General features: G+C 43.3%; 3 protein-coding genes across 6 annotated transcripts in view; 1 reads left to right on the top strand and 2 right to left on the bottom strand.

Annotated features, from left to right (window-relative positions):
- The first annotated feature begins 5,818 nt into the window (after positions 1–5,818).
- Positions 5,819–23,002, top strand: prop1 (PROP paired-like homeobox 1). The gene is made up of 3 exons (XM_070890967.1): positions 5,819–5,963; positions 15,546–15,787; positions 22,607–23,002. The coding sequence occupies exons 1-3, from the start codon at positions 5,819–5,821 to the stop codon at positions 23,000–23,002; spliced, it is 783 nt and encodes a 260-aa protein (XP_070747068.1).
- Positions 23,003–24,028: 1,026 nt separating this feature from the next.
- On the bottom strand, positions 24,029–41,219 carry mcfd2 (multiple coagulation factor deficiency 2, ER cargo receptor complex subunit). Of its 3 annotated transcripts, XR_011595003.1 has the most exons (5): positions 41,077–41,219; positions 37,469–37,657; positions 29,665–29,824; positions 26,964–28,471; positions 24,047–25,539 (listed from the first exon to the last, which is right to left on the bottom strand). XR_011595003.1 is itself a non-coding variant. In XM_070889370.1 (4 exons), the coding sequence occupies exons 2-4, from the start codon at positions 37,645–37,647 to the stop codon at positions 28,340–28,342; spliced, it is 471 nt and encodes a 156-aa protein (XP_070745471.1). In that variant the 5' UTR covers positions 37,648–37,657; positions 41,087–41,219; the 3' UTR covers positions 24,029–28,339. The 3 variants fall into 3 exon arrangements, 2 of the variants coding, with proteins under 2 accessions (XP_070745471.1, XP_070745470.1); XM_070889370.1 differs by having other exon boundaries at positions 24,029–28,471; positions 41,087–41,219; XM_070889369.1 differs by having other exon boundaries at positions 24,030–28,471.
- A 17,822-nt stretch (positions 41,220–59,041) lies between these two features.
- The window catches only part of plekhh2 (pleckstrin homology domain containing, family H (with MyTH4 domain) member 2), a 229,085-nt gene continuing 216,037 nt past the window's right edge, over positions 59,042–72,089 (bottom strand). For both annotated transcript variants that reach the window (XM_070889372.1, XM_070889371.1), the window contains 3 exons: positions 62,314–62,400; positions 61,365–61,514; positions 59,042–60,183 (listed from right to left, as the gene is read on the bottom strand). In XM_070889372.1, coding sequence (XP_070745473.1) covers positions 59,998–60,183; positions 61,365–61,514; positions 62,314–62,400 — 423 coding nt within the window. In that variant the 3' untranslated portion in view covers positions 59,042–59,997. The remainder of the gene's footprint in view (positions 60,184–61,364; positions 61,515–62,313; positions 62,401–72,089) is intronic.

Raw genomic sequence — 72,089 nt, forward strand, 5'->3', positions numbered from 1 at the left:
GATGACACAAAGATTAGTGGGAAAGCGGGTTGTGTAGAGGACACAGAGAGGCTGCAAAGAGATTTGGATAGGTTAAGCGAATGGGCTAAGGTTTGGCAGATGGAATACAATGTCGGAAAGTGTGAGGTCATCCACCTTGGGAAAAAAAACAGTAAAAGGGAATATTATTTGAATGGGGAGAAATTACAACATGCTGAGGTGCAGAGGGACCTGGGGGTCCTTGTGCATGAATCCCAAAAAGTTAGTTTGCAGGTGCAGCAGGTAATCAGGAAGACGAATGGAATGTTGTCCTTCATTGCGAGAGGGATGGAGTACAAAAGCAGGGAGGTCCTGCTGCAACTGTATAGGGTATTGGTAAGGCCGCACCTGGAGTACTGCATGCAGTTTTGGTCACCTTACTTAAGGAAGGATATACTGGCTTTGGAGGGGGTACAGAGACGATTCACTAGGCTGATTCCGAAGATGAGGGGGTTACCTTATGATCATAGATTGAGTAGACTGGGTCTTTACTTGTTGGAGTTCAGAAGGATGGGGGGTGATCTTATAGAAACATTCAAAATAATGAAAGGGATAAACAAGATAGAGGCGGAGAGGTTGTTTCCACTGGTCGTGGAGACTCGAACTAGGGGGCACAGCCTCAAAATACGGGGGAGCCAATTTAAAACCGAGTTGAGAAGGAATTTCTTCTCCCAGAGGGTTGTGAATCTCTGGAATTCTCTGCCCAAGGAAGCAGTTGAGGCTATCTCATTGAATGTATTCAAGTCACAGATAGATAGATTTTTAACCAATAAGGGAATTAAGGGTTACGGGGAGCGGGCGGGTGAGTGGAGCTGAGTCCATGGCCAGATCAGCCATGATCTTATTGAATGGCGGAGCAGGCTCGAGGGGCTAGATGGCCTACTCCTGTTCCTAATTCTTATGTTCTTATGTTCTTATGGTCACTCAAGAAGGTTGACACCATCCAGGACAAACCAGTCCGCTTGATTGGCATCCCATCCACCACCTTCAAAATTCACTCCCTCCACCATATCTGCAGTGTGTACCATCTACAAGATGCACTGCTGCAACTTGCCAAGGCTTCTTTGTCAGCACCTCCCAAACCCGCGACCTCTACCACCTAGAAGGACAAGGGCAGTAGGCACATGGGAACATCGTCACCTGCATGTTCCCCTCCAAGTTACACACCATCCTGACTTGAAAATATATCGCCGTTCCTTCATCGTCACTGGGTCAAAATCTTGGAACTTGCTCCCTAACAGAACTGTGGGAGTGCCTTTACCACAAGGACTACAGCAGTTCAGGAAGGAGGCTCACCACCACCTTCTCAAGGGCAATTAGCGATGGGCAATAAATGCTGGTCTTGCCAGCGACGCCTACATCCCATGAACGAATACATTTTAGACCAGAACTGTGAACAGTACTCTAAGGGTGGTGAACAAAGGTACTATACAAGTTTAACATAACTTCACTGCTCTTGAATTCTATTCCTATAGAAATCAACCCAAGTGCTGTAATTATACTTTTTATGGCTTTATTATTATTATCTTGATTGTTATCTTTAATGATTTGTGATAATGTGCCCAAGATCTGTTTTTGCCTCTATCCCATTTAAAATCTTCTTTTCCAAGGAGCAGAATGCCTTCTTATTTCTCCTACCAAAATGCAACACCTCACATTTATCTAAATTGAAAATAATTTGCCATTTACATGCCTATTCTGTCCCCTTAAACCTTCTTTTCCTCTCCAAAGTCTTTCAATTTGTTGTCGCCTCCAAAATCCATGCCTATCTTTCCTACAACTACATGTTTGAATTTCTCCAATCAGTTTCAACACCTGTCACAGCTCAGAAATGGCCCAAATTAAAATCACAACTGACATCCTGTGTGACGGTGACCATGATGCACTATCCCTCCTCATCAGCCTTTGACACAGCCAACCACAGCATCCTCCTCCACCTCCTCCTTTAAGACCCTCCTTAAAACCATTTCTTTCTGACCAAGCTTTTGTCATCCTTCCTAATATCTCCATCTATCTTAGATACCACTTATTTTTGATTATGCCTCTGTGCAGTGCCTTGGGACATTTTTTTATGTTAATGGCAAGTTGTTATTGTTGTAGATGTATCACTGACTGCCATCCTTCCCATTCAGCTCCAGATCTTCTTCTAAGCCAATGCAATAAAGAGCAAACTGGTACCAGTTGCAAAGAGGCAGCAAACTTACAATGCTCCGTGCTGGTAAGCTGTGGAATTTTAACTGGTTAAATTCCAGCTGTATGCCTATGGACATTTGGGGGTCCGTAGCTTTGGTTCTTACCAACCTGAGAGTTCTTTGAGGTAGGTAGCTACAGGGAAGGTGTGTGAATTATATGGTAAGTAAATGGAAACTACTTCTATAGATTTTCTGTATTTTGGTTAAGAGCATTGTTCTTTATGTCAGACATCCACTGACCACAGAAGTACAATATTGCAAAAAGAGGACTCCTTTGCATGTGTGAACATTTTGTTTATGATCTTTTGAAGTCACCAGTTTCTAAGAAATACTGCTTGCTACAGCAAAGACGGACATCTAGTGTGCACCAAGTTACAAGGCTCACTAATGAGTTTGCACAAAGCTTGAAGTACAGTATTACATTCTAATTCTAAAGCCAGTTACTTAGGCACAGTCAATTGACTTCCCTGCTAATCAGTAGCACCAGTAAGCTCATCGTTCTTTTCAGACAAATTAGTCTCTTTGTTGGTTTTGTTCTTTCTGGCTGAATAGTCTAGCCCTGGCTCTTGTACGGTTTCTCACGATATTGAATTATATGAACTAAAACCAAGTGATTATCAGATTCCACATTCTCAGTAAGGTTGGTATCGTGGGTATGGTCGAGTTTAATCCCTGGATCCAGGAGCTGAATGAGTGTTTCCACTGCCAGCTTCACGTCCGGATGAGCAATCAGAACCTGGCCCAGCTCTGTTCTGCTTCCTGAAGCCAGAGCTTGACCTATTGTCAAATGCAAAGCTTATACCTCTTTATACTTGTGTTATTCTACTGCCAAAACAAAGTGAACACAAAAATAAAGCTTTTTCCATTGCATTTCTTTACAATCAGAAGGTGTATTGCACTGCCAAATCTTTGATTGTCTTAAATGGAAGACATGTCAGTTTACAAATGTCCTGAAATGTTTTGCTTTAATTAAACCTATTTTGTTCCAACCTGGGATTTAGATCTACGTTTGAATAGTAATGAATAGAAATTGGATAATTTTAAACGTTAACCTGGATACCGATGAAAGAAAACTTTTATTTTGAAGAAGCTAGATTGCCATGGTGCAAGTGCTGCAATCTACCCAAGGAAGACGAATAGTGGAAGTAAGTTCTACACTGTGGCCTATTTGCCGTAATAGACAGCAATGGCCTAACCTATGCTACTTTAATATGATACAACCCCATCAAATCTTAGTTATTGCACACATTTTCATAATTTTCCTCTCATTAAGCCACACTTCATCGCCAGCAAATTGAATTGATATTATTAGGGTGAATCCTGTTTGCAAGCTACTTAATATGGACATGTTGAGCCCTATTTTCTGATCCCTGGATTTTAAGACACTTAAGGCAATAATTCTTCTTAGTTACCATCAAACTAAAAAATGAGTTTATTCAATCCACTGATTTGCAACTTACCACCAGTAGCAAGTTAAGTCACTCAATAATAAGCTGGTGGAAATTATTCAAATTTATCACTTTAACAATCATAAATAATGCACTTGTCCTGTGGAGAGAAGCTTGATGGGGGTAAATGGCAGCGAGTGCAAACATTCTCCTCCACTAATTGGATAGCTCTATCAAAAAGCCGGCATAGGCACGATGGGTCAAATGGCCTCTTTCTATGCTGTATGATTCTATGATTCTACAGAGGGCAATCAAAACATCTGGAGTGTTATAGTCCATAAAATTAGTTACATTTAATGGATTGCTTCTGGTGCAGAGAATTGAATAACGTTGTATCAATGACCTTGAAGGGATTATGTTGTACAAATGCAAAACCCTGTATTTACTTCATGTGCTTTTTTTTTACATAGTAATTACTGTTATGTATGCAACCCTAGGCAACCTGTATCATACCGCCATCAGAGGGCTTACCTGTTGGAGTCCCAAGGGATCCCAGCATCCCTTGGGAGCACTGTATATAAGCAGGCCTCCCATGCTGTACCAACACTCTGGGGTTTGAATAAAGGAGCTAAGGTCACACTTACTCATTGTCTACAGTACTTAGTTGCATTATTTTATTATGAATTTAACAATTACAGTACAGAAACAGCCCGATAGGTCTGTGCCAGTGTTTACGCTCTATACAAGCCTCCTCTCACCTTACCAACCCACTCTATCAACATATCCAACCTCTGTCCTCATCGTAGCCAGTTTTGATATGGATGATACAGTTCAGCCTCTGGTCAATAATGCCACCCCCCCCCCCCCCCCCCGCCAACACCTCTTTTTTTAGGGCTCCTCACTCACATGTTGTCTTGCTCTTGCATCCCTACCTGAATCAAAGCTGTAATAAGGGCCATAGCTTAGTGGTTCTGTCAGAACTGAGCAATGATAGAAGTATCACTGTTTGTATTAGAAGTGTACTATTGATGATTCCTTCCATCACTTGACTGAATATTGGGAGGATACTGATAGGATAGTGATTAGCAGGGTTAGATCTGTCTTCATTTTTGTAGATGGAACATACCAGGGAAATCTTTTGCATTGTCAGGTAGATGCCAGTGTAACATCTGTACGAGAACAGCTTAGCTGGGGCAGCTAGCTCTGGTGTGCAACTCTTCAGTCAGGATTTTGTCATTAGCTAAACTTTAAGCTGAATTGTGGCTAATGCCTGTATTATGAAACTAATTAAGTTACAGTTATTCTGATAGCTAAAACAGCTTATTTAAAATGTTAGGATATGCATATTGACAGACTGATTTGTGAATTCCATTCCCCAACAACTCTCCACCTTCCATCACTTCCTTCACCCCCCCCCCCCCCCCCAGCACAAGGGCACACTAGACTACTTCACATTATCATTCCAAACCCACACTCACCTCTTCCTTGATTCCTTCACATCAGCCACTAGCAGCACTTGGTGACCTTCGTATAAAAAAATCACCAACTTCTCTCGGGATTCTTTCCTTACTTCACAATCCACACACTTCCCACTCAACACCTCCTCACCCTGCTTGTATCTTGCTTCATTAACAGCACAAGCCCCACATCCGCACTCTCCTTTTCAGTAACCACTTAATAACTCTTACCCTCTCTTCCGCAGGACAAAACAGTACCCAGTAATCGTAAGGAGCGAGACCGGGGGAGGACCAGCTATCCTCATGATACTGAGCTAGCTGGAGCAGCAAGCCATAGAAATCTGTGGGCCTACCAGAATTGTGCACATCAGCCATTTCGAGGTTGGGCATACCACTGAACAGGGTCTCTGATAATTACGAAGCACTGGAAAAGTGCACATTCAGCCAGCTTGACTATATCAAATCACATTATGATATATGTCTTCTACAACTGTGCAGCCTCCCAATGTCATTCTAACTCTTCTCCATTTTCTCTTTCCTCTAGGTCCTTCTCAACAGCCAGGGCCCCCCAAAGAAGACACTTCAGAGGAGGAGAGTACTTCTGAGGAGGCAACGTCAGGCACTCCATCACCCCCAAGCACCAACACATACATTGGTTTTATGATTGGGTTAGAGACTGAGTTAGATGGGTCGGTACTTTGTGATGCATCTAGTACTAAAATGCAAAAGCAGGTAGACAGTGCAGGAGATAGCTCACCGGAGGATGGGATCCTCTTCCAACTCTGCTGAGGAGGACAGAGATGAGGACTTCAGGGGCCCAGCAATGAGAAGAAAACTGTTTGCTTCATACAAGCAGTTGTACAAGGTACTGGAAGTCATGCCAAGGTGTTTCACCATCATAGCTGAAGGTATGAGGGAATTCGCTACCAGCTTGAGTGGTGTCATCTCACATGGCATCAGCACTTTGCAGTCTACTATGGAGTGTGTAGTCACCTAAAGGGATGCTGCAGTTCAGCCCTCATAACAGGGGTCCATGTTCGCATACTTTGCAACTTTAGTGGAAACTCAAATGGCTGCGGTTCAGACTCTGGGCTCAAGCCTGTGCTCTGCTTGAGATAGACAGTCATCCGCCTAGGAGAGGTAGACATCCACCATGGACAGATTGGCGGAGCAAGTGGAGAGGGCATTCATGGAGCCACTCATCTTCTGCAGTCTGACCTGCCGCAGATTAGTGAAAGTGATGAACTCCGACCCTATGGGAGTGGCTGTGTGTGTTATGTATTTAACCCCTTGTAACCTGTATTACACTACCATCAGATGGTCTACCTGTTGGAGTCCTAAGGGATCCGAGCATCCCTTGGGAGCACGGTATATAAGCAGGCCACCCACGAGGTACCTGCACTCTGGAGTCGCATTAAAGAAGCTAAGGTCACACTTGCTCATTGTACACAGTATTCAGTTTCATCCTTTATTATGAGCATAACAATTGGTGATGAGGTAACGAACAACCGCGCGAAAATGCAAAGAACAATTGGTATCCTGGAGAAGTTCTCAGAAGGGGATGATTTGGGAAGCCTTCGTGGAGAGACTCAACCAATACTTTGTGGCCAACGAGCTGGAAGGGGACGAGAATGCTGCCAAACGAAGGGCGATCCTCCTAACTGTCTGTGGGCAACAATCTACGGCCTTATGAAGAATCTCCTAGCTCCGGCAAAACCAACAGAGAAATCCTACGAAGAATTGTGTACACTGATCAGGGAGCACCTAAATCCTAAGGAAAGCATTCTGACGGCGAGATATCGGTTCTACACGTTTCAACGATCGGAGGGCCAGGAAGTGGTGAACTATGTCGCCGAACTAAGGCGCTTCGCAGGACATTGTGAATTTGATGGATTCTAGAACAAATGCTCACAGACTTTTTTGTACTGGGCATTGGCCATGAGACAATCTTTCGCAAACTGTTGACTGTAGAAAGTCCGAATCTAAGTAAAGTCATAACAATAGCCCAGACATTTATGTCCACCAATGACAACAACAAACAAATTTTGCAGAGTAAAGAAATTTCGGCCAGTACTGTGCATAAAATAGCGTCAGTTTCGAGCAGACATATACATGGCAGAACGTACACGGCGGCTACTGCTGCCTGACCTCAGATGACCCAGAGTCCGCCATCAATTGTTAATGCGAGGTACTGTGGAGTTGGCGCTGTGGAGTTGATCATCGGCCTCATCAATGCTGCTTCAAGCACTTTGCGTGCAACAGTTGCAGAACAATGGGACATCTCCAGCGAATGTGCAAGCGAGCTGCAAACCCTGCAAACCACCACGTTGCAGAGGAAAAGCGATCCACTAGGGATCAGACTGAATTGGAGACTCGCACCAAGGAGGCAGAAGTGTACGGGGTACACACATTCACCACGAAATGTCCACCAATGATGTTGAAAGTTGAACTGAAGGATATTCCGGTATCTATGGAACTTGACACGGGTGCGAGTCAGTCCATAATGAGTAAAAAGACCTTCGACAGGCTGTGGGGCAAAAAGGCACACAGGCCCAAGCTCAGCCCCATTCATACCAAACTAAGGACTTACACCAAGGAACTAATCCCTGTAATTAGCAGTGCAGAAGTCAAAGTCTCCTATGACGGAGCATTAAACGAACTCCCACTGTGGATTGTGCCAGGGGATGGCCCCACATTGTTTGGCAGAAGCTGGATGGGAAAAATCCGCTGGAACTGGGATGACATCCAAGCGCTTTCGGCCATCAACAATGCCTCATGTGCCCAGGTTCTGAGCAAGTTCCCATCGTTGTTCAAGCCAGGCATTGGAAGCTCCTCGGGGGTGAAAGTGCAGATCCATTTGGTTCCTGGTATGCGACCCATCCACCACAAGGCACGTGCGGTGCCATACATGATGCGTGAGAAAGTAGAAATTGAGCTGGCCAGGCTGCAGCGAGAAGGCATCATCGCGCCGGTGGAATTCAACGAGTGGGCTCGTCCGATTATCCCGGTACTTAAAGAGGACGGCACGGTTAGAATTTGTGGGGACTATAAAGTAACGATTAACTGTTTTTCGATGCAGGACCAGTACCCACTACCCAAGGCAGACGACCTATTTGTGACCCTGGCTGGAGGGAAGACGTTCACCAAGCTGGACCTGACCTCGGCCTACATGACGTAGGAGCTGGAGGATCTTCGAAAGGCCTCACCTGCAACAACACGCACAAAGGTCTGTTCATCAGTAACAGGTGCCCGTTCGGGATTCAGTCGGCCGCGGCAATCTTCCAATGGAACATGGAGAGCCTGCTAAAGTTGGTTCCTCGCACCGTGGTTTTCCAGTACAACATACTGGTTACAGGTCGGGACACCATTGAGCACTTGAAGATCTGGAAGAGGTTCTTAGTCGATTGGATCACGTGGGGCTCAGGTTGAAATGCTCGAAGTGTGTTTTCCTGGTGCAGGAGGTCGACTTCTTGGGAAGAAGAATCATAGCAGACGGCATCAGACCCACCGACGCCAAGACGGAGGCCATCAAGAATGCACCGAAACCACAGAACGTGACAGAGCTGCGGTCGTTCCTGGGACTCCTTAACTATTTTGGTAATTTCCTACCTGGGTTAATCACCCTGCTAGAACCCCTACATGCGTTACTGCGCAAGGGAGATGACTGGGTATGGGGGAATTCACATGAGGCGGCCTTTAAGAAAGCCAGAAATCTGTTGTGTTCAAACAAACTGCTTGCCCTGTATAACCTTTGTAAAAGATTAGTGTTAGCTTGCAATGCGTCATCATACGGGGTCGGGTGTGTGTTACAACAGGCTAATGAATCAGGGATTTTGCAACCAGTCGCGTATGCGTCCAGGAGTTCGTCCAAGGCCAAAAGGGCCAACAGCATGATTGAAAAAGAGGCTCTGGCGTGCATTTACAGGGTAAAAAAAATGCACCAGTATTTATTTGGCCTCAAGTTTGAGCTTGAAACTGACCACAAGCCGCTCATATCGTTGTTCTCTGAGAGCAAAGGGATTCACACCAATGTCTCTGCCCACATCCAAAGATGGGCACTCATGCCGTTGGCATACAACTATATAATCCGCCACAGACCGGGCATAGAGAACTGCACAGATGCTCTCAGTCGGCTGCCATTGCCCACCACTGGGTGTGGAAATGGCACAGCCAGTGGACTTTCTCATGGTCATGGATGCATTCGAGAATGAAAAGTCCCCCGTTACGGCCAGCCAGATCAGGTCCTGGACCAGCCAGGATCCTTTATTGGCCTTGGTAAAAAAACTCTCCTCCATGGGAGCTGTGTTCCAGCAGAGATGCAGGAGGTGATTAAGCCGTTCCACAGACGCAAAGACGAAATGTTCCTGCAGATGGACTGTCTGTTGTGGGGCTATCGCGTGGTCTTGCCCAAGAAAGGCAGAGATACGTTCATTTGGGAACTGCACAGCACCCACCCAGGCATTGTAATGATGAAAGCCATAGCCAGATTCCATGTGTGGTGGCCCGGCATTGACTCAAGTTGAGAGTCATGCGTGCACCAGTGCAATAATGCACCCAGAGAGGCACCACTAAATTTGTGGTCGTGGCCCTCCAAACCATGGTCAAGGATCCACGTGGACTATGCGGGCCCATTTCTAGGCAAAATGTTTTTTGTTGTCGTGGATTCTTACTCAAAATGGATTGAATGTACGATAATGTCTGGAAGCAGGTCCATGGCCACTATTGAAAGCCTACGAGCCATGTTTGCCACGCACAGCTTGCCTGATGTCCTAGTCAGTGACAATGGGCTGTGCTTCACCAGTGCTGAATTCAAGGAATTCATGACCCGCAATGGTATCAAACCCGTCATATCTGCCCCATTCAAACCCGCATCAAACGGCCAGGCAGAATGGGCAGTTCAGACCATCAAGCAAAGCTTGAAACGCATGTCAGAAGGCTCCCTTCAGACCCGACTACTGCTCAGCTACCATACCAGACCCCACTCACTCACCGGGGTTTCCCCAGCCGAGCTGTTCATGAAAAGGGCACTCAAAACAAGTCTCTCGCTTGTCCGCCCTGATCTCCATGATCACATGGAGGGCAAGCGGCATCAACAAAGTGTGTACCATGACCGCACAAATTTGTCACGCGATATTGAGATCAATGATCCTGTGTTTGTACTCAATTATGGACATGCTCCCAAATGGCTCGCTGACACGGTCACAGCCAAAGAGGAGAATAGGGTGTTTCAGGTCAAATTGACCAATGGACAAACGTACAGAAAACATTTGGACCAAATCAAATTGCGGTTCACCAACAGCTACGAACAACCTGAAGAAGACACCACCAACTTTGACCCTCCAACACACACACAAGTGGCAACTGACATCATGTTTGACCACGAAGCCGAACTCACCAACCCCAGCAGCCCAGCAAGGCCGGCTGCCCAACAGCCCAGTGAAGAACTGACCAACTCACCCACGCCCGCATTTGTACCGAGACAATCGACAAGGAAGCGAAAAGCCCCAGATCGTCTCACCTTGTAAATAAGTGTACTGTTGACTTCGCGAGGGAGTGATGTTATGTATTTAACCCCTTGTAACCTGTATTACACTACCACCAGAGGACCTACCTGTTGGAGTCCCAAGGGATCCCAGTATCCCTTGGGAGCACGGTATATAAGCAGGCCACCCACGAGGTACCTGCACTCTGGAGTCGCATTAAAGGAGCTAAGGTCACACTTGCTCATTGTACACAGTATTCAGTTTCATCCTTTATTATGAGCATAACGGGGAGTGGCATGTTTTGACCTCTCTCAGGATGTCGGAACATTTGCTTCCTCGCCACCCCCATTAACACTGAGAGTGCCAGAAAGCCAGCTGAACCAGACTACCCATCAGAAACTGAAATGTAGCAGTCTGTAGCTGGACTTTCTCAGGCTCACCTAGGACTCAGCGGTCGCGGTCCATATTTTAGCATTCCCACAAGCAACAGCAGCCTTCCACCAGCTCTACTAAAGCCATTGGGGGAGCACCTCGTATGGATAGAAGAGTGAGGAAACCTTTTCTTGAGATAAGCACAATGCATTGAGCACTTGGGTATCAAGTGATTTTAGTTCAGTCTTTTTCTAAATAAATTCAGCACCTTTTTCACATTTGGGAGTTTGGTGAATGATTTGAGATTTCAATGATGCAGAATGAAGGGATTGGTGAAGGTGTACAAGGGTTGTTAATGCAGAGGGGCTTCTTTTTAGGGGTGTCAGCTATGGGCTCAGTGGGTAGCACACTCACTTCTGAATCAAAAGGTTGTGGGTTCAATTCCCACTCCAGGGACTTGAGCACACATATCTAGGCTGACATTCCAGTGCAATGCTGTTGGAGGTGCTGCCTTTCGGATGATATGTTAAAACCGAGGTCCCGTCTGCTCTCTCAGGTGGATGTAAAAGATCCCATGGCACTATTTCAAAAAAGAGCAGGGGAATTCTCCCCGGTGTCCTGGCCAATATTTGTCCCTCAATCAACATAACAAGAAACAGATTATCTGGTCATTATCACATTGCTGTTTGTGGGAGCTTGCTGTGTGCAAATTGGCCGCTGCGTTTCCCACATTACGACAGTCACTACACTCGAAAAGTACTTCATTGGCTGTAAAGCACTTTGAGACGTCCGGTGGTTGTGAAAGGCGCTATATAAATGCAAGTCTTTCTTTCTTGTCACTTTTCAGGTGGATTGAGCAGGTCAATCAAGGTATTGAGAGATCACCTGCTCCCTGACCTCTCTGGCTGCCAGACATTATGGTGCCTCTCCTTTCTGTTCTCTCACCATCATCAAATTCTTTCTCATTAGACAATGCCTTTTGCTGTGCCTTCTCCAACTCCAACCCTCGTTGCATTGTCATGTTGTGCACAATACAGCCCACTTTGTCCAGAGCATATTGCAGGGAGCACCCATGGTAATCAAGAATCTTTGTGCACACTATTGGCATATTGAATCTATGATATCCCTGGCAGTCCCATGGCTACTATTTTGTACCTGTGGTGCTCAGACGTGATGGGGTTGTGGAGGGCTGTCATCAGCCAGGTGTGGAGGGGGTATCTCTTGTCCCCGAACAACCATCCAAAAACATTCCTGGAGGGGTGGAATAGTGGGGAGATGGATGAGTGACTAAGGATGAAAACATTGTGGCAGCTGCTAGAGAAACTAGCACAGACTTACATGATCCTTCGGCAGTGGTCACATATGAGTTGGACGTTGATGAAATGATAGAATTACATTTTCTCCTGTTGAGAAAAGTTTTGGCTCCAACTGCTTGTCCATCTAGAATAAAGAAGTAAAATGGCACCCATGTTGAGCTGAAAATGCGTAGTCAGGGCGAGTAAGGCAAGCGAATCAAAAAGAAGTAATCTCCAAGCTCTGAAATAGCATAAACACCAATTATCTGATGCCGCTTCCTACCTCCCCCTGGACCATGACCCCATTATGGAACATCAAGTCATCATTTGCAAGACTGTCACTGACCTCACCTCCTCTGGAGATCTTCCCTCCACGGGTGCCAACCTCATAGTTCCCCAACCCCGCACAGCCTGCTTCTACCTCCTTCCCAAGATCCACAAACAGGACTGCCCGGTAAACCCATCATTTCAGCCTGTTCTTGCCAAACGGAACTTATCTCTTCCTATCTCAAATCTATTTTTTCTCCCCTTGTCCACTTTCTGCCCACCTACATCCTCAACTCTTCTGATGCCCTCCAGTTCTTTGGCCCCAACCGTTTCCTTTTCACTATGGACGTCCAATCCCTCTACACCTCCATCCCCCACCAGGGCGGCCTGAGAGCGCTCCGCTTCTTCCTTGAACAGAAGCCCAACCAGTTCCCATCCACCACCATCTTCCTCCGCCTGGCTGAACTTGTTCTCACATTGAACAACTTCTCCTTTAGCTCCACTCACTTCCTCCAAATTAAAGGTGTTGCGATGGGAACCCACATGGGTCCTATCTCTGTCTAGCTTTTCGTGAGATGTGTGGAACATTCTTTGTTCCAGTCCTACTCAGGTCCCCTCCCTCACCTCTTTTTCCGGTACATTTTTTTGACTGTATCAGTGCCGTATCCTGCTCTCACCCTGAACTAGAAAATGTCATTCACTTTGCTTCCAATTTCCACCCTTCCCTCAGCTTCACATGGTCCATCTCCAACTCTTCTCTTCCCCTCCTCGACTTCTCTGTTTCCATTTCTGGGGATAAGCTATTGACAAACATTCACTATAAGCTCACTGATTCCCACAGCTACCTGGACTACACTTCCTTCCACCCCGCTTCTTATAAGAACTCCATTCCATTCTCCCATTTTCTCCGTCTCCGTTGCATCTGTTCTGACAACATCACCTTTCATACTAGTGCTTCCGATAAGTTTTTCTTTTTCTTCAACCAAGGATTCCCCTCTACCATGATTAACAGGGCCCTCGACTGTGTCCGTTCTATTTCCCACACTTCTACTCTCACCCCTTCCCCTCCCTCCCAAAACCATGATAGGGTTCCCCTTGTCCTCACCTTTCACAGCACCAGCCTCCACACTCAACCTATCCTCAGCCATTTCTGCCACCTCCAGTGTGATCCCACCACCAAACACATCTGCCCCTCCCCTCCCCTTTCAGCATTCCAAAAGGACCGCTCCCTCCACGACACCCTAGTCCACTCCTCAATCACCCCCAACACCCCCTCCCCTTCCCACAGCACTTTCCCGTGCAAGCACAGGAGATGCAACACCAGCCCTTTTACCTCCTCCCTTCCCATTGTCCAGGGCCCCAAACAGCGATTTACTTGACTTCTTTCAATTTAGTATACTGTATTCGTTGCTCACTATGCAGTCACCTCGACATTGGGGACACCAAACACAGATTGGGTGACCGTTTTGCCGAGCATCTCTGTTCAGTCCGTAAGCGTGACCCCGAGCTTCCAGTCACCTGTCACTTTAATTCACCGCTTCACTCCCACTCTGATTTCTCCATCCTCAGCCTTTTTCACTGTTCCAACAAAGCTCAAAGTAAGCTCAAATCCCTCCATGGCCTCACCGCTCCCTATCTCTGTAATCTCCTCCAGCCCCACAACCCCCCGCGATGTCTGCACTCCTCTAATTCTGTCCTCCTGAGCATCCCCGATTGTAATCGCTCAACCATTGGTGGCTGTGCCTTCTGTTGCCTAGGCCCCAATCTCTGGAACTCCCTGCCTAAACCTCTCTGCCTCTCTAGCTCTCTTTCCTCCTTCAAGATGCCCCTTAAAACATGCCTCTTTGACCAAACCTTTCTACTTATGTGGCTCGATGTCAACATTTTATCGCATAATACTCCTGTGAAGTGCCTTGGGAAGTTTCACTATGTTAAAGGCACAATATAAATACAAGCTGTTATTGTTGAAACAGCACCTCATCTTTTGTTTAGGCACTTTACAGCCTTCTGGACTCAACATTGAGTTCAACAATTTCAGACCATAACCTCTGTCCCTATTTCCCTCCCCCGCCCCCCTCCCTCCACCATGGCAGCTGTTGATGAATTTGCCATTTCTATTTACATCTCATCCAGACTCATCTTTAGTTTCTTAACTTGCCCCATTACCATCTTCTTTTTCCTTGCACCATCATCCCTTTTGTCTTTTAATCTCTTCTGCCTCCCACCCTATCACAGACCTTCTGTTTTGTTCTTTCCTCCCCTCCCCCCTTTTCCTGCCCCTACACTTGCTTAAAAATCTGTTATACCTCTAACTTTTTCCAGTTCTGACGAAGGGTCATCGACCTGAAACATTAACTCTGTTTCTCTCTCCACAGGTGCTGCCTGACCTGCTGAGTATTTCCAGCATTTTTTGTTTTTAAATCATATCATTCAATTTGACTGGGTTCAGTTGGATCTGTGCGCAATCTGCTCACACTACTAGGTGAAACTACCAACTTTCTTCCCTGGAGCTCTGGGATATCTCTGTTCAGAGCTTAATTGAAGACCATTGGGGATGGTTAGGACAGTATCAAATTGCACTGTGGTTGATTTGTCATCACATTCAGAACTTGACCCTGTGACAGATCCTTCCAAAGCTCAGCAAACAATTTGAAATAAATGAGTTATTGCATCTGTTTAAGCAGCAAATGAAGAAATGTTGTGATTGTGTTAAGAATTCAGACAATAATATTGCACATAATTTCTAGGCTTTAGTCAGGATATTTAAAGTTTGCATTCGGACCTTTAATTATGAACTTACTGACTTTCAAAAGGAAATTGAATATATATATTGAACAGGAAAAGTGGGTTATGATCAAGTGCTTTCCCTCCACTTGAGGCCTCTACAGTGGAACAGATGATTTTACAATGGAGAATATCAATAGTACAAAATCATGCTCTACTTTTTTAATGATGCTTGATGGGTCTCCGTTGCTTTGCAGGGCACAGCACCTTTAATAAGGAGGGATTTCTATGTTGTCTTTCTGCAATGCAACATACTGAAAGCAGTGATCTGAAAATATTTCCATTTCAGTTGATAATAGTGTCTACAAGAAGTTCCCTGGAAGTTCAAACTCAAGTAGCAACTCCCGGCTGCCAGCCAATGTGCATGGACAAGCTCACTACCCAACACCTGCACGCAGGCGCCATCGGACCACCTTTAGCCAGGAGCAATTGGAACATCTGGAAGCCACTTTCAGTAAAAACCATTACCCAGATATCTACTGTAGGGAGGAGTTGGCCAAGATCACCAAACTTAATGAGGCACGCATCCAGGTCAGAGATTAGGGGCATTCAATTCTTAAAACAAAGCTATAAATTAAGTTAAAATGCATAATTATAAAACATGTAATTATGCAATAGGTTTTTGTTTTGACAAATTTGTATTCAACTTTCCATGTTATTGATTTATTTATTTATTACTAAGTGCTTCTCCATTGCATTGATTGTCTTTTTATACGTTACCAACTTTTAATTCAACCCTTTAACTTTTTGAAACTATATGTATTATTCTAAGTTTAATATCCTTTGATTTGAATATTGGCAAAGTTCTATAATAAACAAAATATATTCTTATAAATGTACAATCACACTCATAGACGTGCCCTGGCAGGAACCTGGATATTTTGTTGAAATCCTAAGGCCTGCAGTGTTATATAATAACATCTGGCAAGAGTTCAATTTTGTTTTGGATGGTTACAAATCTATATATGTTTGGCTGAAAATGTGTTTGTTGTAGTTGGCTAGTATTGAAGGGCTAGAGATCATGTACATAGCATTTTGTGTGTCTACTTCTACTTTAATAGACTCAGACAATATAATACTGCTAGTATTTTACTTGACGCATGAACTGTTGTCATGAAACAAATGCTGAAACCTTTGTCCACGAGCTTTGTCTTTGCCTCACTGGTTTCCTGATTCCACTCAACACAATCTCCAATTCAGGCAACAACAACTATCATTTATGTAGCAACTTTAATGTAGAGAAATGTCCCAAGGCTCTTCAGAGACAATGATACAAAAAATTGATGCGAAAAGATGAGGAGGGGCTTGGTCAAAGAAATAGGTTTTAAGGAGGATCTTAAAGGGGGAGGGGGAAAGTGGAGAGGTATTTCTGGAATGTAGGGCCTAGGTGGCTGAAGGCACAGCCACCAATTGTGGGGCAGAAGGATACACAATAGGTCAAGGTCAGAAGGTTCTGGATGAGAATTTTAAATTGGAGGCATTAAGAGACCAGGAGCCAATGTAATTCAGCAAGAAAATGGTTGGTTGGTGAGCAGGGCTTGGTGCAGGATAACATATGAGCAGCAGAATTTTGGATGAAATTTATGAAGGGTGGAGGGTGGGAGGTTGGCTAGAATAGCATTGCAATAGTCAGGTCAGGAGGTGATAAAGGCATCAATGAGGATTTCAGCAGCAGATGGGCTGAGGCAGGGACAGAGGCGGCCAATGGTCTGGAGGTAGAAGTAGGTAATGTTTGTGATAGAGATTATATGGCATTGGAAGCCCAGCTCGAGATTGAATAGGATGCCAAGGTTGTGAATAAGCTGGGGCATGAGAGGGCAATTGAATCAATGGCAAAAGTACGGAATTTGATGAGGGTGGGGGTGTTAAGAGGAATCTTTGGTTTCCCAGTGCTTAACTGGAGGAAATATCACCTCATTCTGGACTGTATGTTGAACAGGCAGTCCGACAACACAAGTGGTGGAAAGGTAGAGCTGGGTATCATCAGTGTACATGTGGAAGCTGACCATATGTCCCTGTATTGTGCTGCCAAAAGGCAGCATGTAGAAGAGGGGGGGGGGGGGGGGGTTGGTGTGCAAGGATAAATCTTTGAAGGGATCATGAGGAGGGATAGTGTGCCATGGTCACAGTCACAGAGGGTGTCATTTGTGACTTTGGTTAGGGGCATTTCAGTAATGTGGTAGGAGCAGAAACTTGATTGGAGAGATTCAAACATCGAGTTGCAGGAAAGGTGGTTAAAGACTGTTGTCGGAGAAATGGGTTTTGGTTCCTGGGGCACTGGCACCAGTACTGGGCTAAGAGGGAGCTGTTCCGTCGGGACAGACTCCACTTGGAACGTGCTGGGGCTAGGGTCTTGGCAAACCGAATAACTAGGACTGCAGAGAGAGCTTTAAGCTAATTAGTGGGGGGAGGGTTCAGGTGAGCAGAAACCTAAAAGCTCAAAGAACAAGGTGAAGGCAATAGAGCAGGGTAGCATGGGGGCAAATGAAAACCAGAGTGTGACAGGAAAGGACTGAATCTATAAACATATGAGTGTATCAGAAACTGGGGCCATAGCAGGAGAAAATGGCAAGAAAACACATTTAAAAGCTCTTTTTCGGAATGCACGTAGCATTCGTAACAAATTAGATGAGTTTCAGCACAAATAGTTACAAATGGGTATGATCTGGTAGCCATAACAGAGACGTGGTTGCAAGGTGACCAAGACTGGGAACTAACCATTTAGGGGTACTTGACAATTTGCAAGCACAGACAGAAAGGAAAAGGAGGTGGGGTAGCTCTGTTGATAAAGGATGGAATTACTGCAAAAGTGACAAACGATATTGGCTCAAATGATCAGGATGTTGCAACAGTTTGGGTGGAGATAAGGAATAATAAGGTGAAAAAGTCACTGGCAGGCGTAGTCTATAGACCCCCTAAACAGTAGCAACTCTGTTGGGTGGAGTATAAACCAAGAAATAGTGGAGGCTTGTAAAAAGGGAACAGCAATAATCATAAGTGATTTTAACCTCCTTATTGATTAGACAAATCAAATCGGTCAGGGTAGCCTTGAGGACGAATTCCTAGAGTGCATAAAGGACGGGTTCCTTGAGCAGTATATAATGGAACCAACCAGAGGGCAGGCTATCTTAGATCCTCTCCTATGTAATGAGACAGGATTAATAAACAATCGCCTTGCAAAGGATCCCCTTGGAATGAGTGATCATAGCATGGTTGAATTTCAAATTCAGATGGAGGGCGAGAAAGATGGATCTCAAACCAGCATACTAAGCTTAAATAAAGGAGACTACAAAGGTATGAGGGCAGAGTTGGCTAAAGTGGACTGAGAAAATAGATTAAAGTGGAAGAATGTTGATGAACAGTGCCGTACATTTAAGGAGATATTTCATAAATCTCATAAATCCAGTGAGGAGGAAAGGTGTGAAAGAAAAGATAGTCATCCGTGGCTAACTAAAGAAATAAAGGATGGTATCCAATTAAAAACAAGGGCATACAAAGTGGCCAAAACTAATGGGAGGACAGAAGATTGGGAAGCTTTTAAAAGCCAGCAAAGAATGACCCAAAAAATGATTAAGAAAGGGAAGCTAGACTATGAAAGTAAACTAGCATGAAATATAAAAAGAGATAGCAAGAGTTTCTACAGGTATATACAAAGGAAAAGAGTGGCTAAAGTAAATGTTGGTGCCTTAGAGAACGAGACCGGGGAATTAGTGATGGGGAACATGGAGATGGCAGAAACTCTGAATAAATATTTTGTATCGGTCTTTACGGTAGAGGATACTAAAAATATACCAACAATGGGTAGTCAAGGGGCTATAGTGGGGGAGGAACTTAACACAATCACAATCACTAAGGAAGTGGTACTCAGTAGGATAATGGGACTAAAGGCAGATAAATCCCCTGGACCTGATGGCTTGCATCCTAGGGTCTTAAGAGAAGTAGTGGCAGGGATAGTGGATCCATTGGTTGTAATTTACCAAAATTCCCTGGATTCTGGGGAGGTCCCAGCAGATTGAAAAACTGCAAATGTAATGCCCCTGTTTAAAAAAGGAGGCAGACAAAAAGCAGGAAACTATAGACCAGTTAGCCTAACATCTGTGGTTGTGAAAATGTTGGAGTCCATTATTAAAGAGGCAGTAGCAGGACATTTGGAAAAGCAAAATTCGGTCAGGCAGAGTCAGCATGGATTTATGAAGGGGAAGTCATGTTTGACAAATTTGCTAGAATTCTTTGAGGATGTAACGAAAAAGATGGATAAAGGAGAACCACTGGATGTGGTGTATTTGGACATCCAGAAGGCATTTGACAAGGTGCCACATAAAAGGTTACTGCACAAGATAAAAGTTCACGGGGTTGGGGGTAATATATTAGCATGGATAGAGGATTAGCTAACTAACAGAAAACAGAGAGCCAGGATAAATGGTTCATTCTCGGGTTGGCAATCAGTAACTAGTGGGGTGCCGCAGGGATCAGTGCTGGGACCCCAATTATTTACAATCTATAATCAATGACTTGGATGAAGGGACCGAGCGTAATGTAGTCAAGTTTGATGACAATACAAAGATAGGTGGAAATGCAATGTGTGAGGATGCAAAAAACCTGCAAAAGGACATAGACAGGCTAAGTGAGTGGGCAAAAATTTGGCAGATGGAGTATAATGTTGGAAAGTATGAAGTTATGCACTGTGGCAGAAAAAAATTGAAGAGCAAGTTATTATTTAAATGGAGAAAAATTGCAAAGTGCTGCAGTACAGCAGGACCTGGGGTCCTGGTGCATGAAACACAAAAGGTTAATGTGCAGGTACAGCAAGTGATCAAGAAGGCCAATGGAATCTTGGCCTTTATTGCAAAGGGGATGGAGTATAAAAGCAGGGAAGTCTTGCTACAGTTATACAGGGTATTGGTGAGGCCACATCTGGAACACTGCGTGCAGTTTTGGTTTCCATATTTAAGAAAGGATATACTTGCTTTGGAGACAGTTCAGAGAAGGTTCATTAGATTGATTCCGGAGGGGGTTGACTTATGAGAAAAGGTTGAGCAGGTTAGGCCTCTACTCATTGGAATTCAGAAGAATGAGAGGTGGTCTTATCGAAACGTATAAGATTAAGAGGGGGATTGACAAGGTGGATGCAGAGAGGATGTTTCCACTGATAGGGGAGGCTAGAACTTGGGGGCATAATCTTAAAATAAGGGGTCGCCCATTTAAAACTGAGATGAAGAATTTCTTCTCTCATAGGATTGTAAATCTGTGGAATTCGCTGCCTCAGAGAGCTGTGGAAACTGGGTCATTGAATAAATTTAAGACAGAGATAGATAGTTTCTTATCTGATAAGGGAATAAGGGTTTATGGGAAGCGGGCAGGCAAGTGGACCTGAGTCCATGATCGGATCAGCCATGATCGTATTAAATGTCAGAGCAGGCTCAAGGGGCCAAATGGCCTACTCCTGCTCCTATTTCTTATGTTCTTATGGTCATAGATTTGGGAGGTGGCAGCAGTCTTTAGCGAGGAAAGGGAGGTTAGAAATTGGGCTATTGTTTGCAAGGACAAAGGGGCCGAGGGTGCTTATTTTGAGGAAGGGAATACTGACAGCATTTGAAAGGGAGAGTACAGTACCTGAAGAAAGGAACCAGTTTCAATGTCAGCTAGCATAGGGATCAGGAAGAGGTGGTCAGCAGTTTAATGGTCAAGTGAGCAGGAAGTGAGCCTCGTGGACAAGATGAGATCGGAGAAGAGATAGAAGAGGAACTAGGGACACACCAAATCTGCTGCCCATATCCTATTCCACTTGCCCATCATCCATAACTTTGCCAGCCTCTTTAGCTTGATGTCCACCAATGTATTGTAATTGAAATAATTGTCCCCATGGCTTCACTTCAGAACTTCACTCTGCAATCTCCTTCAGCCCCACATTCCAACTCATGGTCATCTGACCTCTTGACTCTGACCTTGTGTACAACCCTGCTTCTTCAATTCCACCACTGATAGCAGAGTCTTATGCTGTCTCAATTTGGAATTCACTTCCTAAATATCTCTTTTTTACTACTTTACTTCCCACCTTTAGAATACTCATCCTTCAAAACCTATCATTTTGGCAATTCAATCATTTTCTCCATATCTTCTGCTGCTAGACATTCATTTCTCCCATGCATAGTGCCTTGAGATGTTTATAGAAATATCCTATATACATTTAATTTATTGTTGATGGACATCACTATTGAAAATTTGTAAATGACTGGAAACACATGTTACTCTAAAGGAAATGTTCAAGCATGATCTTGGATACTTTCAACAAACTATGTGATTGAAGGCTGGGTACTTTGTGAACATGAATTAGAATGATTAAATAGATATTTCATGTGATGTTGTGCAAACGGCACATTAATGGAATTGTTTGTTTAGGCACAGATTAATCCCTTGCACTATGTAACACCAGGACCCCTGATTTATACCAACTGACTAGGGTGGCCTCTTCGTAAACACCACCTTTAAGCAGCATTTCAGTCCCTGGTTCAGCAAGTATAACTCTTTCTAAATAAATGAAGTGCAATTATTACATAACCCCAGGGGCGGATTAACCATGGGGCGGATGGGGCTGCAGCTCCAGGCCCACCAAATAAATGTAGAAAAAAAAATAAGGCCTCCCAAATAGGCTGAATAGAATAGACAATGAGGAACTATGTATAGGAATCTAGTATTGCAATGTTACCAGAACCAGAATATACACCTACTTGATACAAAATATATGCTTTCATTGTTGCATATACTGGCCTATATTTTCATACTCAGAATCAGAAATGTAATGTAATGAATATGAACAAACAACTATAGGCCCATTTGGATCAGTTTGCCCCAGGCCCATCAGGCCCTTAATCCAGGCCTGCATAACCCATCACTACTGCTATAATGACAGATGCCTGACTTATGTGGAAAATCATTGATATGCTCATGAGTGCCCAAATCAAACTATTGAGGAATTCATATACAAATAGAGTTTCAGTTTGCCAGATAGGGAATGCTGCACATTTTCTCTCAATCGGGACACATATCTAAATCCCCAGTACTTAGTAGAGGTTGACAAGCGCCACAGTTCAGAGATTCCCAAGAAAATGCATGGGGTATTACTAGAATTTAACCAACAGAAACAAAAATTTAACAGCATAGGGCACCAGAAATGTTGTGCTACTTATCCAGGTTGGATCATCCTACCTTTAATTTAATTACATGGGTTTTGAATATCAGTATCTATACAATGTAAACTTTGAGCCAGGATGAGTGATGTTAATGAGCGTTCAGTGTCGGGTTTGGTAAGTCTATTGTATGGTCCTTGCTGATTCAATTCCTGTTTTTCAGGTATGGTTTCAAAACAGACGCGCAAAGCACCGCAAACAAGAACGAGCCATTCAGAAGTCAATCCCTCCAACTGTTATCTCGGCCTGCAGCGGCCTGATACCGGGTGTTTGTCCGGTGTCTACTTCAGCCAGGCCATACCAGTATCCGCACGCCATCAATCACATACCGCGTTTCTCTTCAATGGCAACGAGTGCCTATGGTTCTCCACCGGCTGTCAGTCAGTTCACCTGCACCAGCACACACGCACACTTGGCCTCCGCCCCACCTCCACCACGGCAGCATGACGACTGGTACAGTCCTCTACGCTCCATTAACTCTCCCACGGCTGGCTTACCCTCATCAATGCTCTCCCTGGGACCCATGCCAGGTCTGGATCCACCAACACACTGGAACTAACTGCTAACTGCAAAGATCATTCTTACTTTCCGAAGTAAAATCAGAGTGCATTGTGTAATCCCATGCCCTGATTATCTGCTAGCTATGCACTAATTTAGAAAATTGTATTTAAGTAAATGTGCCCAAATCCTATGTTTTTAATGTGAATTATTGGTGAAGGTCATAGTCATTTCCAATTACCAAATTGGAAAAAGATTGTACGGTTTTAAAAAATAGAAATTATAGGCTCGTTCATTATTGCTTAATTAAAGTATTATGTTTTAACAAAAATAGTTGTGGTTCTCGTGCCTTATGAAGAAACTGACATGTTTTATACTTTGATCATTGCTGTCTGAGGTGCATGTCAAAAATAGAGGAAAATCAAGTTGTTCCCCCTTATATAATTATAAAATGCTTATAAATATCTAACTGCAGTATATCCAGAAAATGTGTGAAAGTGGAGATAAATTGAGGCACTTTTACTTATTTTTTCTATATTTCAGATGACTCTTAGATAAAAGATGGGCTTCTCTTTGTCTTCAAAAAGGTGGCAGAATAATGCACGAGACTATTTTGGGTTTTAAACTGCCTGATAAATTTATTAAATAGGAATAGTAGCAAAAAATAGAGGTTTACAATAGTAAAGTTTAATTAGCTCCTTGTAATAGAAAATTAAAAACTTCTATTCCAAACTAAATTTTAAGTTAACATTTAGCCATAGTTGTTCTGTTTCTATTCCCACTAACTCTGGAAATATCTGGCTAGCTAACATACTTCAGAAAATTTTAGACATTCAGTTTGAAGATTACATAAAGCATCTTATTTCATTAAAAGATCTAGCTTGACTCAGTGATTAGAAATCATTTTTGTCTAAGATGTAGCTTACTATTGGTTTCTTCTACTCGGTCATGGTACACAAGTGGTTAAAAACAGCGTCTCACAGAAATTATGTCCCAGTTTAACTCGATAAAATGTTTAAAAACGCTTGATTTTTGTCACATATATTGTCAATGGCATGTCTTCATTTCTCTTGCTGTGTAGTTTGGTGATACTTTTTTTTACAAAAGTGTTGCCACATATAAAAGGAAATTAAAAAGTTTTTTCAAATATTTTATTGGCATTAGACACATGGCTATTTAATAATCTATGAAGAATTTTTTTTCAGTGGTGTGTGCTAATGTTGCTTTTAGCAGAACGTTGTGAGCATAGAAAGTAGATGACATTAGTTCAAACAAGACTTTAAATTAAGATTCATTTGTTGCCTCAATTAAAAATTGAAAATGATCTCTTTGGAAACAGAATAGAGTTATAAGGATAATTAGACATAGGGATGATCAAATATTATATCTTTACCAGACACCTTTCTTTGTGCCCAGCTCAAAGGATTGCAGGCAAGTCATCACTACCTACAAACTAGTGTGACCCTGTGCATAAAGTATCACAAAGGGTAAGCAAAAAGCTCCTAATGTTGCCGATAAATACACTAGAAATAGTAAATCTGGACCTTTTGGGACTAATGGATAAATATCATCATCATCATAGGCAGTCCCTCAGAATCAAGGAAGACTTGCTTCCACTCTTAACATGAATTCTTAGGTGGCAGTACAGTCCAATACGAGAACCACAGTCTCTGCCACAGGTGGGGCAAATAGTCATTGAGGGGTGAGTGGGACTGGCTTGCCGCATGCTCTTTCCACTGCCTGCGCTTAATTTCTGCTCTTGGCGATGAGACTCGAGGTGCTCAGCGCCCTCCCGGATGCACTTCCTTCACTTAGGGCGGTCTTTGGCCAGGGTCTCCCAGGTGTCAGTGGGGATGTTGCACTTTATCAGGGAGGCTTTGAGGGTGTCCTTGTAATGTTTCCGCTGCCCACCTTTGGCTCGTTTGCCGTGAAAGAGTTCCGAGTAGAGTGCTTGCTTTGGGAGTCTCGTGTCTGGCATGCGAACTATGTGGCCTGCCCAGCGGAGCTGATCAAGTGTGGTCAGTGCTTCAATGCTGGGGATGTTTGGCTGGTCAAGGACGCTAATGTTGGTGCGTCTGTCCTCCCAGGGGATTTGTAGAGACATCGTTGGTGGTATTTCTCCAGCGACTGGAGGTGTTTACTGCACATGGTCCATGTTTCTGAGCCATACAAGAGGGCAGGTATTACTACAGCCCTGTAGACCATGAGCTTGGTGGCAGTTTTGAGGGTCTGGTCTTTAAACACTCTTTTCCTCAGGCGGCCGAAGGCTGAACTGGAGGCGCTGTTGGATCTCGTCGTCAATGGCTGCTCTGGTTACACTCTAACTGACTTTATACCTCTGGTTATAAACTACTGTACAAATCAGGTTTATTAAAAAAAAAAATTGGAATAAAACTGCAACAAAAAAAAAAATCAGTCGTTTACTTAGAATAATCTATTTCAAAATATCCCATAACTTGGAATATACATGTGAGGAAAGGTTTCTATGTGAAAGCAGATATTCAGACTTTTCCATTCATTCCAGCTCATCAATTACCCGGTGAAGCAGATATTCACTGAATAAATCTTGATACAGTGCCCCACTTATAGTTCTCTTTCCTGTGAAGACAAAGGAAGATAAAAGCAGCATCTCAGCTGCCATTTATAGCAGGGTTCACAGACAGCCTCTCAGAAGGTACAAGCTACAAGTTGAGAAGGCTGTGAAGGCATATGGAAATCCTGGCTTTATAAATAGAGGCATAAAGTACGAAAGCAAGGACGTTATGCTAAACCTTTGTAAGACATTGGTTAGGCCCCAGAATTCCATTATTTCTTATGTTTATGAAATTGAGTTAAGATTCTTCCCTGTTTCTCACAGTAGTAGCAATTCCCATTAAACCAACTGACTTTCATTTCCTTTACAACAGAAAATATTGTAATTACTGCTGGATTTTTTTTTGCCAGTTTTCTTTTTTCTCTTCTATCCTGATGGTGGCAACTTATGCTGGGGTACAGTTCCAACAGCGACAGCCCTGTGATACGCCTCCCAACCCGTCTCAAGTGGCCATTCTTAATTTCTGAGCCTAGACATGCAGTGGGCTTTTTGACCACCCATTAACAACTGGACCAAATCATTTCCTCAACCAACATCCCCACACATACATAAAGAAAAGGTCATAAGAACAGGACCCCTGGCTGACTTTCTTCCTCTAGTTTAGGATTGTTGCCAGAAATTATTTCTTCATATACAAAAAGTGATCAATAAAAAAATTGAAGAGATAAAAACTCTGGAGTCATTCAAGAGGAAATTAGATAATATAACAGAAAATTGTAGCTTTCTATGAGAGGATGAGCTAAATGCACAGAATAACTTCACTACAATATCTTTTGCCAAGACCAAATGCAGCAAGTCCACCAATACCCCAGCTGAAATCAGCAATTTTATATTTAAAAGATTGGAACAAAATGTTGTAAGCTAGGAGACAAAACAGTCAGATGATCTAATAAGGTAATTTTAAAGAGATTATATATATATATATATATATATATTTTATAGACACTAATAAGGCATTTGTGTCACTCTCAGATAGCTAGCCAGCTTGTCCTCAAATAGAAGTGTGAACACTACATGGTGCATCATGTTAAAAAGTGTCATGCTATAACTGGTTAAAACCAAATACAGTTATGTTATTATTCAGCCTATTAAGTGATGCATCTGGAAGGGAAAGGAGTGAGGTAGCACATTTAAATGCTCCAAGACATTTAAATGCAGTGAGAAAATTCTTTGATCCAATGTGTATCTGAAAGTCCCAATCCAGAAGTACATTTTTTCATATAAATTTCCCATGAGGTTTTGAAATTGTGCCGTGTGACTATTACATGAACACTATCAGTATGAAATTCATCTGTCTATTTAATTCATTTATTTTAATACTTGTTATAATAGATATGTCATAACACACTAAGTGCTTGTACACTAAAGTGCAAACAGTGTAATTTCAAGGCTGGAATTTGTTATAGATGCCAACCACTGCTCTACTCACCAGGATCATCACCAGTTGAAAGGTGCATTGCTGAAGTGGAACATGAACAGGTTCCAGCAAATGTTAATGAGACTCAATCTTTTCAATAAGCTCAATTTTAAAACAAATACATTTTCTAGATATAAAATACAACAACATGAAGCTACCTGTGCTGGTTCTTATAAATGTATAACTTTCAAGCAAACACTGACATTCTAGATCACAAATTACCACACAACTGGTTAATCAGTCTGGGAGCACATAATCTTCATTCTGCTTCTTTTGACAGTTCAGCAGAAACTAGGAACTAAATGTGAAGAATGATCAGTGCAAACATGTCCTACCATAATTGAATGGTATACCAAAACCATTCTACTGCTGGCCTTGAACAGTTTAAAGCCTTATTCAACTCAAAAAGTAGATTAACAGCAAGGTTACTCAGTTACAACTTTACACTACATATACATTTTTCTCTAGGTAATTTGACAATGTAAAATGAATTTTATATGCAAGTCAGAAGTTTGCATTGAATGCGAGAGACGATGGATGTTGAAGACTGAGCTGAATAAAGGGTCACATCTGTGACTGTCTTGTTGGATGTTTCACTAAAGATGATAGTTGGGCTCCTGAAACTAAAACATCCTACAATTTAAAAGGTTTACTTCACACATACTACCTCGTACCAATTTTGATTATATGTACAGTAATACACAAAATAACTAGTACATTTATTGGGCACCCACATTTAAATTGCAGGCAATGAAACCATATATTAAACATCAAGATACTTAATTTTAAAAAGTAATTTTCTAATTCATTGACTTGCCCTTTACCGCGCAGGAGCAATTCTAAAGAAAGTGATCACTTTTTAAATACCCATCATTTCATTGTGATGATCTAAAGTGTCATGTCTACTTCAGAGTTTCATTACTGTTTTATTTATAGCATAAATGTTTCCACTGCTAAATTTCACAAAATATTGAAATATTAGGATAGTAACGTTAACACTACTGTCCTTGTACAAGTTTATTTTTTAAATTGCACAAATTTCAGTTTCATCAGTTTAATTTACTGTATAAACGTCTCCACTGCAAAACTTCACAAATATTGAAATATTAGAATAACAGTAACACCACTATCCTTGTACAAGTTTCTTTTTTTTTAATTGCACAAAAATATTCATAAGTATCCAGTGAAATTTTTAAAAATCTGAGTTTACAATTCTGTACAGAAAAGTTAAAACCTTCTGGTTTAGAGTGACTGGTAAACTATGATTGGCTCAGCTGTTAAGAAAATAAAGTTAACTGACCTCCACCAATAATAAAAAATATATTTAACTGCTTCCACTATAGCTGTCAGAAAATGGTAACTATAACTCCATTGTTTGTGCATCCTTTCTACTCTAGTGATTTTGCAAACTCAGCATAATCAATGTATCCATCATTATTCTTATCATCATCTCTTAAAACATCATCAATTAAACTAACGATTTCTTCCTCACGCATGGGCTGTCCTTGGCCACCACTTTCCTGCACAGAAAGGCAACACAAACGAAATACACAATCAGACAACAAAGTATAAAAATGTGTGAAGGACACAAGCAATTAAATCACACAATTTGCCTAACTGAAATAGCAAGTCAGCAAGTTTAAACATTTTGTGTGATTTCAAATTGATAGTGGCATGTATAGTCAGTTATAATTATACATTTTAATGGGTTCTGCCAAAGAGAAGCAGACAATAATTACAAATGAAGACCTGTGGAAGAGTCTTGCACCAGAAATATTAACCTCTTTCTCTTTACAGACACCAACTGATCTGTACTTCCAACATTTTCTGTTTTTGTTTCATTAAATTACAATTAGCAGCCAAGTACTTTAACTGGTTCAATATTTACACTTCCAGTATAAAGCATGCTAGAATATGCACACAATCATTTGCAATTAAGGAAATTGTGAACCATGTTACCAGGCTGCAGTTATATACTGCCACTTTTGCATTGATGAAACGCACTTTCAGATGCACATCACTGCTAAATTGGCTGTATAACTTGGGTCCTGATAAAAAAAAGCACAACGTAACTAAGCAATGAGACACCTTCCCCTCCAGGAGGTCTCTGTAATTTATAGTGGATAGAATACAACTCTAGCTCAGACTGTTGGGCTGCCAAGGTACTTAATTTAGCATTGCATGTTTTATAGTTATGAGAAAATGCCATCCACCCTTTTTGAATATTTACTAGTAAATGGAGCTCTGATGTGTGTGCAAGCAGGCTCAGCCTGCAGTTCAACTTGGGTTGTGCCAGTTGCACTTTCAGCTGTACAGGCATCAGTCTCATACTGGTATTGCAGCATAACTGGAAGCTAAGAATGTGGCGAGTAGACGAAGAAGAACTAAAATGTACCAATTTTTAATATACTGTACTTTTAAAAAGGAGTGTACACAACGTTCACTCAGATTTAATGGGAAATGAAATTTAATACTGAGAAATGTACGGTAATGCACATTGGTCAAAATGTAACGTGTATGCAATGAATGTACTTGAATAAACAAACATAGTGAGATTTCAAAAGAATCTGCTAATCACTTTCAGTTCCAGTGAATAGCCAAGTCATACAGACTAGGAAAGTTTTAGGTTGGATCCCCAGTCTGTACCAAGTTTAACAGATTTCAGCTACTAAACCAGAGAGGACTGATGCATGTTCTCAGTAACAGTAATTACCTCTTTGTGTACATGTGTAATGGCTGATATTAATTCCAATCCATCAAGAAGATTATTCCCATCATAATCATGCATTTTGAAGTAATGAAGTTGAAGTTCTTGTGGTGACATCTCAGATTCTGGTTTGTCTATCACACCATCTAAATGCTCCATAATATGACTGCAAAATTAATAAAACCACATTCATTACAAGCAGTTCATCTATTTAAAAACAGTAAAATATTTGATTGAGAACTGCAGTATCATTTCTGCCATGATAAACGTTTGTTCTGCAATCATGGAAAGATATTCTGTGGCTAAATACATTCCCCTCATATCTCATTGACATACGGCAAAAAGAAATCTAACATTTTCAACACCAACATTTCACAGGGAGGTCCGAGACATGAAGTTCCAACAACTTGTATTTACTCTCTTGATTGTAGAAAAACATGCCAAGGCACAGCAGAGGCATTATTAGACAAAAATGAATGCCGAGCCCAAGGAGACATTAAGAGGGGATGAACAAGAGGTGGGTGGGGTAGGTTTTAAGGAAGGGCTTAAAAGAAGAGGGGAGTGGAGAGCTGGAGATGTTAAGGGTGGGAATGTCAGAGTGTAGGGTCAAGAAAGTTGAAGGCACAGCTGCAAATGATGGAGCAGGAGGAATGCAAAAGAATTCAGAGAGGGATGAAATGTAATGTTCCTACACCAAAAGGAGAGAAATAATGCTTTTTAACTTTCTGGAATGTTAATCATTCTTTAAATCATTTCAGCCAAGCATGTTCTTGCACAAGGTCAATACAGAGCTTGAAAATAATTAAGCTTTCTGGTTAAACTAATAACATCCAAACTCTCCTCCCTAATCGAAATATTTTGAAAACTGGCATTTGTCGACATCTGTAGTGCAGATCTTTTAATCCAATTTCAAAATCATTTGTATTGCTTCAAATACTTCTGAGTAAATTTCTAAGCTTCCTTCAAAGTAACAGAATTACAGCACAGAATAGTTATTTGCACTCGACTTATTGGCTGCAATTCCACATCTTGAAACAAAAAATAGCCGGTCTAGTAATGCAATTTTGTTTTGATAGAAGGTACAGAAAAAAAAATTGCAAATCCAAGAAAAGGGGCAAAATAAGCACAGGAATATCAACAATAATAAAATAAAAACCAGATAGCCTAATAATGACTTGAGATCAACATTTCATTCCACGAATAAGGTAAATAAAACACATTGTTTTATGTAGTTGCTCATTGACTGACCTGGTGACCACTATAATTTATGCCGGTCACAAGCATCTACAAGTTCCGAAAGGTGAAAGGGTAGACTTTCCTCTTCCCTACATCCGAGAGGAACAACAAAACTGGCATTCCCCAGACACAGGGAAAAGGAAAAATGCAGCAGAGAGCCATTATGTCAGATCCTCACCTATACTATATTGTCAAGATTTCCTGGAGCTCCGCTTGCTGATATAACTGGGCCTGCACCTGGACAAGGTGCAGGCCCAGCGTCTTTATTATAATGAGGTGGGCGATGTTCCTGCCATTCTGCCTCATTTTGTGATGGCTATGATTGTCAGATGTCCCAGCCTGATTGCACCTGAAGATATCTGGTACGTGATATAATCTATATTAACGACTTGGAAGAAGGGACTGAGTGTAACATAGCCAAGTTTGCCGACAATACAAAGATAGAAACATAGGCCCCAAGTTTCCACACGCGGCGAAAAAGGCGCCCTTCGCGCCGAAAACGGCGCCAAAAAAAACCCCTCCGTATTCTCCACCTCCCTGCAGGTCCTCTGGCCCTCGGCGCAGCGCAGCAGGAGCTGTGGGGGGGCGGAGCCAGGTCCCTGCTCTGAAAACAGTGCCGGGACCTCTGCACATGTGCGCTACAGTGGGCACACAAGTGCAGTAACTCCAGGCGCCCGAAACTGTGTGGGAGGGGCCCGAAGCACGCAGCCCCTAGCCCTGGCCGAATGGTCTCACTGGGGCTGCGTGAATAAGGCTCCTCCCACGGCCAGCTCCTGCTTCCTCCCGACCCGACTCCTGCTTCCCGCCTCCGCCCCCGGATCCGACACCCGCTCCCAACCCCCCCCCGGACCGGACCAGACACCCCCCCCCCCCCCCCCGGACCCGACACCCGCTCCCCCCCCTGGACCGGACCAGACACCCGCTCCCCCACCCCCACCTCCCGCCTCCGGACTGGATCCGACCTGACCTCCCTCCCTCCCCCCGACCCGAACCTACTTCCCTCCCTCCCACCACCCCCCCGACCCGACACCACCTACCTGTAAATCTGGTGCTGGGAACAGGCCCTGCCCGAAGTCTCAGGCCCGGCCCGTTCAGCCTCCCTCCCCCTTCTCCTTCCCCACCAAGCTCCCGGTGCTGCAGTCGGTAAGTAGAAAATGTTTTATTTATTGATTTAAAAAAATTATATTTATTAATTTTTTGATTGATTTATTGATGTATTTATCATTTATTATTGATGATGGCTCTTTATTTGTAAAACTGAAGTGTTTAATGTTTGTAAACTTCCCTTTAAACACCCCCCCCCCCCACCATTCCCTACGTCTGATTTGTAACCTGCGCCTGATTTTTTAAAGTGTAGACAAAGTTTTTTCAAGCGTACAAAAATCTTCACTTACTCCATTCGAAGTTAGTTTGGAGTACGTTTTCACTGTGGAAACTTTGAAATCAGGAGTCAGTGGCTGGACATGCCCCCTTTTGAAAAAAATATTCTGTTCCAAAGTGAAACTGTTCTACCTGACTAGAACTGCAGAAAATTAAATGTGGAGAATTCCGATTTCTAAGATACTCGGTTCTACACCAGTTGCTCCTAAAAATCAGGAGCAAATCATGTGGAAACTTGGGGCCATAGAAATAGGTGCAGGAGTAGGCCATTCGGCCCTTCGAGCTTGCACCACCATTCAATATGATCATGGCTGATCATTCACCTCAGTACCCCTTTCCTGCTTTCTCTACATACCCCTTGATCCCTTTAACTGCAAGGGCCACATCTAACTCCCTCTTGAATATATCCAAGGAACTGGCATCAACAACTCTCTGCGGTAGAGCATTCCACAGGTCAACAACTCTCGGAGTGAAGAATTTTCTCCTCATCTCAGTCCTAAATGGCTTACCTCTTATCCTTAGACTGTGTCTCCTGGTTCTAGACTTCCCCAACATCGGGAACATTCTACCCACATCTAACCTGTCCAGTCCAGTCAAAATTTTACATGTTTCTATGAGATCCCCTCTCATCCTTCTAAACGCCAGTGAATACAGACCCAGTCGATCTAGTCTCTCCTCATATGTCAGTCCTGACATCCTGGGAATCAGTCTGGTGAACCTTTGCTGCACTCCCTCAATAGCAAGAATGTCCTTCCTCAGAATAGGAGACCAAAACTGAACACAATATTCCAGGTGAGGCCTCACCAACGCCCTGTACAACTGCAGTAAGACCTCCCTGCTCCTATACTCAAATCCCCTAGCTATGAAGGCCAACATACCATTTGCCTTCTTCACCGCCTGCTGTACCTGCATGCCAACTTTGAATGACTGATGTACCATAACACCCAGGTTTCGTTGCACCTCCCCTTTTCCTAATCTGTCGCCATTCAGATATTCTGTTTTGTCTTTTTGCTAAAGTGGATAACCTCACATTTATCCACATTATACTGCATCTGCCATACATTTGCCCACTCACCTAACCTGTCCAAGTCACCCTGCAGCCTCTTAAGGTCCTCCTCAAAGCTCACACCGTCACCGCCACCCAGCTTAGTGTCATCTGCAAACTTGGAGAGATTACACTCAATTCCTTCATCTAAAATCATTATTGTATATTGTAAATAGCTGCGGTCCCAGCACAGAGCCCTGCGGCACCCCACTAGTCACTGCCTGCCATTCTGAAAAGGACCCCTTTATCCCGACTCTCTGCTTCCTATCTGTCAACCAGTTCTCTATCCACGTCAGTACATTACCCCCAATACCATGTGTTTTAATTCTGCACATCAATCTCTTGTGTGGGACCTTGTCAAAAGCTTTTTGAAAGTCCAAATACACCACATCCACTGGTTCTCCCTTGTCCACACTACTAGTTACATCCTCAAAAAATTCTAGAAGATTTATCAAGCATGATTTCCCCTTCATAAATCCATGCTGATTTGGACCGATCCTGTCACTGCTGTCCAAATGCACTGCTATTTCATCTTTAATAATCGATTACAACATTTTCCCCAATACTGATGTCAGGCTAACCGGTCTATAATTACCTGTTTTGTCTCCCTACTTTTTTAAAAAGTGGTGTTACATTAGCTAGGAACTGATCCAGATTCGATAGACTGTTGGAAAATGTTCACCAATGCATCCACTATTTCCAGGGCCACTTCTTTAAATACTCTGGGATGCAGACTATCAGGCCTCAGGGATTTATTGGCCTTCAATCCCATCAATTTTCCTAACACAATTACCCGTCTAATAAGGATTTCCTTCAGTTCCTCCTTCTCATTAGACCCTCGGTCCCCTAGTATTTCCAGAAGGTTGTTTGAGTCTTCCTTCGTGAAGACAGATCCAAAGTATTTGTTCAATTGGTCTGCCATTTCTTTGTTCCCCATTATAAATTCACCTGAATCTGACTGCAAGGGATCTACATTTGTCTTCACTAATCTATTTCTCTTCACATATCTATAGAAGCTTTTGCAGTCAGTTTTTATGTTCCCAGCAAGCTTCCTCTCATACTCTATTTTCCCCCTCCTAATTAAACCCTTTGTCCTCCTCTGCTGAATTCTAAATTTCTCCCAGTCCTCAGGTTTGCTGCTTTTTCTGGCCAATTTATATGCCTCTTCCTTAGATTTAACACTAACCTTAATTTCCCTTGTTAGCCATGGTTGAGCCACCTTCCCAATTTATTTTTACTCCAGACAGGGATGTACAATTGTTGAAGTTCATCCATGTGATCTTTAAATGTTTGCCATTGCCTATCCACCGTCAACCTTTTAAGTATCATTCACCAGTCTATTCTAGCCAATTCACGTCTCATACCATCGAACCAATAAGGGAATTAAGGGTTATGGGGAGCGGACGGGTAAGTGGAGCGGAGTCCACGGCCAGATCAGCTATGATCTTGTTGAATGGCGGAGCAGGCTCGAGGGGCTAGATGGCCTACTCCTGTTCCTAATTCTTATGTTCTTATGAAGTTACCTTTCCTTAAGTTCAGGACCCTAGTCTCTGAATTAACTGTGTCACTCTCCATCTTAATAAAGAATTCTACCATATTATGGTCACTCTTCCCCAAGGGGCCTCGCACAAGAAGATTGCTAATTAGTCCTTTCTCATTACACATCATCCAGTCTAGAATGACCAGCCCTCTAGTTGGTTCCTCGACATACTGGTCTAGAAAACCATCCCTAATACACTCCAGGAAATCCTCCTCCACTGTATTGCCACCAGTTTGGTTAGCCCAATCTATATGTAGATTCAAGTCGCCCATGATAACTGTTGTACCTTAATTGCACGCATCCCTAATTTCTTGTTTGATGCTGTCCCCAACCTCACTACTACGGTTTGGTGGTCTGTACACAACTCCCACTTGCGTTTTCTTCCCTTTGGTATTCCGCAGCTCCACCCATACAGATTCCACATCATCCAAGCTAATGTACTTCCTTACTATTGCGTTAATTTCCTATTTAACCAGGAGGAAAAGTAATGTGCGAGGACACACAAAATCTGCAAAAAAACAGATAGTCTCAGTGAGTGGGCAAAAATTTGGCAGATGGAGTAATAATGTTGGAAAATGCAATTAGGTGGAAAAAATCCAAGAGCAAGTTATTATTTAAATGGAGAAGGATTGCAAAGTGCTGCAGTACAGCAGGACCTGGGGGTACTTGTGCATGAAACACAAAAGGTTAGTATGCAGGTACAGCAAGTGATCAGGAAGGCCAATGGAATCTTGGCCTTTATTGCAAAGGGGATGGAGTATAAAAACAAAAGGAAGTCTTGCTACAATTGTACAGGGTATTGGTGAGGCCACACCTGGAATACTGCGTGCAGTTTTGGTTTCCATATTTACGAAAGTTGCTTTGGAGGCAGTTCAGAGAAGGTTCACAAAGTTGATTCCAGAGATGAGGGGGTTGACTTATGAGGAAAAGTTGAGTAGGTTGGGCCTCTACTCATTGGAATTCAGAAGATTATGAGGGGGCTTGACAAGGTGGATGCAGAGAGAATATTTCCACTGATGGGGGAGACTAGAACTAGAGGGCATAATCTTAGAATAAGGAGCCGCCCATTTAAAACTGAAATGAGGAGACATTTTTTCTCTGAGGGTTGTGGATCTGTGGAATTCGCTGCCTTAGAAAGCTATGGAAGCTGGGACATTGAATAAATTTAGACAGAAATAGACAGTTTCTTAAATGATAACGAAATAAGGGGTTATAGAGAGTGGGCAGGGAAGTGGACCTGAGTACATGATCGGATCAGCCATGATCATATTAAATAGCGGAGCAGGCTCGAGGAGCCGTATGGCCTTCTCCTGCTCCTATTTCTTACGTTCTTATTATGTTCTTATGCAACAATCCTGAGAGTAAACCAAAAATGCAGCCATGTTTCAAATTTGTCTAGCATCCTTCAGAACAATGAGATGTTTGGGATCTTAGCTCCACGTCAGCAACCAAGACACAGCTACACATCTCAGGTCTGCAGCTGCACTTCCGTTTCCTCCCTGCTTTTTAGGCACACGGCCCAGCCACAGAGGAGGCCTGTTATTGAGCCAAGGAAATGGAATGGGGGAAAGGGGAAGAAAGGGTGAGCGATATACAGAGACAAGCAAAAACATTCAAGTAGCTCTTTCCTCACAGGTGCATCCACCTAATGTGCACTGTCCTATTAAGATACCCAAATGGCCACCTGTAAATGGCCACAGGTGCATCCACCCTTATGTCTTTTAAGGAGGGGGCAGAGAGAAAACAGGGTGTAATATTGTAGCAAGCCACTGCGGTCACTACAGATTTTGGATAAAAAGACCAATACACTTTACATGTTGTAGGATCAGTTCAAATTACTTTCACCAATACCAATACTTCACCTCAGTATTATTGTGCTCAAAATACATTTCCCAGACACAACCAAAGCTTGGAGGGATAAACTCTATAATTGGAAAAAGTACACAATAAAAGTAGTCACATTATAACATTTCACATGCTTACAATTTCTACTGTATGCTGAAATCCTAGTGCTATTTCTCCCATTTTAGTCTTTTCAGCAAGATAGTAAACATTTTTCTTGTCTTAATTCATTGAAGTGCTGAAGATTTTTAACGGGTGGCATGGTAGCGCAGCATATCGAGACCCCAGTGTGTCACAGTAATCATTACAGAATTAGTGCAAAATTTTGCATCAATTTTCATCCTGTTCCCAAGGTCCCATAGTTGTGCAGCTAGGTAGTGTCAAGGAAATCTCCCAGAAGGTGATTTCTAAATTAAACTGATTGAGGCCTCAGAAGGGCTAATAAAATTGTTTTAGGGGGGAGGATGAGGAAAAAAAAGCATGAAACAGAGCAAGTACGCTACAGGGCAATTAAATCTTTTCTGGAGGGAAAGACAAATGTATGAAGTTGTCAGCCAACAAAAGGTACAACATGAAACATGCCAAAGTCATGATGCAAAGCAAAAATGAAGAGAAAAAAATCCAAATTAACAGATTCTGTCAAGTGTAAAACTGCTGATTAACTTAGCAACATCTGGGAAATTAAAATGGAATTACTGCATTACACAAAGAGAAAACTCCTTTACTCTAATTTAATCTCTGTACTGTAGAAACAGTGAGTTACATACTCTTTGTCCTGAACAAGGTTCTTATCTAGACGAATGTTCGGTCGATGACCCTCAGTGATTTCAGAATCATGCGGTGGATGATCTTGAGCTAGAGTTGCGAACGGATGCTGCCTGCCCCATAGTACAAGACACAAGAACCCGACGAAGCAGCACCTCACAATTCTACTCCAGTATAACATGATGCAGATCCTGTATAACAATGACACATTAGGAGTTTATTCCAACAAAGGAGCATTAAACTGTTGAAACCCTTAACTTTGTACAAAACATTAAATACTTTTGTATCCTGAGGTAGCTTAACCTGGGAACAGATAGCCTCCATCTGAAATTATATAATTTCCCAACAGAGATGAGAATTTTATGTGTTTTGATTAAAAAAATTGAATCCAAATGATTTTTATAAAACAATTAGCCAGATTAAAGTTAAATGGGGTATTGTATTAATTATTTATTTAATTGTAGCTGTCTTTTTTTTTTTAAATGTGTTCTTTAGTTCAAGTTACCCACATGATACTGCAAGACAAATTCGGCTAGATTTTCCACCCATAGTGCACTTTGGCTAGATTTTATGTCCATTTACTATTTCAGTTTGTATTAACAACAATAATCTTGCATTATAGAACATAGTAAAATTAGGTGATTCACTGGAGTGATCATCAAACAAAATTTGCCACTGAGCCACATAAGGAGATATTTGGACAGGTGGCCAAAAACTTGGTTAGAGAGGTCGGTTTTGTCTTTCAGATGAGACATTAAACCGAGGCCCCGTCTGCTCTCAGGTTGACGTAAAAGATCCCATGGCACTATTTCGAAGAAGAGCAGGTGAGTTAACCCTGGTGTCCTGGCCAATATATATCCCTCAATCAACATCACAAAAGCAGATTATCTGGTCATGATCACATTACTGTTTGTGGGAGCTTGCTGTACGCAGAATGGCAGCCACGTTTCCCACATTACAACAGTGACTACATTCCAAATATACTTCATTTGCTGTGAAGCGCTTTGAGACATCCAGTGGTCGTGAAAGGCACTATATAAATGCAAGTCTTTCTTTGAAGGAATGCCTTAAAGGAGGAGAGGCAGAGAAGCCGCAGGGTTCAGTGCTGGGACCCCAGCTATTTACAACATACATCAATGATTTAGATGAAGGAATTGAGTGTAATATCTCTAAGTTTGCAGATGACACTAAGCTTGGTGACGGTGTGAGCTGTGAGAAGGATGCTAAGAGGCTGCAGGGTGACTTGGACAGATTAGATGAATGGGCAAATGCATGGCAGATGCAGTATAATGTGGATAAATGTGAGGTTATCCACTTTGGTGGCAAAAACACGAAGATAGAATATTATCTTAATGGCGACAGATTAGGAAAAGGGAAGATGCAACGAGACCTGGGTGTCATGGTACATCAGTCATTGAAAGTTGGCATGCAGACACAGCAGGCGGTGAAGGCGGCAAATGACATGTTGGCCTTCATAGCTAGGGGATTTGAGTATAGGAGCAGGGAGGTCTTACTACAGTTGTACAGGGCCTTGGTGAGGCCTCACCTGGAATATTGTGTTCAGTTTTGGTCTCCTAATCTGAGGAAGGACATTCTTGCTATTGAGGGAGTGCAGCAAAGGTTCACCAGACTGATTCCCGGGATGGCAGGACTGACATGAGGAGAGACTGGATCGACTGGGCCTGTATTCACTGGAGTTTAGAAGAATGAGAGGGGATCTTATAGAAACATATAAAATTCTGACAGGATTGGACAGGTTAGAGGCAGGAAGAATGTTCCCGATACTGGGGAAGTCCAGAACTAGGGGTCACAGTCTAAGGATAAGGGGTAAGCCATTTAGGACCGAGGTGAGGAGAAACTTCTTCACTCAGAGTTGTTAACCTGTGGAATTCTCTACCACAGAAAGTTGTTGAGGCCAGTTCGTTAGATATATTCAAGAGGGAGTTAGATATGACCCTTACGGCTAAAGGGATCAAGGGGTATGGAGAAAACGCAGGAAAGGGGTACTGAGGTGAATGATCAGCCATGATCATATTGAATGGTGGTCCCGGCTCAAAGGGCCGAATGGCCTACTCCTGCACCTATTTTCTATGTTTCTAAGCCATTTGGAGTATTCAGTGACTCCCTTGCTTACATTCAGTGAACTTAAGACACTGGTTGACACAAAATCAAAGCTGAAGTTCCAACAAACCAAGCTGACTGGTCATTCCTGAGCAGTATTCTGGGGTACTGCAGACCAACATGGATCAGGGACCTAATTGTCAAGACACAGTCACAGAGTCCATTCCAATCGCAAGAGCCAATTCACCTCCCTTCTCGAAGAAGGTAGTCACTAACTGATGATTAATCAATTGCCTAATCTAGAATTGAGCCCAGCACTTACCAAAAAAGTCATTTATTTTATTGCTGTTTTAAGGATATTGTTATGTGCAAATTGGGTGCCATATGTGCCTATAACAATGACTCCATTTCAATTCATGTAAAGCACAGAAACATTTGGTAGAGATAGGATAAGGCTCATCACATATGCAAATATTTCTTTCTAGCCAGCCAGACGGCACATACCAGGAACTCCTCCCAAGTTGCATGGTGAAGACCATCACAATTTACCATAAAAGACACCGTCAGCAACTTCCCAACCATAGAATGAACATATATCATACTCTATGGGACAGTGGTTTCACCTTGGCTGAGGTAAGTGCCAAAGTTTGAATACACAAGCACGTGTTTGTATATCTGGCTTCAAGGTAACATTTCTAGTAGCTTTCATTCCAAACCTCAACTTTAATCAGCACTTTCGCCTCCGAGTCAGAAGGTTGTGGGTTCAAGTCCCACTCCAGAGACTTGAGTACATAAATCTAGGCTGACACTCCAGTGCAGTGCTGAGGGAGTGCTGTACTGTTGGAGGTGCCGCCTTTCGGAGGAGACGTTAAACCGAGGCCCCATCTGCCCTCTCAGGTGGATGTAAAAGATCCCATTGCACTATTTCAAAGGACAGGGGAGTTATCCCTGGTGTCCAGGCCAATATATATTCTTCAATCAACATGACCATAACAGATTATCTGGTCATTATCACATTGCAGTTTGTAGGAGTTGCTGTGCGTAAATTGGCTGCTGCGCTTCCCACATTGCAACACTGATTACACTTCATTGGCTGCAAAGCACTTTGAGATGTCCAGTGCTCGTGAAAGGCGCTATATAAATGCAAGTCTTTTTTTTGCCCATTTGGCCGGGCTCTCGAGAGCGCCGCGGCCGCAGGGACCGCCCACACTCCTCTCTGATTGGCGCAGCCCCGGACTTTTCCGAGCGGCCTCTGTGACGACGCGCGCCCTGATTGGCGGACGCGCCCGTCAAGCATCCCTCTGCCGTTACACACAAACAGACGGGGTCGGGTGAGGGTCGGAGGATACGGGGCAGAAATCAAACAGAGAGAAAGACAATAGGAGAAAATAAATACCACCCCCTCACAGCCACCCGGCGATATCGCCTCCTTAACACTCGGCCGCTAAATCGGCTCCGCCAATCGTCTTTCGCCGACCGTTCAGCCAGGTGCACTCCGACAAAAGTGGTGCGCATTAGAATATAAACATTATCCTAATAACCAGCTTACCGCCGCTTACTTCTTGTCAGGCGCCTCGGTTCTCCAGCCTTCGAGAGTCGAAGTGACGCTCGACGTCCGTTATTAATTTGATTTTCCCCAACTCACTTCGAACTGCGTCCGCTGAAGAGGGAGGCCTTTGAACTTACGGAGCTCCGCCCCCCTGGTCGATGATTGGCGGGACAGCCCCGTGTCACGTGGCTGCGGGGCAAGCGCGTGGCAGCTTTTGCAGTCCGCCACGTGTGTGTCCCGGCGGTGGTGCTCGTCAGCAGCGCGAGTGGAGGTTAGCGAGAGGGTGTCCGAGCTGTGCTGCATGTCCCACAAGGGTTACAGGTCTCCAGTCTGCTGAGAGATTACAATTAGAATCCCGAACTTGTCTGTTCATCCACATTTACAGCATGGAAGGAGGCCATTTCGGCCCATCGTGTCCGCGCCCCCTCTCTACAGATGTTGATTAGCCAACTCCAGTATTTCCAACATTTGCACTTTTGAATCCAGTTTGCGTGTCCATTTAATCTTTACAGCCACTCCAATTTGGGTAAATTTGCATTGCCTTTTCAGTAGAAAATCGTGATGCAGCTATCAGCAAGACAAAAATAGAATCCATATGGATAGAGTTAAAGATGTAATGTATATGGATTTTAGCAAGGCATTTGATAAGGTCCCACATGGCAGACTGGTCACAAAAGTAAAAGCCCATGGGGTCCAGGGCAAAGTGGCAAGTTGGATCCAAAATTGGCTCAGAGACAGAAAGCAAAGGGTAATGGTTGATGGGTGTTTTTGTGACTGGAAGAATGTTTTCAGTGGGGTTCTGCAGGGTCCCTTGCTTTTTGTGGTACACATCAATGATCTAGACTTGAATATGGGGGTATGATTAAGAAGTTTGCAGATGATACTAAAATCGGCTCTGGTTGATAATAAAGACGAAAGCTGCGGACTGCAGGAAGATATCAATCAACTGGTCAGGTGGGCAGAACAGTGGCAAATGGAATTTAATCTAGAGAAGTGTGAAGTAATGGATTTGGGGAGGGGTAACAATGACACTGAGAAGTGTAGAGGAACAAGGGTATCTTGGAGTGCATGTCCATAGATCCCTGAAGGTAGCAGGCCAGATAGATAACATGGTATACAGAATGCTTGCGCGGCATAGAATATAAGAGCGGTGGGGGGGTTATGCTTGAACTGTATAAAACACTGGTTAGACCACAGCTGGAGTACTGCTTGCAGTTCTGGTCGCTGTATTATAGAAAGGACATGATTGCAGTGGAGAGGGTGCAGAGCAGATTTACAAGAATGTTGCTGGGAGTGGAGAATCTTAGCTATGAGGACAGATTGGATAGGCTGGGTTTATTTTCCTTGGAATAGAGAAAGCTGAGGGAGACCTCATTGAGGTGTATAAAATTATGAGTGTCCTGGATATAGTGGATAGAAAGGGCCTATTTCCCTTAGCAGAGGGATCAACAACCAGGGGACAGAAATTTAAAGTAATTGGTAGAAGGTTTAGCGGGGATTTGAGGTGAAATTTCTTCACGCAGAGGGTTGTGTGGGTCTGGAACTCACTACCTGAAAGGGTGGTAGAGGCAAAAACCCTCAACACATTTAAAAAGTACTTGGATGGGCACTTGAAATGCTGTAACCTGCAGGGTTACAGACCTAGAGCTGGAAAGTGGGATTAGACTGGATAGCCTCTTGTTGACTTGCATGGACACGATGGACTGAAATGGCCTGCTTCCGTGCTGTAAACTTCTATGATTCTATGAAAAGATAATAAAGGATCAACCATTAATAGGAGGCGCAGTCTACAGATCACTTAATAGTAAAAGGGAGGTGGAAGAAGAAATATGGGGGCCGAAATTCAGGTCCGCCTAAAACGGGTCGCACCTACCGCTCTGGAAGTGGTTTTTCCGCCGCTGTGAATGAGGTGGCCTCTTTCGGGAAATTCAGCTCTTTGGCAATTTTTTTTCGAGCGGACCAGAAGTCGATCATAATGCAGGCGGAAGTGCGGCGGTGAGCACTCCAGAGGGGCGGAAGTGGAGGCGGGACGGAGACTCTGCCGCTGTCGGTCATCAGCCTGGCGCTGATTACGCCATTACGCGTGTGCATCACCACATCTCTACTCTTCACTTAAAGGGGCGAACCTTCGCCATTTTTAAACTTCGGTCCACTGGGCCACCAGGGAGGGTTTCGGCTGGGCCAGCGGCCTAACACCCAAGAGGGGGTGCCAGGCTTGCCTGGTGGCGTCTCGGCTGAACCCGGGGGCATGATTGTTGGCCCGACCTGCTAGTCGGCCGACAGAAAAAAAATGGCGGCCGCGGCAGTGCGCCCTCCCCTTGAATTAGCGGCGCACAGCCATGCCGCATCACTGAAAACACAGTGCACCAACAGAAAAAGCTGTTGGAAGCACTGCGCAGCGGGACGAAGATTTTTGCAGGTGAATTTATTTGAGGTGCGGGAGATCGGCAGTGCGTGCTTTGATTATACACTTGGAAGGGGTTGGCTGCAGCGCAGTGGAAGTGGGGACCGCCAGAAAACCCCGAGGTGAATTTGACTGGCGGCCGCCATTCGACCGCAAATCGGCAGCCACCCGACTCTGCCGCTTGGCCACTGTTTTCCGGCGGTAAGAGGCCTTTTCGGGAAGCTGAATTTCAGTTCCATGCAGACAAAATAGGGAAATGAGTAAAAAGCATAGAATAATAATCATGGGGGATTTAAACTACCCCAATATTAATTGGACAGAAGAGGTAGGTAAAGGGGATAAGGGAATGGAGGTCCTACCATGTGCACAGGACTCCTTTCTAAACCAATATGTAAAATACCCAAAAGGGAGGATTCACTATTGGATCTAGTAATGGGGAATGAGCCAGAGCAGATAAAGTAAAAGTAGGGGAACATCTAGGCAATAGGGACTATAATATAATACAATTTAAGATGATAATTGAGATGGATCGAAGTATGACGAAAACCAGGTTAATAGATTGGCGAAAAGCTCATTTTAAGGGGCTGAGAATAGAACTTGGGAAAATAAAATGGGCAACAATATTGGCAAACCACAATGTAGAATAGCAATGGGAAACATTTAAAACGTTGCTGAACAGAGTGCAGGAAAATATATTCCGCTAAAAGGAAAAAAACAAACTAAACACTAATGAGACTCCATGGATAAATAAAGCCATAAGAGAACAATTGGCGGCAAGGAAAGAGGCATACATTAAGTACATAGACAGCAGGGAGTGCATGATAAGGGAGAGTACAAAGAGATTAGGAGAGAAGTCAAAAAAACAATTGGGAAGGCAAAGAGGAACTATGAATTTCAATTATCAAGGAACATAAAACAAAATAGTAAAATATTTTAACGCAGATCAATAAAAAAAGGAAGGTTGAGATGGGAATAAGGCCATTAAGGGATAGACAGGATAATAGCACAGGTAACGATAGTGGGATGGCAAAAATATTAAATAATTATTTCATTTCACTATGTACCAGGGATATAGAACTGGTGGACATGACATTGGATGATGAGATTAGTAATGAGATAAGTTCATTTAAAATAAAAGAGGGGATATATTAAATAAACAAATCAAATTCAAAGAGTGCCATATATTTTATGTAATCCTATGTAATTCTTTGGTGTATTTTGAAGTACACTATGATTAATTTCCTTTTGATGTGCTTTCTCTTTTTTATCCACCTCAATCGTGCATCTTTATCAGTGTCAACTGTGGCGCAGCGGGTAGCACCCTCATTCTCGGAGTCAGAAGGTTGTGGGGGTCAAGTCCCATTCCAGGGACTTGAGCACAAAAATCTAGGCTGACACTCCAGTGCAGTACACAGTCTTTACAAGGAGACGTTCAACCAAGGCCCTGTCTGCTATCTCAGGTGGACACAAAAGATTCCACAGCACTATTTCAAAGGGGAGTTATCCCTTGTGTCCTGGACAATATATATCCCTCTGTCAACATCACAAACAGATTATCGGGTTATCACATTGCTGTTTGTGGGAGCTTGCTGTGCGCAAATTGGCTGCCGCATTAGGAGCAGGAGTAGGCTATTTGGCTCCTCGAGCCTGCTCCGCCATTCAATGAGATCATGGCTGATCTACCACCTCAACGCCACTTGCCTGCACTATCCCCATATCTATTGATTCCCTTAATATCCAAAAATCTATCATTCTCTGTCTGGAATATACTCCATGACTAAGCTTCCACAGTGCTCTGGGATAGAGAATTCCAAAAATTCACAACCCTCTGCATGAAGAAATTTCTCCTCATCTCAGTCATAAATGGCCGACCCCTTATTCTGAGACTGTGCTAGACACCCCAGCCAGGGGAAACATCCTTCCTGTATCTACCCTGTCAAGCCCTGTATGAATTTTGTATGTTTCAATAAGATCACACCTTATTCTTCTAAATTCGAGAGAATATAGGCCTAGTCTATTCAATCTCTCATAGGACAATCCCTCCTATCCCAGGAATCAGTCTGGTGAACCTTTGTTGCACTTTCTCTATAGCAAGTCTATTCATCCTTAGATAAGGAGACCAAAATTGTACACAATACTGCAGTTGTGGTCTCACCAAGGCCCTACATAATTGCATGGAGGCCCCGACCTGCGAGAAACCATCAGCAGCAGGTCGGGGCCATAAAAGGAGCAGCGAACTGCCTCGGGAGCAGCGTGGAGACCCCGACCTGGGAGAAACTATCAGCGGCAGGTCAGGGCCATAAAAAGAGCGGCGAGCAGTGGCCTGGGAACAGTGTGGAGGCAGGTCACTACAAGATACAGCACGAGCTGGTGCAGGAGGGCAACGGCAGCAAAGAGTGACATCAGCAAGGTCCAGGTCGGTGATTACAGTGTGGGCAGATGTAGCAGGAGCGGCGAGATCGGGGCGAAGGAGCGGCAAGAGAGTTTGGAGAGATGTGATCAGGGCCACGGGCAGCACAAGCCAGCCCACACTGCGATATGTGTGCGCACTAGGTCCGTGCAGCAGAGCAGGTCTCCAGTTGTCTTGGGTAATCCTTGCCACTGTCAAGCCCATGCGCTGGTGCGCAATGGCCACCCCACATTAAAAAAATCCACGCACAGGCATCTTCCACCTTTGAGTATGTAGTTCGGGTTCTTCATTCAAAACACCTGTGAACTCAACCGTTTTTTTGGCGTGGAATCAAGTCATCCTCGTTATGATGATGATAATTGCAGTAAGATGTCTTTACTCTTATATTCAAATCTTGTAATAAAGGCCAACATACCATTTGCTTTCTTAATTGCTTGCTGTACCTGCATGTTAACTTTCAATGATTTGTGTACAAGGATACCCAGATCCCTCTGAACACTTAACATTTTCCAATCTCACTATTTAAAAAATACTTTGCTTTTCTATTTTTCCTAACAAAGATAACTTCACATTTCTCCACATTATGGGCCCAAGTTTCCACATGATTTGCGCCTGATTTTTAGGAGCAACTGGTGGAGAACGGACTATTTTAGAAATCGCAATTCTCCACATTTTTTTTTTCTGCAGTTCTAGTCAGCTAGAACAGTTCCACTTTGGAACAGAATTTTTTCTTCAAAAGGGGACGTGTCCGGCCACTGACGCCTGATTTGAAAGTTTCCACAGTGAAAACGTACTCCAAACTAAAGTAGAATGGAGCAAGTGAAGATTTTTGTAGAACTGAAAAAACCTGTTCTACACATTAAAAAATCAGGCGCAGGTTACAAATTAGGCGTCCAGAACGAGGTGAGGGGCGGGGGGGGGGAAGGGAAGTCATTAAATTCTATAATAAATCCTTATTTATACTTATACAAATATTATACAAATAAATCCAACCTGAATAAACATTTATAAGCAAAGAAAAGATTAAATAAACCATCTTCCTACCTGTGTGAAAGTGCTTCAGGCAGGCCTTTCGGGACCGAAGGCTGAACGGGCCGGCCCGAGACTTCGGGCAGGGCCCGTCCCCAGCACCAGATTTACAGGTAGGTGGCGTTGGGTCGGGTCGGGGAGGGGAGATTCGGTTCGGGTCGGGGGGGGAGAGAGAGAGGGGAGGGAGAGAGAGAGGGAGGGAGAGAGAGGGGGGAGAGAGAGGGAGGGAGGAGGGGAGAGAGAGAGAGGGGGGGCGGAGGGAGAGAGAGAGGGGGGGGCGGAGGGAGAGAGAGAGGGAGGGGGGAGGGAGAGAGAGAGAGAGAGGGAGTGGGGAGGGAGAGAGAGAGGGAGGGGGGAGGTCAGGCCGGATCCAGTCCGGGAGTCGGGCCGGGGGGTGGGAGCATGGGTCCGGTCAGGTCGGCGGGGAGCAGGAACAGGAGCGCGGGTCGAGTCGGGTCAGTCGGGGGGGGGGGGGGCGCGGGTGTCGGGTCTGGTCCGGAGGCAGGGGGGGCGGGGAGCGGGTGTCGGGTCTGGTCTGTTCCGGAGGTGGGGGGGGGGGGGAGCGGGTGTCGGGTCTGGTCCGGAGGCGGGTGTGGGGGGGAGCAGGAGCTGGCCGTGGGAGGAGCCTTATTCACGCAGCCCCAGTGAGGCCATTCAGCCAGGGCTAGGGGCTGCGTGCTTCGGGCCCCTCCCACACAGTTCGGCGCCTGGAGCTACTGCACTTGCGTGCGCGCATGTGCAGAGGTCCCGGCACTGTTTTCAGCGCAGGGACCTAGCTCCGCCCCCCCACAGCTCGTGCTGACTGCGCCGAGGGCCAGAGGACCTGCAAGTAGGTGGAGAATACCGAGGATTTTTTAGGCGCACTTTGTGCGCGAAAAACGGGCGTCCAGGTCGGGACTGCGCCGTTCTAGGCGCTTGTGGAAACTTGGGCCCATTATTCCATTTGCCATGGTCTTGCCCATTCACTTAGCTTGTCTATATCCCCTTGAAGTCTCTGCATCCTCCTCACAACATATATTCCCACCTAGCTTTGTATCATCAGCAAACTTGGATATATTACATGTGGTCCCCTCATCCAAATCATTGATATATATTGTGAATAGCTGAGGCCCAAGCACCGACCCTTGCGGTACCCCACTAGTTATAGTCTGTCAAGCCGAAAACGATCTATTTATTCCTACTCTCTGTTTTCTGTCCGTTAACCAATCCATGCTAGTATATTACCCCCAATTCCATGAGCCCTAATTTTGTTTAATAACCTCTTGTGTGGCAACGTTATCGAATGCCTTCTGAAAATCCAAATACATCACATCCATTGGTTCCCCTTTATCTATCCTGCTAGTTACAACCTCAAAAACTTCTGACAGATTTCCCTTTCACAAATCCGTGTTGACTTTGCCTAATCTTCTTATTTTCTAAGTGTCCTATCACAATGTCCTTAATTATAGATTCTAGCATTTTCCCTACAACTGATGTCAGGCTAAGTGGTCTATAGTTCCCTGTTTTCTCTCTCCCTCCTTTCTTAAATGGCGGGGTTACATTAGCTACTTTCCAATTTGTGAGAACCGTTCTAGAATCTATGGAATTTTGGAAGATGACAATCAATGCATCCACTTTCTATAGCTATCTCTTTCAAAACCCTGGGATGTAGGCCATCAGGTCCAGGGGATTTATTGGCTTTCAGTCCTATTAATAAAAAAAATGATACTGGAGAAATTAATACTAATTTCCTTCAATTCCTCATTCTCACTGGACCCTTGGTTCTCCACTATTTCTGGCAAGTTTTTTGTGTCTTCTTCCGTGAAGACAGACACAAAGTATTTGTTTAATTTCTCTGCCATTTCCTTATTCCCCATTATAATTTCTCCTGTCTCAGCCTGTAAAGGATCCACATTTACATTTGCTAATCTTTTCCTTTTTACGTACCTATAGAAGCTTTTACAGTCTGTTCTTATGTCTCTCGCTAGTTTACTCTCATATTCTATTTTCCCTTTCATCAAGATAAAAGTTCACGGGGTTGGGGGTAATATATTAGCATGCATAGAGGATTGGCTAACTAACAAAAAACAAAGTCGGGATAAATGGTCCATTCTCGGGTTGGCAATCAGTAACTAGTGGGGTGCCGCAGGGATCAGTGCTGGGACCCCAACTATTTACAATCTATATTAACGACTTGGAAGAAGGGTCCGCGTGTAACGTAGCCAAGTTTGCTGAAGATACAAAGATAGGAGGAAAAGCAATGTGTGAGGAGGACACAACAAATCTGCAAAAGGACATAGACTAAGTGCTAAGTGAATGGCCAAAAATTTGGCAGATGGAGTATAATGTTGGCAAGTGTGAGGTCATGCACTTTGGCAGAAAAAAAATCAAAGAGCAAGTTATTATTTAAATGGAGAAAGATTGCAAAGTGCTGCAGTACAGCGGGACCTGGGGATACTTGTGCATGGAACACAAAAGGATAGTATGCAGGGACAGCAAGTGATCAGGATGGCCAATGGAATCTTGGCCTTTATTGCAAAGGGGATGGAGCATAAAAGAAGGGAAGTCTTGCTGCAATTATACAGGGTATTGGTGAGGCCACACCTGGAATACTGCATGCAGTTTTGCTTTCCATATTTAAGAAAGGATATACTTGCTTTGGAGACAGTTCAGAGAAGGTTCACTAGGTCGATTCCGGAGATCAGGGGGTTGACTTATGAGGAAAGGTTAAGTAGGTTGGGTCTCTCTCATTGGAATTCAGAAGAATGAGGTGTGATCTTATCGAAACATATAAGATTATGAGGGGGCTGGACAAGATGGATGCAGAGAGGATGTTTCCACTGATAGGGGAGACTAGAACTGGAGGGCATAATCTTAGAATAAGCGACCCCTTATTCTAAGATTCTAAAAACTGAAATGAGGAGAAATTTCTTCTCTCAGAGGGTTGTGAATCTATGGAATTCGCTGCCTCAGAGAGCTGTGGAAGCTGGGACATTGAATAAATTTAAGACAGAAACAGACAGAAATAAGGGATTATGGGGAGCGGGCAGGGAAGTGGACCTGAGTCCATGATCGGATCAGCCATGATCGTATTGAATGGCAGAGCAGTCTTGAGGGGCCGTATGGTCTACTCCTGCTCCTATTTCTTATGATCTTATCAATTTCTTGCTCTTCTTTTGCTGAATTCTAAAATCTTCTCAATCCTCAGGTTTACTGCTCTTTTTGGCAACATTATAAGCCTCTTCCTTTGATCTAATACTATTTTTAACTTCTCGTTAGCCACAGTTGGTCCACTTTTCCTGTAGGGTTTTTGTGCCTCAAAGGAATATATATTTGTTGTAAATTATGTATTAATTCTTCAGCTATCCATAGAAACATAGAAAATAGGTGCAGGATTAGGCCATTCGGCCCTTCTAGCCTGCACCGCCATTCAATGAGTTCATGGCTGAACATGCAACTTCAGTACCCCATTCCTGCTTTCTCACCATACCCCTTGATTCCCCTAGTAGTAAGGACTTCATCTAACACCTTTTTGAATATATTTAGTGAATTGGCCTCAACAACTTTCTGTGGTAGAGAATTCCACAGGTTCACCACTCTCTGGGTGAAGAAATTCCTCCTTATCTCGGTCCTAAATGGCTTCCCCCTTATCCTTAGACTGTGCCCCCTGGTTCTGGACTTCCCCAACATTGGGAACATTCTTCCTGCATCTAACCTGTCTAACCCCGTCAGAATTTTAAACGTTTCTATGAGGTCCCCTCTCATTCTTCTGAACTCCAGTGAATACAAGCCCAGTTGATCCAGTCTTTCTTGATAGGTCAGTCCCGCCATCCCGGGAATCAGTCTGGTGAACCTTCGCTGCACTCCCTCAATAGCAAGAATGTCCTTCCTCAGGTTAGGAGACCAAAACTGTACACAATACTCCAGGTGTGGCCTCACCAAGGCCCTGTACAATTGTAGCAACACCTCCCTGCCCTTGTACTCAAATCCCCTCGCTATGAAGGCCAACATGCCATTTGCTTTCTTAACCGCCTGCTGTACCTGCATGCCAACCTTCAATGACTGATGTACCATGACACCCAGGTCTCTTTGCACCTGCCCTTTTCCTAATCTGTCACCATTCAGATAATAGTCTGTCTCTCTGTTTTTACCACCAAAGTGGATAACCTCACATTTATCCACATTATACTTCATCTGCCATGCATTTGCCCACTCACCTAACCTATCCAAATCGCTCTGCAGCCTCATAGAATCCTCCTTGCAGCTCACACTGCCACCCAACTTAGTGTCATCCGCAAATTTGGAGATACTACATTTAATCCCCTCGTCTAAATCATTAATGTACAGTGTAAACAGCTGGGGCCCCAGCACAGAACCTTGCGGTACCCCACTAGTCACTGCCTGCCATTCTGAAAAGTCCCCATTTACTCCTACTCTTTGCTTCCTGTCTGACAACCAGTTCTCAATCCATGTCAGCACACTACCCCCAATCTTATGTGCTTTAACTTTGCACATTAATCTCCATTGCTTGTTTACAGTCATACCTTTTAATGGTTTCCAATCTACCTTAGCCAACTCGCTCCGCATTCCTACTTAGTTTGCTTTGTTTAGAAAAACATAGAAACATAGAAAATAGGTGCAGGAGCAGGCCATTCAGCCCTTCTAGCCTGCACCGCCATTCAATGAGTTCATGGCTGAACATGAAACTTCAGTACCCCCTTCCTGCTTTCTCGCCATAACCCTTGATAGAAACATTTAAGGCCCTAGTTTCGGATTCAACTAAATCATTTTCAATCTCAATATAAAATTATGTCAAATTATGGTCACTCTTCCTTAAAAGCCCCTTTACTACAAGCTTCTTAATTAACTTTTTCTCATTGTACAATACTAGATCTAAAATAGCCTGTTCCTTAGTTGGCTCCTCAACATACTGATCTAGAAAACTATCTTGTATACATTCCATGAATTTGTCCTCTACACTATTACTGCAAATTTGGTTTGCCCAGTCTATATGTAGATTAAAGTCCCCATGATTACTGTATTACCCTTGTTACATGTGTTTCAAATTTCCTGATTTATATTCTGTCCTACATTACAACTACTGTTTGGGGACTTATAAACAACTCCCACCAGTTGTGCTCCTTGCTGTTTCTTAGCTCCACCCAAACTGATTCTACTTCTTCCTTTTCAGAGCTAAGATCCTTTCTCATTACATTACAACAGTGAGTACTTCATTGGCTGTAAAGCACTTTGAGACATCTGGTGGTCGTGAAAGGTGCTATATAAAATGCAACCCTTTTCTTTCTTTGTCATCTTTCACATTTGCTTGTGTAGTCTCATTCATTCAAGCCTTGAACTATGCCACCGGACTTGAAACAGTTAAATTAGAAAATTCAGTACAATCCACAATAGGTGTGTCTGCGGTGAAACAGATAAACATGTAAAATAAAATGTGCTACACTGTGTAAAGAAAAATGGCATTAAACAAACTATTCTGTAACCAGTATTACAACATTGCTTCTCTCGCAGAATTACTGCCAATTGTATACAAAGGCTGGTACTACTGCCATAGGCATGAAGTGCAGCATTGAGGGAAGAGAGGCCCAGTCTGCTCTATTAGCTGTTGGACTTGGATTGGAGCAGGACTGATGGGAGAAGAGACTGATTCATACTTGTTTTGTCAGCAACAGTTTGCACATTCACCCAGCCACAAAATACTGATGTCCGTGTGAAACATCATTCACTTGTTCCTTCATGGTCACTCATTGGACATAAAGTTTTTCTTCATTCCACCATGACAGATCCTCACTGACTCCACAATATTTTTCTCACTTCAGCAATATCCCCATACATGATCCAGCTCACTCCAGTGAGCCTCAAGGTTATTCCCAAACTTGGATACACGCTCACTCCGATAATTCATGGCCAAGCCCAAGCCTGGCTTGAGCAATGTGTGCAAGAATGAGCATACACATGAGATCTCATTATTTCTTCTATTGATGGCTGTCTTCTTTGCCGATACAAATAAATTAAGAGTGTGCATAATGTGCCCATATCACATAGTTGCCGAGTGCTCCCAAGCCATGTCTTTAATTCCACTCCATTGACTTGGAATTGCCAATTGAAACCTTGGTTCATCTGCCTCACTCCCCTCACCCTATAGAATCACAGAATCTTACAGCACAGAAGGCAGCCATTCAGCCCATTGTGCCTGTGTTGACTTTGAAAGAGTTAGCCAATTAGTCCCATTCCCCTGTCCATTCTCCACAGCCCTGCAAATTTTACCCCAGCAAATATTTATCCAATTCTCTTTTGAAAATTATTATTGAATATGCTTCCACCACCGTTTCAGGCAGTGCATTCCAGATCATAACAACTCACGGAGGAAAAATCTCTCCTAATCTCGCCTCTGGTTCTTTTGCCAATTACCTCTTGCTGTTTTCCACTCACTCTGAGTGCCCCAACATCTTCATTGTCAGGCTTTGACATTTCCACTTTCTCCTACTCACTAATTCTCTTGCACCCATGAATGCTGAACACCTACCTGCTGCTTGTGTTTACCTCTGCTCAGTTTCTTAGGCTTAGCCTTTTCTCCACTCGACAGGTATAAGCCTAGCCTGCTCCCCAGGTGTAGGCCTGGCCCCTCTTTTGTTTCAGATCAGCTCTGATCACATTGAATGGCGGAGTAGGCTAGAGGGGCCGAATGACCTACGCTTGCTCCTCTTTCTTGTGTTCCAGGCCACAGGGCTACTTTCTGCTCATCTTTTACCAGTCCCCTTAATAATTCTGATGTGTTGTACAAGACTGCTTTAATAGTATTCCGTTACTGTGCACATCTTAAATAATCATCATCATAGGCGGTCCCTCGAACGAGGATGACTTGCTTCCACAAGAGTTCACAAATGTTTCAGTGGTGGAAGATGCCTGTGCGTGGATTTTTTTTAACGTGTGGTGACCGTTGCACATCAGCAACCACACGGGCTTGACAGAACTAGGCCTTTATCCAGTGGCAAGGATTAACCAGGACAACTGGAGACCTGCTCTGCTGCACGGACCTAGTGCACACACATATCGCAGTGTGGGATGGCCCGTGCTGCCTCTGGGCCCTCGGCTCTTCTGGGCCCCATACCCTCATTTGCCGCAATTTCGCCCACGATGTTCCAGGGCCCAGCACTCCAGCTCTATTTGTAGCCCCGACCTGCGGTGATGTTCTCACACAGGTCGGGGTGGCCCATGATGTAGTTTCCGCCAGTTGAATAGCCAACCAAAACTTAAGTATAAAAATGGCCACTTGGGTGAGGTACCAGAGGCCTGTGAGTGCCTGTTGAACTATACGGATAAGAGCACAAGCCTGTGTTGTCAGGAGCTAAGAGGAAAACATTGGGAAGGTTTTAGAAAAAAAAAACAGCAGCGGCATACAAATTAGTTCAGACAAAATAGAACAAAGTGCTTTCGTGTTTTAGCTCAGAAATCTACTTAATACTTCCTTTTACTTTAAGAGAAAAAATCCTCTGCATCGCATACCTTCATTATTGAATTGTCTTTCACAATACTGATGTAGACCTGCATTTTATACTTTGTCAATCGTATGTTGAAGGTGTTTTAGTACAAAAACAAATCAAGATTTTTTTTAAAAGACATAAAATCTGGAAAACAAAGTATGCACAGTACAAATAAATTATATTGCAAGCCAGTTTAACAGATCCTCCTTAAAACAGAGAGGGACAACGTTCTTTTCCAAACTCCCACATGCAAAAATAATACACACTAGACTTCAAAGATGAAATTACGTGACACTACTACAGAACAAGGTTAACTTCATAGAATCTTCTCTTCTTCGGCAGTCCCTTGGAGTGACTTACACATTGACAATATAATTTCTCAGCAATGAAATATTAATAAATCACTTGATAAATTTGCAGCAATTATTTTACAACTGCTTATCTCCCTTCAGTGTGCACATTATTATATGTCAATGACATGGACAGCATCGGCCACCACTATCTATCATGGCAACTACACAAGCAAAATAAGTTCCAGTATATTGCAAAAACTATCTTATGAACTCCACAGGACATAGAATAACATGACATTCATCTTAGCATTCAGATAGCTGTTGCAAACGATATGATTTGAAACACTCAAGTGCTGCCTCACAATCAATCTTAGTAGCCATTCCTCATTTATTTTACTTTTTCATATTTGCTACATTTTATTCCAGTGTCCTTTTTAAAAAGCTTCTGTATTCAAATAGAAATAAAAGCAGGCCTGACCATCACTGACAGACACATACACACGTTATCACATAGCTCAAGTTAAATTTTATTTTGAAAGGAGCTATACACCATCATTGAAAATGATTAAAATTTAAGGGGTCGAAATTCCCTTTATAACGCCATCTGTTGGCACCAGTGCTAGGCGGTTAACAGGCGGCAAAGGCCTACCGCGGTGTTAAGCGGCGTCCACAGCTCGGGAGAAATTCACTAAGCTCGTTGGTAGAGGTGCCAAGAGGCAATACTGCGGCGTCTAACGTCATCGTGGTGATGTCATCCAGCGTACAATGCCCCCTTGGCGCCGCTCCTGCGATATTTGGTTTGTACGGACACTCAACGGCAAGGCGTCCTTACTGCCTGGGGAAAGTGGAGGGAATATCGTGGTGCTCAGGCATATTCACCAGAGGTCACGGTAAGTTTTTTTTCTTTCTTTATTTCATCTTCTTTTCATTCATTGTAAAACTGGGGAAGTTTGTGTGTCGGTCGGCGAAGTTTAAGTTATTTTTTTCTTTCTTCCCATTTTTCAGTTAACATGGTGGCAGCCTCCCATTGCGAAATTCAGTAGGCCTCCTGAGCTCCCGCCTGAGGATTAGTGTGCAACACACTTTTTAGCGCTGCTCTCTCATCTTTGGGCATAACAACTGAATTTGGCAGTTTGAGCCTGTACCCGATGCCTGGCAGTAAAATCAGCACTCAGGCAGTGACACCACTTCAAAAACGGCAATACCGAATTTTGACACCTAAGTGACTTGCTGTCTAGACGCTGAATAAATTTGATTTTTTAAAATGGAAGACAGACTGATTCTCCATCAAACTAAACAAAGTCACCAATTGCTTGGCAGGAGCTCTTGCCCCTCAATCAGTTCATCCCCTAGGCACTGAATCGCTAATTTCATTTTCAGCCACAGGATATGATCACATTATCTACTGGCTTATAAACAATGAATAAAAGATAAAGGGGACTAGTCTGGCAGTGTAGTTCCACAACAGTACCATTGCCAGTGATTTCGCATTAACTAGTCAGTAATGGACTCTAGGGGAATCAAGGGATATGGAAATCGGTCGAGAAAATGGAGTTGAGGTTAAAGATCAGCCGTGATCTTATTGTAGGCCATGGCCTACTCCTGCTCTGAATTCTTGTGTTATGGTCATGAAAGGCACTATATAAATGCAAGTCTTCCTTTTTCTTTTTTTGTATACTCCAAGTCAAAAAAACTCAATTCCTATATTCTCTCAAATTACCATCCTATCCCCAATTAACCCTTCCTTTCTAAAGTCTGTAAATATGTCACCTTGCAACTCCTCTCCCACCACTGTCAGTTTGAAACATTCAAATATGGCTTCTGCTCCACCCACAGCACCGAGACTGTAATGGCCAAAGTCACAAATTATACCATTGTGTCCTTGTGATCATGACTTTCTCTCTTCATCCTTTTAAACCTCTCTGCTACCTTCATCATGGTTGACTGCTCCTCCAATGCTTCTCCTCTACAGAGCATCTCGGCAGCACCCACTCATACCCCTCAATTTGTAGACATTACAGGTCCAACAATATGGTTCAGGCACAGAAAGCTGACCTGACATGATTTAGATGTCAGCTCATTTTAATTATCAAACGTTCCCTGTGCAGATTGATTAATCCACAAGCAGCACACAGGACATGTGGGCAGCTCTGCATGGCTGCCAAATTAAACTGCAGACCACCTTGGAGACTTGACTAGAGCTGGGCCAGGTTGATGATCTTAAATAATAGCACATTAAAAACAAATGCAAACTATTCTAAAGTTAGCAGTGCATTGTTTATTAAAAGTTAAATAACTCAGTGAAATGATCAGTTGCATTGTCATTCAAATATATAGCAAAATAAATAATTGAATATTGGCAATGTACATTAAATCTGTGCATTAAATAGGATAATGACTATAAAAGTTTTAACGGGCATGGTACTTATTAAGACAATACAACTGTGTGGAGATGTATGCCAGATCATCTCACACTTGTTTAGTTATGACAGTTAGCTATGTTTATAACAATCATTTAAAAAACAATATAGTGTATATGCTAATTTAACATTGAAAAAAAGTCATATATATGAACAAGCTTCTGCAAACAAATTATAACTAAATTGTTACATAATCATATGTTGTAATATTCTAAATGAAACTGGCTTACAATGAAACAGTAGATATTAACATTTTATGTGCATTCTTATGTGTAGTGTCGCAGGAACACCATGACACATCAAGTTCAACACAATATACAAGCCTTCTTATAAAACATGTCAAAAATTCCAAAATATCAAAAATCCTCCTGATGTCAATTACTGATTTACAAAGAAGGGGAATTCTGTCTTAATATAACACCACATTGTAGGAAAAATACATTATGGAAATTGGTGACTGATAAGATGCACACAACTGTACAATGACATATTTGTAGTAAACATGTAATATAGAAACATAATAAATATTATATTTCATTATTAAAGGAGAAATAGAAAAGGATGGGTATGATGATTGATCACAGTGGATCCAGTCAGTGTAAAGCTGCTTTGAACAGGGCAGTCAAGTACCAGGACGCACCCCACGGGTATTTTATTATAAACTAATGGTAAAAACCCATCTGGTTCACTAATGTCCTTTAGGAAAGGAAATCTGCCATCCTTACCTTGTCTGGCCAAATGTGACTCCAGTCCCACAGCAATGGTTAACACATAACTGCCCTCTGAAATGGCCTAGTAAGCCACTCAGTTGTATCAAAACTGCTACGAAAAACTATCACCACACGGACTGCAGCGGTTCAAGAACCTGCTTGACATAACCTTTTGCTACAAGAAGATCCTTGCTTTTCCTTCATGCACTGAATTCTGGGAAAGATGACAGCATTGGCATCAGATTGTGATGTGTAGTTGTATGAACAGAATTTAATATAACTTTATGAAAATGTTTTCCTTGAATGAATAGGGACGAGTCACACTTTAACAACTATACTGTCAAACTCTCAACACGTTTTGACTCCTTAAAACAAAATTCTCCAAGAAATGTTATTGCAGAGCAATAGAGCACAAGTTGGCTGCAGTTATGTAACTTTTCTTGGCATGCCCTGCATTAAAGTGAGTGATATGCAACTGGCGGGATGCCTCTAAAAACATGCTCCAGAACACATGGCAAAGTACTGTAATTATTCAGAATTTTGTTTTACTTATTGGAAAGAATTCCTGCTTCAATTCCAACAGTGCTTTCAATTCAGTTTCTATCCTATAACCTTAAGTAATTCAGTAGATTGATATAGTAGATATGGAAATACAAAACAATAATGATATACAAAAGGAAACCATATTTTACCCTAAAGTTCTAGTTGGCATATTTACTTTTCACAGTTTTAAAAACCTGTATGGATACATAGATTTAAATACAACATAATACAGCTCAATATGAACTTAACAATTTTATGGTACATCTTTTGACGTGTTACAATGATATTTCTGTTCAATATTTCTCACTTTATACTCAGGACTCCAACACTGATAAAAGATCACTAAAATGGACAGCACCTGGACCAATATTTTGTTGGTCGTTGTTATTTTTAAGGTCTTTAGAAATAATAATCAAGAGGCTTGCTCTGCTATGATGTATGACAGGGAACAATATTTAAAATACTTATGTGAACACAGCACATTAGGTATGCTGAGGAAGAATTAGCTGTAGCACAACAATTATGGGTTCATTTGAAAGAGCAGTCAATGTAAAATAATTTATAACAAGTATTACAAATAATAACTAGGGGGAAGCTTTCCTGTGTGCTATGTGTAGCAAAATCATAAAACTGCTTATAACGAACATGTTTAATTTTGTTATGCATAAGGCACAGAAGAAATTCTCCTCCATTTATATTTCTTATTAGGCAATTACACTCAAACAAAGAGATGTTGGCGTAGAAGAAATAAATGTAACCATAAACATGGGATAAAGGGAGTTTGGAGATGGGGCAAATTTTGCAAGGATACAGGAGTTGAGGGAGTTTGGTTTGAAGGGGTCATGATAGTTTTAAAAGGGAGGGGGAGTGACTGAGGAGACAGAAACATTTACAATGTCAGTTAGCAAGGGCGCCAGGAAGGGAATTTGAGTAGTTACAAGTTTAGTGGGCAGGTGGTAGATCTCCTGGACAAGATGAAACGAGAAAGACATGGGTAGAGCAGAGCGGATGCGCCTGGAGGGGGGTATGGCTCGATGGGCATGGCTCGATGGGCAAGGGGAAACAAGAAAGCAGTAGCAGCTAAATGGATAGTCTCAGTCTTAGTGAAATGCTCGAACTTGTTGATTTAAGGATGGAGGGAGCTGGGAGGAGGAGATTAAGGAGATGGTTGGTAGTGGAGAAAAGAGATTATCTTTGCTCTCTAGATGATCCTGAAGTAGTAGGCAGTTTTTGGCAGAGGAGAGTGGAGCTTGGAAGCGCTTGATGTGGTCTAGCCAGATTTAGTGATCTATGGCTAAACCAGTTGTATTCCAGATATGCTCTTGGACTTGAGGGAACAAAGATGGGGGCCATAGCATTGGGAAAGACCAGGATGTGAGCGAGTACAGTCAAAGGCATCAAAGGTGGAGATTGATGGATGTGGAAGTATCATAATTAATAGAGGAACAAAGGCTCGGCAGTTGGGAGTTTGAAAGTGCGGTTGAGATTTCAGTGAGGCCGATTAAAATTTTAGACACAGTGAATTTTTGCGAAAGTAGTGCATAAATTCTTCAAACATTTTTTCAGCACAGATAAAGGTACATTTTAATATAACTTTGTCTAGCAGATATTAAGTTTCAGTGCGACCATTATTATAACAAGGTTGGTCCTTTACTTGGCCTAGAGTATGAAAGTAATGGTTGACTTCCCATGTCCTTTAATTTGTGTCCTCCTGTCTGGACAGAAAGTGAAGATGGAAGTGACATGTGGTGAACTGCCCCTTTCTGATGCTGAAAACCATTGATGTAATCGGCTGTCAGCAAAGTGATCTCTAGAATCTGTAAAGAAAAAAAATTGGTGTGTCCAAGTTCATGACAAATTTTCTTTTCATTTAAATAAGGAACTCAGCTGTTCACCAGGTGTTAGTGTCATAGAGAGTATGATTAAGAAATTTGCAGATGATACAAAATTTGGCTGTATGGTTGCTATTGAAGAGAAAGCTGTCGACTGCAGGAAGATATCAATAGACTGGTCAGGTAGGCAGAACAGCGGCAAATGGAATTCAATCTGGAGAAGTGTGAGGTAATGCATTTGGGAAGGGCTAACAAGGAAAGTGAATACACAATAAATTGTAGGACACTGGGAAGTGTAGAGGAACAGAGGGACATGTCCATGTACATGGAGGACATGTCCACGGATCCCTGAAGATAGCAGGACAGGTAGCTAAAGTGGTTAAGAAGGCATACGGGACACTTGGCTTTATTACCGAGGCATAGAATATAAGAGTAGGGAGGTTATGCTTGAAATGTATAAAACACTAGTTAGGCCATAGCTAGAGTACTGTGTGCAGTTCTGGTCACCACATTACAGGAAATATGTGATTGCACTAGAGATGGTACAGAAGAGATTTATGAGGATATTGCCTGGACTGGAGAATTCTAGCTATGAGGAAAGATTTAATAGGCTGGGGTTGTTTTCTTTGGAACAGAGGAGGCTGAAGGGAGACCTAATTGAGGTGTATAAAATTACGAAGGACCTAGATAGAGTGGATTGTAAGGACCTATTTCCCTTAGCAGAGGGACCAATAACCAGGGGGCATAGATTTAAAGTAAGTGGTCAGAGATTTAGAGGGGATTTAAGGAGAAATGTTTTCACCCAGAGGGTGATAGGGATCTGGAACTCACTACCTGAAATGGGGGTAGAGGCAGAAACCCTCATAACATTAAAAAAAGTAACTTACAAGGCTACAGACCAAGAGCTGGAAAGTGAGATTAGGCTGAATAGCTCTTTGTCGGCTGGCATGGACACGATGGGCCGAATAGCCTCTTTCTGTGCTGTAAATTTCTATGATTCTATTAGATCCTACATAAATGTCAATTGTTTTTATAGATTCAATTGTTTTTCAAATTAACCATTAATAAAGGACGGTATCACATTTAATGCCACAGAAAACTAGACATAAAACCACAGTGCTGTTTGTGTGTAAGTACAGTTAGATTGAAAATATAATCATGCAAACCTTTGGTTTTGACATGGCAAACAGGAGCTTTTGTGTTGGTTTGTCTTTTGTACATATACCATCTGCTGTCTTTCCAACTACAAGCATAAAATCGTCACGGCAGCCTCCAAAGGTCATGATACTCTTGTACATATATGTTGTTATCAATCGCTGTGGAATCAGAAAGAAACCCAAAAAGAATTAGGTGCAACGAATAGAAAAATTAGGGCAATATTTTAACATTTTTAGTGTTGTCTTTACCTTAATAACAAGTCATAAGGACCAATTTTAAGTGCTGGTGGGAAGTGGATAGGAACAGATGGAATTCCCGCCCAGGAGTCTGAGTTGGAGGCCCGGCAGATTCTACCTGCCTGACATAATTTGAATGACAATACTGACGGTCATCTGCTTGGCCACCGGAAAGCTGGCCAGCAGAGGGGAGAAGATCGGGCCGCCTCCGGGTATCAGGAGAAAGCTTCCAGCAGTGGGAGGAGGATGTTGCAAAGGTATTGTAGCTGGGGTGGGTGTAGAAGCCCAGGGCAGCAGAGGCCCAGACTTTCCTGGTCGGGCCCTACATCCCCTGAATTGTTTAATTCTGATTTCTGAATTCATACATATTTTGTTACATTTCAAAATTCGCCAGTATTTAATGACTTACAAAACTCAGTGATAGAAAACTAACTGACAGCAAGTCAGTCAATGTCAAATATTTTGTTTTCTCTCATTTTGGAAACTTGGTTCCGTCTGGTTGACAGCAGCTGACATTAACACTTACATATACATAGCTGTAATGAGTTTATGCAAGACTTTTTTAATATTCTGCTTGCAACAGTAAATCAGTTTGTATTGTTTGTTCTTCCTTTACAACAGCGGAAAAGCCTTACTTCGGTTGAACAGTATAATACTGCATGTTTCAATTAAATACAGCAGCAAATGTGATAATGCAATGTTTAAAAGTGATCATTCTTACCATAGAGCTGTATTCCAATATGCTGATGCCATTCTCGTGCACAGCTAACCATACTGATGCAGTGTCAGATAGTGGTGGAGCAATAGGCTACATATCAAAAATAAAAAATAGAACTATGATATATCTGTAAGCCAGAATATGCTGATAACAAAAGAATATCAAATCAGTTAAATCTGTTGAACTGAAGGTCGACCCGAAACATTAACTCTGTTTTCTCTCCACCGATGCTGACTGACCCGCTGAGATTTCCAGCATTTTCTGTTTTTAAAATCAGTTGAACTGACATTTTGATCTCTTGTTCACCATCCTTCCTTATTTCTTAGTGGCACATCCCAATTGCTAGTGCTAGAGGGTAGATTTCCAACATTCTCCCTATCACTAGTGAAACAACTGACCGCCTAATATGTAGAAAATTCAATATCTTTAACCTTTATGCTGCCCATTATTGTTTAAAGGAAAATTGGCACAAATCATGCATACCAAGTAGTAATAGCTTTCAGCACATGTCCACTATTTGATTAATCTGACACTCCTATTGATTTTTGTTTTCTGACCATCATCTACCATGTAAGTGGAAGATTTCCTGTGTGCAATAAAATCATAAGCATTTTTATAAAGAGTGCATTTAATATTTAGCTACACTTAGTGCATAGTGAACAACTTCAACTGTAATGTTCTATGGCTGAATAAAACCTATGCATTCTGCATTTTCACATCTCCGCAAACTATAAGAACATAAGAGTCTGCTCCAGCATTCAATAAAATCATAGCTGATCTTCGAACATAACTCCACTTTCCTGCCCTATTCCCCACTACCCCACCCCACATCCCTTATTTCCTCTAGAGTTCAAAAGTCTATCTATCTCAGCCTTAATCTTCAGCCTAGTTGTCGTGGTCCACGTAGGTACCAATGACATAGATCGGACAAAGAGGTTCTGCTGACGGAGTAGGAGCAGCTAAGGGCTAAATTAAAAGACAGAACCACAAGGGTAATTGTTATATATGTGGATTTGTATTTACTCTGTACAGCCACCAGAGGGCTCATCCCTGGAGTCCCAAGGGATCCAATAATTGCTTGGGTGCACAGGTATTTAAGGAGGCTTCACAGGTTGGAGAGGCACTCTGGAGACCTGCAATAAAAGACTGTCACACTTTACTTTGAGCTCACAGTCTGACTTTTTCTCCATACACAACAACTGACGACGAGATACAGATAGCGAACCCAAAGATGTAGAGAACAGTGGGCATCCTGGAGAAATTCTCAGAAGAAACTTTTGTGGACCAATACTTTCGTGGCCAATGAGCTAGCTGGGGAAGAGAGCATGGCCAAACGAAGGCCGATCCTCCTCACCGTCTGTGGGGCACCAAAGTATGGCCTCATGAAGAATCTGCTCACTCCAGCGAAACGCACGGAGAAATCGTGCGACGATTTGTGCACATTGGTCTGAGAGCATTTGAACCCGAAGGAAAGCATTCTGATGGCAAGGTACCAGTTCTACACCTACAAAAGGTCTGAAGGCCAGGAAGTGGCGAGTTATGTCGCCGAGCTAAGACGTCTTGCATGACATTGCGAATTTGACGGACATTTGGAGAACATGCTCATACACTTTTTTGTACTTGGCATTGGCCACGAAACCATACTTTGCAAACTTTTGACTGTAGAGACCCCAACCTTGAGTAAGGCCATAGCGATAGCCCAGGCGTTCATTGCCACCAGTGACAATACGAAGCAAATTTCTCAGCACATAAGTGCTGCTAAAAGTACTGTGTACAAAGTGATGTTGTTTTTGAATCATAATGTAAATGGCAGGTCACATATACCTGCAGCTGCATGTCCGCAGATGTCTCCGAGTCCACCATCAAGGGTAATGAATGCAAGGCCATAAACACCTTGTTGGCGCTGCGGGGGTGATCATCGTTTCCATTCATGCCGATACAAAGAGTACATTTTCAAGGACTGTGGAATAATGGGACACCTCTGACGAGTGTGCAGGCGAGCTGCTAAGCCTGTTAAACCTGCAAAACACCAAGTTGCAGAGGAGGACAGATCCATGGAAGATCACGATGAACCAGAGCCTCAGATCGAGGAGGCAGAGGTATATGGGGTGCACACATTCACCACGAAGTGTCCCCCGATAATACCGAATGTTGAACTAAATGGACTCCCGGTGTCAATGGAGCTGGACACTGGCGCGAGCCAGTCCATCATGGGCAAAAAGACTTTCGAAAGGTTGTGGTGCAACAAGGCCTCAAGGCCAGTCTTAACTCCAGTTCGCATGAAACTAAGAACTTACACGAAATAACTGATTCCTGTAATCGGCAGTGCTACCGTAAAGATCTTCTACAATGGAGTGGTGCACAAGCTACCACTCTGGGTGGTATCGGGTGATGGTACCACGCTGCTCGGCAGGAGCTGGCTGGGAAAGATACGCTGGAACTGGGATGACGTCCGAGCGCTATCGCCCACTGACGACACTTCATGTGCCCAAGTCTTAAACAAATTTCCTTCGCTGTTCAAACCAGGCATCGGGAAATTCCAAGGAGCAAAAGTGCAGATTCACCTAATTCTGGGGGCGTGACCCATCCATCACAAGGCGAGAGCAGTACCGTACATGATGAGAGAAAGGGTAGGGATCGAGCTAGACCGGCTGCAAAGAGAGGACATAATTTCCCCGATCGAGTTCAACGAGTGGGCCAGTCCTATCGTCCCAGTCCTCAAGGGAGATGGCATCGTCAGAATCTGTGGCGATTACAAAGTAACTATCAATCGTTTCTCCCTGCAGGACCAATACCCACTACCAAAGGCCGATTTGCAACGCTGGCGGGAGGAAAGACGTTCACGAAGCTGGATCTGACTTTAGCCTACATGATGCAGGAACTGGAGGAATCACCTGCATCAACATGCACAAAGGTCTTTTTGTTTATAACAGATGCCCATTTGGAATCCGATCAGCGGCGGCAATATTCCAGAGAAACATGGAAAGTTTACTGAAGTCGGTCCCGCACACCGTGGTCTTCCATATCTTGTTCACAGGTCGGAACACAGTCGAGCACCTGCAGAACCTGGAGGAGGCTCTTAGTCGACTCAACCGCGTGGGTCTCAGGTTAAAACGCTCGAAGTACGTTTTCCTGGCACCTGAAGTGGAGTTCTTGGGAAGGAGGATTGCGGCGGACGGCATCAAGCCCACCAACGCGAAGACGGAGGCAATTGAGAACGCACCGAGGCCACAGAATGTGACGGAGCTGCAGTCATTTCTGGGACTCTTGAACTACTTTGGTAACTTTTTACCGGGTCTTAGCACCCCGCTGGAACCACTACATGTCTTACTAAGAAAAGAGGGTGAATGGGTTTGGGGCTAAAGCCAAGAAAATGCCTTTGTAAAAGCAAGAAAATTGTTATGCTCAAACAAATTGCTTGTGTTGTATGATCCATGTAAGCGTTTGGTACTAGCATGTGATGCGTCGTCATATGGCGTTGGGTGTGTATTGCAACAAGCTAATGATTTCGGGAAACTGCAACCGGTTGCTATGCCAGGAGTCTGTCTAAGGCTGAGAGAGCCTACAGCATGATTGAGAAAGAAGCTTTGGCGTGTGTCAATGGGGTAAAGAAAATGCATCAGTACCTGTTTGGGCTAAAATTCAAATTGGAAACTGACCATAAGCCATTTATATCCCTGTTTTCCGAGAGTAAAGGGATAAATATCAACGCATCGGCTCGCATCCAGAAATGGGCGTTAACGTTGTCCGCAAACAACTACACCATCCGCCACAGAAAACTGTGCCGATGCTCTCAGTAGGCTGCCATTGCCCACCATGGGGATGGAAATGGCGCAGCCCACAGATCTAGCCATGGTTATGGAAGCATTTGAGAGTGAACAATCATCCGTCACTGCCCGGCAGATCACAACCTGAACAAGCCAGGACCCCTTATTATCTCTAGTCAAAAGCTGTGTGCTTCATGGGAGCTGGTTCAGTGTCCCGGAAGGAAGAGATAAAGCCGTTCCAGCGGTGCAAAGATGAAATGTCTATACAGGCAGACTGCCTTCTGTGGGGCAATCGAGTAGTGGTCCCCAAGAAGGGCAGAGACAACTTCATCAATGACTTCCACAGTACCCATCCAGGCATCGTAATGATGAAAGCGATAGCCAGATCCCACGTGTGATGGCCCGGTATCGATGCAGACTTAGAGTCCTGCGTTCATACATGCTCGCAGTTAAGCAATTCACCCAGGGAGGCGCCACTAAGTTATGGGTACACGTCGACTATGCAGGCCCGTTCTTGGGTAAAATGTTCCTTATGGTTGTAGACATGCACTCCAAGTGGATTGAATGTGAGATAATGTCGGCTAGCATGTCCGCTGCCACTACTGAAAGCCTGCGGGCCATATTTGCCACTCACGGCTTACCCGATGTCCTGATGAGCAACAACAGGCCATGTTTTATCAGTGCTGAGTTCAAGGAATTCATGACCCGTAACAGGATCAAACATGTCACATCTGCCCCGTTTAAACCAGCATCCAATGGTCAGGCAGAGCGAGCAGTGCAAACCATCAAGCAAGGCTTGAAGAGGGTAACTGAAGGCTCACTGCAGACTCGCATATCCCGAGTCCTGCTTAGCTACCGCATGAGACCCCACTCACTCACTAGGATCCCACCTGCTGAACTGCTCATGAAAAGAGCACTTAAGACAAGGCTCTCGTTAGTTCACTCTGATCTACATGAATAGGTAGAGAGCAGGCGGCTTCAACAAAGTGCATACTATGATAGTGCAAATGTGTCACGCAAGATTGAAATCAATGATCCTGTATTTGTATTAAATTATGGACAAGGTCCCAAGTAGCTTCCCGGCACTGTCGTGGCCAAAGAGGGGAGCAGGGTGTTTCGGGTCAAACTTTCAAATGAACTCATTCACCGGAAACATTTGGATCAAATCAAACTCAGATTCACGGACTATCCTGAGCAACCCACCTTGGACCCTACCTTTTTTGATCCCCCAACATACACACCAGTGGCAACCGGCACCACGGTTGACCACGAAGCAGAACCCATTATCCACAGCAGCCCTGCAGCGCCCAATACACCAGGCAGCCCAGCAAGGACCCAACAACACCAGCTTTCACACCGAGACAATCAACCAGGGCAAGAAGGGCCCCAGATCGATTCACATTGTAAATAGTTACACTATAGACTTTGGGGGTGGGGGGGGGGGTGGAGTGTTGTATATGTGGACTTGTGTTTACTCTGTACAGCCACCAGAGGCCTCATCCCCTGGAATCCCAAGGGATCCCATAATCCCTTGGGAACACAGGTAATTAAGGAGGCATCACAGGTTGGAAAGGCACTCTGGAGACCTGCAATAAAAGACTACGGTCACATTTTACTTTGAGCTCAGTGTTCAGTCTGACTCTTTCTCCGTACACACAGTAATAATCCCTGAATTGCTACCTGAGCCACGAGCAAATTTACATAGGGTAAATAAGATCAGAGATGAAAGCGTGGCTCAAAGATTGGTGTGGGAGAAATGGGACCAGTACTGGGGTAAAAGGGAGCTGTTCTGTTGGGACGGGCTTCACTTGAACCATGTTGGGACTAGTGTCCTGGCGAATCGAATAACTAGGGCTGTTGATAGGGCTTTAAACTAAATAGTGGGAGAGAGGGTCCAGATGAGTGGAAATGTAAAAAATCAAAGAGAAAGGAGAAGGCAATAGTGCAGGGTAGCGATAGGGGTAATGTTAACCAGAGAGTGACAGGAAGGGACAGAGTGTATACACATAGGAGTGCATCAAAAAGTGGGGTCAGAGTAGGGAAAAATGGTAAAAAGACAAAATTAAAAGCTCTTTATCAGAATGCACAAGGCATTTGTAACAAGATAAATCAGTTGACGGCAGAAATAGAAATAAATGATCTGAATGCTATTACAAAGACATGGTTGCAACGTGATCAAGACTAGGAACAGAATAACTAGGGCATTCCTGATGGATAGGAATAAAGGAAAAAAAGGTGGTGTAGCTCTGTGAATAAAGGTTGAGATCTGTGCAGTAGTGAGAAGATCAAGATGCAGAATCAATTTGGGTGGAGGTAAGGAATAATAAGGGAAATAAGTCACTGGTGGAAGTATATAGGCCCCCTTAGTGTAGCTACACTGTACAACAGAGTATAAATCAAGAACTAATGGAGGCTTGTAAAAAAAGTCACTGCAATAATCATGGACGATTTCAATCCTCATATAGGTTGGACAAATATAATTGACAAAGGTAGTCAAGAGGAAGAGTTCGTAGGGTGTCTTTAGGATGGTTTCTTAGAACAATACATTCTGAAATCAACCAGGGAGCAGGCTATTTTAGATCTGGTAATGTGTAATGAGATAGAATTAATTAATTATCTCATTGTAAAGGATCCTCTAGTGATCATAGCATGTTAGAATTTCAAAATCAGTTTAAGGGTGAGAAACTTGGGTCTCAAACTAATGTCCTGAACTTAAAGGCAATTACAAAGATATGAAGACCGAGTTGGCTAAACTGGACTGGGATAATAGATTAAAGGGTAAGACGATCATCATCATCATAGGCAGTCCCTCGGAATCGAAGAAGACTTGCTTCCACTCTTAGAATGAGTCCTTAGGTGGCTGAACAGTCCCAATATGAGAACCACAGTCCCTGCCACAGGTGGGACAGATAGTCGTTGAGGGTAAGGGAGGGTGGGACAGGTTTTCCACATGCTCTTTCTGCTGCCTGCGCTTGATTTCTGCATGCTCTCGGCGATGAGACTCTGGGTGCTCAGCGCCCTCCCGGATGCACTTCCTCCACTTAGGGCGGTCTTTGGCCAGGGACTCCCAGGTGTCAGTGGAGATGTTGCACTTCATCAGGGAGGCTTGAGGGTGTCCTTGTAACGTTTCCTCTGCCCACCTTTGGTTCATTTGCCGTGAAGGAGTTCCAAGCAGAGCGCTTGCTTTGGGAGTCTCGTGTCTGGCATGCGGACAATGTGGCCTGCCCAGCAGTGGTAGACATTTAAAGAGATATTTCATAACTCTCAGCAAAGATATATTCCAGTGAGAAAGAAAGACTCAAAGAGAAGGATAAGAACATAGAACATAAGAACATAAGAATTAGGAACAGGAGTAGGCCATCTAGCCCCTCGAGCCTGCTCTGCCATTCAACAAGATCATGGCTGATCTGGCCGTGGACTCAGCTCCACTTACCCGTCCGCTCCCCATTACCCTTAATTCCCTTATTGGTTAAAAATCTATCGATCTGTGACTTGAATACATTCAATGAGCTAGCCTCAACTGCTTCCTTGGGCAGAGAATTCCACAGATTCACAACCCTCTGGGAGAAGAAATTCCTTCTCAACTCGGGTTTTAAATTGGCTCCCCCGTATTTTGAGGCTGTGCCCCTTAGTTCTAGTCTCCCCGACCAGTGGAAACAACCTCTCTGCCTCTATCTTGTCTATCCCTTTCATTATTTTAAATGTTTCTATAAGATCACCCCTCAACCTTCTGAACTCCAACGAGTAAAGACCCAGTCTACTCAATCTATCATCATAAGGTAACCCCCTCATCTCCGGAATCAGCCTAGTGAATCGTCTCTGTACCCCCTCCAAAGCTAGTATATCCTTCCTTAAGTAAGGTGACCAAAACTGCACGCAGTACTCCAGGTGCGGCCTCACCAATACCCTATACAGTTGCAGCAGGACCTCCCTGCTTTTGTACTCCATCCCTCTCACAATGAAGGCCAACATCCCATTTGCCTTCCTGATTACCTGCTGCACCTGCAAACTAACTTTTTGGGATTCATGCACAAGGACCCCCAGGTCCCTCTGCACCGCAGCATGTTGTAATTTCTCCCTTTTATTACCTTTTACTGTTTTTTTTCCCAAGGTGGATGACCTCACACTTTCCGACATTGTATTCCATCTGCCAAACCTTAGCCCATTCGCTTAACCTATCTAAATCTCTTTGCAGCCTCTCTGTGTCCTCTACATAACCCGCTTTCCCACTAATCTTTGTGTCATCTGCAAATTTTGTTACATTACACTCTGTCCCCTCTTCCAGGTCATCTATGTATATTGTAAACAGTTGTGGTCGCAGCACCGATCCCTGTGGCACACCACTAACCACCGATTTCCAACCCGAAAAGGACCCATTTATCCCGACTCTCTGCTTTGTGTTAGCCAGCCAATTCTCTATCCATGGCTAACTAAGGAAGTTAAGGATGGTATCAAATTGAAAACAAAGGCATACAATGTTGTGAAGATTATGGCAGGCCAGAGGATTGAGAATTTTTTAGAAAGCAAAGGACAACCAAAAAAATAATGAAGAGAGAGAAGATAGATTATGAGAATAAACTAGCATGAAATATAAAAACAGACAGCAAGAGCTTCTACAGGTATATAAAAAGGAAGAGAGTAGCTAAAGTAAACAATGGTCCCTTATAGGATGAGACTCGGGAATTAATAATGGGAAACAGGGAAATGGCAGAGACATTGAACAAATATTTGGTATCAGTCTTCACGGTAGAAGTTACTAAAAGCATCCCAATAATAGATAATCAAACGGCGATTGGGAGGGGGGAACTTGAAACAATCACTAGAGAAAAAGTACTGGGCAAACTAATGGGCTAAAGGTGGACAAGTCCCCTGGACCTGATGGCCTGCATCCTCCAGTCTTAAAAGAAGTGGCTGCAGAGATAGTGGATGCATTGGTTGTAATCTACCAAAATTCCCTGGATTCTGGAGAGGTCCCAGCATTGGAAAACCGCAAATGTAATGCCCTTATTTAAGAAAGGAGAGAGACAGAAAACAGGAAACTATAGACCAGTTAGCCTAACACGTGTCTTTGGGAAAATGTTGGAGTTCCTTATTAAGGAAGTAGTAGAAGGACATTTAGAAAATCATAATACAGTCAAGTAGAGTCAGCATGGTTTTGTTAAAGAGAAATCATATTTGACAAATTTGCTAGAATTCTTTGGGGATATAATGAGCAGGGTGGATAAAGGAGAACCAGTAGATGTAGTGTATTTAGATTTCCAGAAGGCATTTGATAAGTTGCCCCATAAAAGGTTATTGCACTAGATAAGAGCTCGTGGGGTTGGGGGTAATATATTAGCATGGATAGAGGATTGGCTAACTAACAGAAAACAGAGAGTCGGGATCAATGGATCATTTTCATGCTGACAAACTATCATCATGGCAAACTGTAACCAGTGGGGTGCCACAGGAATCAGTGCTGGGGCCTCAACTATTTACAATCTATATTAATGACTTGGATGAAGGGACCGAGTGTAATGTAGCCAAATTTGCTGGATGATACAAAGATAAGTGGGAAAGCAAGTTGTGAAGAGGACACAAAGAATCTGCAAAGGGATTATAGATTGGGCAAAAATGTGGCAGATGGAGTATAATATGAAAAAATGTGAGGTTATTCACTTTGACAAGAAAAATAAAAATGCAAATTATTATTTAAATGAAGAGAGATTACAAAATGCTGCGGTACAGAGGTATCTGGGGGTCCTTGTATATGAAACACGAAAAGCTAGCATGCAGGTACAGCAAGTAATTAGGAAGGCAAATGGAATGTTGGCCTTTATTACAAGGGGGATGGAGTATAAAAGTAGGGAAGTCTTGCTACAATTGTACAGGGCGTTGGTGAGACCACACCTGGAGTACTGTACAGTTTTGGTCTCCTTATTTAAGGAGGGATATACTTGCATTGAAAGCAGTTCAGAGAAGGTTCACTAAGTTGATTCCTGAGCTGAAGGGGTTGACTTATGAAGAAAGGTT

Source organism: Pristiophorus japonicus, chromosome 9 (assembly GCF_044704955.1).
Source record: "Pristiophorus japonicus isolate sPriJap1 chromosome 9, sPriJap1.hap1, whole genome shotgun sequence".
Lineage (NCBI taxonomy): Eukaryota > Metazoa > Chordata > Chondrichthyes > Pristiophoridae > Pristiophorus > Pristiophorus japonicus.

Coding starts and splice junctions, on each gene's coding strand:
- prop1 (XM_070890967.1), top strand. CDS start 5,819: ATGGGATCCTCTTCCAACTCTGCTGAGGAGGACAGAGATGAGGACTTC. Junction 5,964..15,545: donor TTTCACCATCATAGCTGAAG/GTATGAGGGAAT, acceptor TTTCCATTTCAG/TTGATAATAGTGTCTACAAG. Junction 15,788..22,606: donor TTAATGAGGCACGCATCCAG/GTCAGAGATTAG, acceptor CCTGTTTTTCAG/GTATGGTTTCAAAACAGACG.
- mcfd2 (XM_070889370.1), bottom strand. CDS start 37,647: ATGTTATACTGGAGTAGAATTGTGAGGTGCTGCTTCGTCGGGTTCTTG. Junction 29,825..37,468: donor AACCTTGTTCAGGACAAAGA/GTATGTAACTCA, acceptor TTAATTTTGCAG/TCATATTATGGAGCATTTAG. Junction 28,472..29,664: donor TTACACATGTACACAAAGAG/GTAATTACTGTT, acceptor CTTTCTGTGCAG/GAAAGTGGTGGCCAAGGACA.